Source organism: Macaca nemestrina, chromosome 17 (assembly GCF_043159975.1).
Source record: "Macaca nemestrina isolate mMacNem1 chromosome 17, mMacNem.hap1, whole genome shotgun sequence".
NCBI classification, from domain to species: Eukaryota; Metazoa; Chordata; class Mammalia; order Primates; family Cercopithecidae; genus Macaca; species Macaca nemestrina.
The window spans coordinates 59,170,486-59,240,464 of record NC_092141.1 but is presented as its reverse complement, the minus strand read 5'-3'; the positions used below and the strand labels follow the sequence as shown (position 1 = coordinate 59,240,464).

Sequence of the window (69,979 nt, the reverse complement as noted above, 5' to 3'; positions counted from 1 at the left end):
TGGCTGCTCTTCCTGGGGAGGAAGGTGAAGGGGAGGAGACACTGGGGTGAAAGGCCAGGTGCCAAACAAGCTCTGACAGCCGGCAAGCACCAGGGAGGGAGCCTGCTGTACACGCAGACCAAGGCTGCCCTGTCGAGGGGAAGGCCTGGTGGAGAGTAGGAGGCGGCACCTCCCCTCCCCAGCTAGCCTGCTACCCTGACCCTCACACACCTCTCTGCCTCGGGGCACTGTGGGTTTCAGCGCCTCAGAGGCTGAGCTTCCAGATGAAGGAGCCAGGAGTGAGCTGACTCAGGTGGGCACCAGGGGCGTCCTCCTGTTAGGACGGTGCCTGCCCTCAGCGTCTAGGGCACAGCACTCCTCTCCCGGGGAGGACCGCCAGGGGATGAAAGTGGCTGTCAGAGTCTGTGGCTACCCCTGGACCCAGCCCCTTACCTATGGTTACACAGAGGACGGGGACATGCAAGACACAAAGAACCCTGTGACCACAAAGCATCTCAGAGCCTGAGGGGGATCTCCTTGGGGGCCACTCCACTCAGCGTTGCCATCTCCTCCCATGCCTCCGCCCTTAGCCATTCTCCTCTCCAGCCTTGATCCAAGTGGAGAGTTTCCTTTTGGTCTCCACTTCGCACTCTTTACATGTCTTGGTCTTCCCTCAGACTAGAAGCTCTGTGAGGCCAGGACCCTGCCTCTCCTCTCAGACTGCGGGGCGTTCTTGAGGCCCAGATCCTGCCTCTCACCTCAGGTTAGGGACTCTGTGAGAACAGGATCCTGCCTCTCCCCTCAGACTGGGGGCTCTGTGAGGCCAGGATCCTGCCTCTCCCCTCAGACTGGGGGCTCTGTGAGGCCAGGATCCTGCCTCTCCCCTCAGACTGGGGGCTCTGTGAGGCCAGGATCCTGCCTCTCCCCTCAGACTAGAGGCTCTGTGAGGCCAGGATCCTGCCTCTCCCCTCAGACTGGAGGCTCCCTGAGAGCAGGGTCATGTTTCCCCTCAGACAGGAACACAGGAAGGTTGGAGACTATAGCCCAGCCACACCCTGTCTCGGCTCTGAGCGTCTTTCATCCCAGGAGTGCTATGGGGAGGCCAGGAAGGCGCCTGGCACTTGCTGGAGGGCCTCTAGACAAACACCAGCTGGGGGTGGAGGACTCGGGTCAGCACCTCCAGCCACTAGACCGTGACCTCAGCTGGGCCGCCCCAGGCTGCCCTCCGGATCTGACTCAGAACCTTCCTGGGGCTGCTGCTGGGCGTCCATCCCCAGGGTCAGCCCTAGGAGGCCGCCAGATTCCACAGGCCCCACCCAGTTGGAGGCCACTACCCCCAAACCCCACTGGGGTCGCCGGGGCTCCATCAGGATTGAAGGGGAGAGCAGAGGGCAAAGGTCACCTGCCAGGCCCCGCGCTCCACCACGCCCATCCCTGCCCACCCTCCTCACAGAGTCCCTGACACAGACGCTAGGGACAAGGGGATCCCCAAAAGGCAAACAAGGCAGTTCTTCCATGATAGGCACCTCAAGGTAGTGGCTAAGTCACCCCCAGAACCTTTCTCATTAGGAGAAAATAAACGAAGGCGACTCCTATGGAACGTTTCCCAGAGCCTGGGTCTAGGTTTGCAGCGGAGTCTGAGGGCTGGGGGGATGGAGGTCCTGGAGGCACAGGGCGAGAGGTGCCCCTGCCTGATCTCAGGCTGAGCCCACATGCCCTCAGCTAAAGGGAGCTTTAGAAACATAAATCAGGACATGTCCTCTTCTGCTTCCAACCTGCCAACGGCCTCCTTTCTCGCTCAGGATAACAAGGCCCTAACCCGTCAGGACCCTGTCCACCTCAGCCTCATCTCTGGCCTTTCCCCTCGTCCATTCCTCTCTAGGCTACTGATTCTCACACAATCCAGGCTCACCCAGCCTCGGGGCTTCCCCGCCCCGCCCCACCCCAAAGCTGTAGTTTTGCTCTGTCTCCCAGGCTGGAGCGCAGTGGCAAGATCTCGGCTCAGTGCAACCTGCGCCTCCCGGGTTCAAGCAATTCTCCTGCCTCAGCCTCCTGAGTAGCTGGGATTACAGGTGCCCACTTACCATGCCTGGCTAATTTTTGTATTTTTAGTAGAGGCGGGGTTTCACCATGTTGGCCAGGCTGGTCTCAAACTCCTGACCTCGTGATCCTCCTGCCTCGGCCTCCCAAAGTGCTGGGGTTACAGGAGTGAGCCACCGCGCCCGGCCACCTCAGGGCTTTTGTACTGGCCGTTTCTTCCACCTAGAATACTTTTCCCTACACTTTTTCTTATTCTTGTTCTTCAAAACTCAAGAGACTTCTTCTAGAGGCCTTCCTAGATGACCCCATCTGAAACAGTGCCCTGTGTCTCTCCGGATGCCCCTGTCCCTTCCCTCTCTACAACCCTGGCCTCATTCTTCCTCCCAGCACTTGTCACTGATTGAAATGGGCTTGTTTGAATCACTTGGTTACTGTCTGTCTCCCCCACTGGGATGTAAGCTCCATGAGGGTGTGGCTGTATCCTCGTCCTCAGTGCCTGGCACAGGCTGGCGCAGTTGTTGCTCCAGAGACATCTGTTGAATGAACAAGTGCCCTTCGGAGGGACAGAAACACACACAGACACCCCAGGGACTGGTGGGGTGGGTACGAGCAAGGACGGGGAAGCAGTCCTTACAGGATGCAGGGAAAGGGGCTTTCAGGCCTCAAAGGTACCATGGGCTGAGGGAGGAGGGGGAGGAAGGTGGGAGGGAGGGTGGGAAGGGAGGCTGCCAGGCAGTACCGTCCTTGAATTCCCCACCCCAGTCTGAAGACACAACTCTGGGTGCTAGTGGGGCCGAGGAAGGAGGCACCACAGGCCCATTCTTGGGCGTCCCCAGTCTGGAAGGGACAGAAAGCAGTGCTTGGAAAGTCCTCGGGGTCAGACCTGTCTACTCAGCTTTAAGCCTGGGTTTCTGAAGCCGGGGGCAGCTCTGCTTGGCCCACTGCGTCAGGCTCGGCGCGTTCCAAACCCAATGCCTCATTCTTCCTGCAGCTTGCTCTGGCTCCTCTGGCTCCGTCAACAAGCTCCTGCTCCTCCCAGGCAGGCAGGCCCCAAAGCCCAGAGTCACCTCTGCCTAACCCCCTCACTTACACACTGCCGCACAGACCCTTCCCTGTGCAGTGACCGGGGAACAGGCTTCCCGGTCATCCTGGGCCTCTCCTTCGTATAAAGCAGCTGGAAAGGGCAAAGGTCACCTGCCAGGTCTGAGGCAGTTTTACCTCCATCAGTCCAAGACTCCTCCAGTCTCTGAAACAAATTCTACCAAGGGGTCGGTGGGGGCGGAGCGGGGAAGAAGGGTCCTGCCAAATTCTGACCCACATCCTCTGTAAGGGAATCTGGGTTGTGTTGGAAGTGGACTCTGGAGTTAGACAGGCTTCAGTTATCTCACTTTCTACTTACTCTGTGACCTTGGGGAAGTTACTTAACTTCTCTGTTTGTTTCTCTATCTCTAAAACGGAGATAAACAGATATATTTTACCAGGTTGCTTGGAGATTATATGGGAAAACATATAATAAGCACTTAGAAAAATTCTGAAATACAACTGATATTAATAAATGAGAAGCTCATCCCTTCCCTTTCAACCTGTACTCCTCCCCCTGCCCAAGAACCTGCTGTGGCTCCCTGTTTTGTACCATGTCTGATCTAAATTCCTCTGCCTGGCTCTCAAGGATCTCCAGTGTGTGGCCTGGCCTTTTCCATCCAGTCATCACCCCGAAAACTTCCCACACTCTCTCTTTACTCCTGTGTCCCCATGACCATGGTCATGCCTCTGCCATACCTTCTGTCCACACTGCCCTTCTTGTCGCCTCTGCCTATCCTACTTGCAAACCAAGGCCCCCTTCTCGAGGAAGCCCTCCCCAAGCCACACCTCCCTTGCCCATTCTCTGGCTCCTCTGGGAGCCTGCTACTCACTCAGCCCAGTGTGACAGCTGTGCTGTCCGAGCGGTTGGATATTCCATCGTTACAGATGTTGTCTGCCCATCTAGGCTGGTAGCTGTTTCCAGGTGGGCAAAGAACCCCACCTTGGATCTCCCTAGAACTTGCCACAGTGTTAAATACATAGTGAGTACTCAATGAATACCTGTCTTTTGGTTTATTATGAAGCAATAAATAAGGCAAATCAGTAAGTGGCAAGCAGGTGTTGGAAGGGATTCTAGAAGGGGTGAAGAGGTGTTGAGCCTCTCCCTGTGACAGGAACTGGACTCAGCACTTCATGTGTTATCTCCTCATTCTTATAGTGTAGGAGGTAGTATTAGCTCCATTTTACAGATGGGAAGACTGAGGTTCAAAGAGATGCGGTGACTTGCCCAGGGTCACGTGGCTAGAAATTGGCAGGGGCAGGATTTGATCTGAGGCTGGGGGCGGGGTGTGGTCTGGGGAAGGGCATTTCAGAGGGGGAGCAACCTGTTCAAAGGCTCCAAGGGGAAAACCAGGGTGAGTGTGTAGAGGAGGAGAGTGGGCAGATGCACTGGAAGGGGTGAGGGGTATGTGGGGGAAGGCACTGGTTTGCTCACTTGAAGAAGAAGGCAGAGGGCTCTGGAACTGCCTCTCTGACAGGCTGAAGGAAAATGCAGCCAGATGCCCCTCCTGGTGAGCTGACTAGGACTTCCGAATTTGCCTATCAGAAAAAGCTGCAGCTAATTTCCTGAGTCCATACCAGGAGCCCAACCTCCTCTCCCCAGGGCCTAGGGACAGCCCTCTGTCCCTAGAAAAGAAAAGATGGCCTCTGCATCCCCTCCCTGCAGAGGCAAGGATGTCAGAGAGGCTGAGAGTGATGTCACTTGGTGGCCTCAGGTTTCTCACCACCCTTCTTCCAAAAAGCAGCTTTTTCGGAACCACTTGTCCAAGTGACTTGCCCCAAGCCTTCATGTCATAGACCCTGCTGCTGTCGCCTCCAGATGCAACCCCTGCAGGGCCTTATCTACACCCAGCTCTCAGTGGGGTGCCAGCCTCAAATTCTTCTGTTTCCCGCACTTGGCACAGAGATCCTCACAGTTCCCCTAGACCCCCGCTGACCAAGCCCTCCACGCAGACAGCCAGGCCCAGCTGGAATAACACGGCTCCCCTCCCTCCTTCCTCCCACGAGTACTGGACTATTTACAACTCACCAGGGCCTTCAGGCCAATGAGCTCACTGGAGCCTTCCCCACCCACCCTAGAAACCCAGTAGGGCAAACACCATTAGCTCCATTTTGCAGATGGGGAAACTGAGGCTAGGTGCCCTGCCCAGTGAGTTCCCCAAGGCCCAGCCTCCTAACTTCTTAGTTTGAAGCTCTTCTCAATTCCTCCAGGAAGGTGGCCCAAACACCCCAAATTCAAAGTCAGGGAGTTTCAGGCAGACGAAAGGGTAGGATCTGATGAGTAGGATCTGTCACAGGAGCTGGAAGGAGCCTCCCAGGCAGTGAGCCAGGACGGCGGGGGTGGAGGGAAGTTTTTATGGCTCCAGCCACTGGCTGGGTGAGAGCCTGGCAGGGGCTTCTTCAGGGTGGACATGGGGTGGGGGGCAGGAGGGCTGGCAGGCCAGGCAAGCTGGTTGGGAGCACAGTTGGGGTGTCTTGCTCCCCAGGGTACAGTAGGGGAAAGGGGGCGAAGCCGCAGCCTCACAGCTCCCTCCTGGGCAACCAGACATGGGAAACTATAGGCCGGCTGCAGCTGGAGGGACACTAGGTAGATACCAAAGGGGACTTCCATCCACAGACTCTGCTTAGGCAGAGTTCCTGCGCACTGTGAACCAGGCCCAGCCCAAGCCCTCCCTTGCCATCTCACACAAGGATTATGCCACTGTGGCCTTCCCATCTCTCCTCACCTCCTATATATCTCCCAAGAAATTGTTCCATCCTGGGTCCTCCCAGTCACCCACCCTCCAGGATGTACTCTCCCTCCTAGCCTGCACCAAAGTCCCCGAAGCCCTGCCAGAAGCGCTCTTTAATTCTTCCTCAGGTTCGGACATGACTCTTTTCCAAGCCTAGGAAAATATAGTTTGAATCCTCTGGATTCTTTGTGTCAGTCTGTGTATGGGGTAGGGGGGGTTAAGGCTAAGAGTCTCTCACGAAGCTAAGAGTCCCTGGGGACGAGGACTGCATCTCCCCTGCGTCAAACTGTGCAAGCCTCCTTCCTCTAGCTGTACCTCCTTCTGCCGGCGCAGGCTCTGCCCATAGGGGGCGCGCAAACAGTGTTGTTAAACCCAGGCATCCTTGCTACTTACTGAACCACCTGCAGGGATATGGATCTGGGACCTGTCAAATGTACCTCCAGAGCCCCAGCCTACGTTTCAATTGGCCTTGGCTCAGCCTTACTTTTCAACTGGACTGATGGGAGGGGAGAGCTTTTAGATAAGGACAGAGGCCTGTCTTTTGGCGTAGGAGGCTGGAGGCTACACAGTGACCTCTAAAGAAGTCTCCTTGACCTTCCAAGCTCAGGGTGCATGAGCGGCTTGAGGTGCTCGCACAACCCACAGTGGACCCACATATCTTCCTCGCCTCTGTTCTGAGCATTCTGGGCTCCTGGGCAGAGGTCCCAACCAAGCAACCCCTATTTCCTTCCCCAAGTCTTTCGGAAAGACTGGTGAGTCAGCTGCGGCCATGAACTCATCCTCGGCAGTAAAAATAGGAAAACAAACAGGCTTCTCCTCCAGGCAGGGTGAGTGGGAAGAGGGAGGGGAACATGGGTTTTTTCCCCTGCTGGGGGAAAAGAGTTGCCATCTTTTGAAGTCTTCCAGAGTGAGGCAGGCGTCCTTATGGCCCCTAGAAACTCAACCACATCAAAGTCACCCAAGGAAGGTGGTTTGAGAGGGATGCTGGGTCACACACGCAGTCACAGTCACACACAGTGACACAACCGAGTCCCTCGGAGGAGCATACAGTGACACACACAGGAGGGTGCGACACCCAGCTACGTACACAACATGCAAAGCCAGTAACCCACAAGGCCGTTGCGTAGATACAGTCACACAGAAGAGAGCCCAGCCAGATTCTCCCAGGCCCACCTGGAGACAGTATCAGAGTCCCATACAGTCACATCCATCCGTGACCGCTGTCTCCACGCAGAGCTGCACCCACATCATGCAGAGCAATACACAGCTACACAGACTGCCGCATCCACACTCCCAACTCCCAGCCACTCTCAGAACCAGTTTTTGAGAGTCGCACGCATTGCAGAGGCAACGCCCATTTCTATGCACATAGTCACACACACAACCACACAGTCACATGCAGCCACAAGCACATAGCTCCTATACAATGCACAGGGCCACACCCAAGCCACAGAGTCACACACATGCAGTCTCAGTTACAACCCATCACATACACAGTTACACACGTGTCACGTGGTCATGGTCACAAACACAACATCCACACGATTACTCAATCACCCAAACCCCTTCTGTTCATGGAACCTCTGGGGCTGAGACTCAATGGCAATTGACCCTGGAGTGGGGACAGGGGTATAATATGATTCCCAGCTCCCTGCCCAACTCCCTCTCTCCTCTTGGCTGCACCTCCCTGGCCATCCTGCATTCTAGGCATCCACTATTTGGTGTTCTCCAGGCTCTGCTGAGATCCCGCACCCTTTGCCTTGGAGATGGCTGAGTCTAACCCCCATTTTGCATCGTCCGTGTACTCAGTGCACCGTCTGGCTCTGTGTGCCAGGTACTGTGCTAGGTGCTAGTGAATAAGAGATTATTCTAAATCAGACCAAAAATTTTCCACCAGTGTAATGGCTATTTCCAAACACATGCCTGGGTGACCCTCCATAGATCTAGCCCCAAATGCCTACTTGTTTTCACACCCCAGCCTTCAGGTGGTCCCCCACAGGACCAGTACCCCAATCTCATTTTGTTCAGAGGCCAGTTCCAGGAGGCTGAATTGTTCTCATGTGATCGATACAACCTCTAATGGGGGCATGGGGCATAGACTCAGGAAAACATCCCGGTGAACTTGGCCTCTCCTTCTCTGGTGGGTGAGTCTTAAGAGGCCGCTGGGTTGAAAACACTCTGTGCTAGGGTCCGGAGTGCGGGGCTTTCGTCCTGTTCCAGCGTGTCCTTATGGGTCAGTCTTACCCCTCTTCTTCATGTGTTAACACTAGGGGTGCTGGGCCAAATCAGCTTCTCACCATTAGTGCTCATTATTATGCAGGTCTCCAGGCCCACCCAGAGCTTCTTTCTTTCTTTTTGTTTTTTTGAGACGGAGCCTCGCTCTGTTACCCAGGCTGGAGTGCAATGGCACGATCTTGGCTCACTGCAACCTCCACCTCCTGGGTTCAAGCAATGCTTCTTCCTCAGCCTCCTAAGTAGCTGGGACTACAGACATACGCCACCACGCCAAGCTAATTTTTGTATTTTTAGTAGAGACAGGGTTTCACCATGTAGACTGGTCTCGAACTCCTGACCTCGTGATCCGCCCGCCTCAGCCTCACAAAGTGCTAGTATTGCAGGTGTGAGCCACTGCTCTCTGCTGAGCTTCTTGATTTTAAAAATAAATTTAATAAATATTTTATATATTTGTAAAATAATTTTAATTCTTTTGGTAGAGATGAGGTGTCACTGTGTTGCCCACTCTGGTCTGGAACTCCTGGCTTCAAGCGATCCTCCTGTCTCAGTCTCCCAAAGTGCTGGGATTACAAGCATAAGCTACCACACCCGGCCCACCCAGACCTTCTTGATTCTAGAATTTGACACCCACTGGCTCTGGGCCTCTGAGGTGCTTTCCATCTCTAAGAAGGGCCATGAAACTTTGAGGAGCAGCCCTGCTGGAGGCCCCTCCCAGCCCCGGGCACTTGGCACTCAGGAGCCACTGCCACCCTCCAGGAGGTGCCACGTCATCTTTCTGGTTTAGAGGCTTGGGCTAGTTAAGGGCTTGTGGTTAGAGCAGGTGATGGCCAAATCTGAACTTTTGAGTCCTGTTCTTGGCTGAGGCTAGGCTTCCAGGGCAGGGTGGGGTACTTGGGACTCCTGGTACCTTTTCCAGGGCTAATGATGCCCAGGAACCAGGAGAGTCCCTGATCCCAAGCCCAGGCCTGGAGGGCTTATGTAAGTGGGGGCAGGGTCAAAAATAGGAGAAGTCCATGGGAGAGTCTCAAGTACTGAGGGACTTGAACGACGGCTGTTTATTTTTCAGTCAGTTTCCTATGTTGAGTCAATCGGCTTCCTGGTTTCTGTTTAGCTTCTTTCCTGGTACTTATGGAATAGGCTCATATGTCAGAACTGGAGGGTCATTAGTGGGTCCCTAGCCCTTTTTTTTTTTTTTTTTGAGACGGAGTTTCACTCTTGTTGCCCAGGCTGGAGTGCAATGGCGCGATCTCAGATCACCACAACCTCCACCTCCCAGGTGAAGCGATTCTCCTGCCTCAGCCTCTCGAGTAGCTGGGATTACAGGCATGCACCACCATGCCCGGCTAATTTTGTATTTTTAGTAGAGATGGAGTTTCTACATGTTGGTCAGACTGGTCTCGAACTCCCGACCTCAGGTGATCTGCCCACCACAGCCTCTCAAAGTGCTGAGATTACAGGCATGAGCCACCGCGTCTGGTCCCCTAGCCCATTTCTTTAGTCTATGACACAGCCCCTCAGCTGCGTGTATCATCCTAAAAGCTGCTTTCTTGGCTGTCCTTGTGCTGGGCACCCTGCTAGTCACAGAGAGTGCCTCATGGTCCTCACAGCAATTTTATGGAGTGAGTGGTATTAACCCCACATTACAGATGAGAAAAATGAGACTCAGAAGTTGTGAGCCACCTATGCCAGGCCCCCCAGCCCGTAAGCAACAGAACTAGATTGAAACCTACTGGGTCCAGGCTCTCAGCCCCCATCTCACAGCGTTCCCTGAGATTCCACAGCAAGCCTCTGCTTGAACACCTTCAGTGATAGGGGCTCACAAACACTTACTGAGGACAGATGATATACACACACATATTGGAGGAAGCAAAGCTCAATGGGAGATGAACTTGCCCCCAGAATGTCTTATTCCAACAGAGGAAACAAGATGTGAAATCACCACTCCGTTTAAGGTAGAAGGAATTGGTACCTAAGATAGAAGTGGAGAATGTGCTACTTTTGAAAACTCTAGTTATTAAAAATGTCTTCCTTATACTGAGCATAAATCAATATTGCAGCAGCTTCCATTTGGCCTCAAACATCACGCAGAATTAGTCTGAAGCCCTTCACACTTTTGCAGACAAGTCTCACATCCCCACTGCTGGCTTTCCATAGGGTCAATTGCCTCACTGCTCTTTCAGTCTTGACTCTTGTCATTGTACTACCCTGCTGCAGAGAATGGGGCTTCGCTCTGACCACGGCCAGCCCCAGCCCCGCACATAGCACAGAGATCCCCTCAGGTCCATGCAACGTCCAGTTTCTGTCCCCTCTCCTCCTTCACCCACCCATTCAGAGAGAGCTGGACTGCTCTGGAAAAACCCAGAGAATCCCAGAGTCAGGAGGCTGGGGTTCCAATCCCAGCTGTGTCACATACCGGTTGTGCAATGTTGGGTAAGGCCCTGAGCTGCTCTGAGCATTGGTTTCTTCATCTGTGAAATGGGGACAGCAATACTTGCCCCACCTGACTGGGTGGTAAGGATTAGCTGAGATCCTGAGTGTGAAAGTACTCCATATGCCACCGGGAGGACTGATTCTCACAAGCGTCCCTGTGCTTAGAAGCTGAGGGTGTCTTCAGGATTAGCTGGAGAGTAAAGTCTGCCCTGAGCACCTCAGCATGCAAGGCACAGTGCCAGGTGCTGTGAGGATGAGGAGCTAAGGAACTCTGCCCTGCAGGAGTTTTGTGTCCTGGCAGTGACACCTCCCACTGTCACCAAATCCTTGGGGGCAAAAGCTTTTTAATCAAATTGGGTGTGGCACCTCACCCTACCCCCCCAAGTGGATTGAATGGTGGAGATACGCATATCCCTTGTGGGTGAGCCAAAGGAACCAACAAAAGGAAAGGGAGTTAATGTGTGTGAAATGTCTGCTATGCATGGTCACTTAGAGTTATTTACTGAATCTTCACAACCCTGTGAGGCTGGGCTTATTATGATGTCCATTTCACAGATGGGGAAACTGAGACACAGGGAAGTTTTATTTGCCCAAGTCAGTAGGTGATGTAGGTGGAATTAGAATTCAGATCTGGGCCAGATGTACTGGCTCATGTCTGTAGTCCCAGCACTTTGGAGGCCAAGGCAGGAGGATCACTTGAGCTTAGGAGTTTGAGACCAGACTGGGCAACATTCTGAGACCCCATCTTTACAAAAATTTTTTTAAAAATTGCTGGGCCAGGCGCGGTAGTTCACACCTGTAATCCCAGCACTTTGGGAGGCCGAGGCAAGTGGATCACAAGGTCAGGAGTTCAAGACCAGCCTGGCCAAGATGGTGAAACTACTAAAAATATAAAAATTAGCCGGGAGTGGTGGCAGGAGCCTGTAATCCCAGCTACTCGGGAGGCTGAGGCAGAGACTTGCTTGAACCTGGGAGGCAGAGGTTGCAGTGAGCCAAGATTGCGCCACTGCACTCTAGCCTGGGTGACAAGAGCAAGACTCCATCTCAAAAAAAAAAAAAAAAAATTGCTGGGCGTGGTGGCATGCGCCTATAGTCCCAGCTACTTGGGAGGCTGAAGTGGGAGGATTGCTTGAGCTTGGGAGGTTGAGGCAGCAGCGAAGCAGTGAGCTATGACCACACCACTGCATTCCAGCCTGGATGCAGAGCAATACACTCATATCTATCATATCTATTTTTTTTTTTTTTTGAGACGGAGTCTCACTCTGTCACCCAGGCTGGAGAGTAGTGGTGCGATCTCAGCTCACTGCAACCTCTGCCTTCCAGATTCAAGTGATTCTCCTGCCTCAGCCTCCTAAGTGGACAAGATTACAGGCATGCACCAGCATGCCCAGCTAATTTTTGTGTTTTAGTAGAGACAAGGTTCCCTATATTGACCAGGCTGGTCTCAAACTCCTGACCTTAGGTGGTCCACCCGCCTTGGCCTCCCAAAGTGCTGGGACTACAGGCGTGAGCCACCGTGCCTGGCCTATTTTTTTTTTTTCGTAATTTTAATAATCACAAATTGCTAAATTTGCTATTGGGTGGGACTAGTCTCCCATGGCACCCTACACAGACTCTGTATCTAGTTGATATTTTAAAAAGAGAACGCTGAAGAAGCCAGAAGTGGGGTGCATGGTCTATCACCCCACTTGAGAGGTATGGCCTTAGGTCTAGAGACAAGAGTTCACTTATTTGCTGAAGTCCTTAAGGACTGAGAAGACTAGAGATTTCTTTCTTGTAACTGGATGCCTGAGGGTCAACAGTTTCTCCAAACTGAGCCCCAGACTCCAGAGTTAGCTGCCCATTCCCTCAGCCCAGCACCAAACTGTAAAGTAGTGCAAAAGGCACTGAGTCAGAGGCCTGGATTGAAAATCCTGCTCTGTATACATGAGTGAGGTTTTCCCTAGCAAGGCACTTTAAGACATGGGCCTCAGTGTCTTCATCTGTAAAACGGGGCAAATAACCACCTAGTTCACAAGTTATTATGAGGCCCCACTGTAGTTATAGATGTCCACGTGCTTTGGGGAAGGCCATATATGTTGTAGGGAAAATGTCATATTCCCTAGGCATTTGCCCTGCCTCCTCCTGTCCCCTGCCCCTTGCTGATTTGCCAGGAGGACTCAAAATACCTCATTACTTTGATTTAGAAAGTCCTCAACCCCAGCCCCAAGTCTTTACTGCTTGCGATCTTCTGGGCTTGAGCTTCATGGTGATTCCAGGAGCGAGTTCCCCAAGTTGGAGGAAGGCAGCTGGGGAGGTGGCATTCCAGGCGGCATGTCAGCAAGTGAGTCAGGGCTGGGGCGGTCCTCCTCCTTCTCCCTGGAGGTGGGAGAGGGCCTGCCTCACTGGCTTCTGGCTCAGGGCCCAGATGAGATTACTCTTATTTGCATGCATCTGCATACATGTAAATTTCACCTGTGCACACAGGCAGGACTGGGAAAGACATCTGTGCAGGGGCAAACTAGTCAGTGTGGCTGGCTGCTTGCTGGAACATCTAACCCAGGATCTTGGTCCGTGGTTCATCCCCACCATCAAATGCCTGAATCTGTGAACCAGGCACCAGCTCCTCTGGTTGCCCACGCCAGGAACTTCACAGTCATTTTTGCTTCTACCCTCTCTGGTACAGTTACCTGGCCCAGTAGGGTTTGTCTTTGAGCCACTCTTCTCATGCTTCCCTTCCTTTCCATTGCCTTTGCCACCACCCCCTTAAACCTTCCCTTCTCACTTCATACTTGACCTATTGCAACAGCCTCCTAACTGGGCTCTCTCGACCACCTGACCTTCCCTCCCCAACCCACCCTGGTACCCAAATGCTCCTGGGAAGCCTCTCCACTGCCATCTGGTCTTCTCCACTGCCCATGGGCCCCATTTGAAGCTCTTGGTTGGCGTTTGAGACCCTCCACAGTATGGATCCTCCTGACTCTCAGTCTCAGTTCTTTCCTCATTTTCTTGCCTTTCAGCCAAGTGGATGCAGGCCTTGCACACACCTTTTCTGTGCCTCAGTCTCCTCATTTGTAAAATGGGGATAAGAATAGGATTCTCGTGGCCGGGCCTGGTGGCTCATGCCTGTGATCCTAGCACTTTGGGAGGCCGAGGCAGGTGGATCACTTGAGATCAGGAGTTCGAGATCAGCCTGGCCAACATGGTGAAGCCCCGTCTCTACTAAAAATACAAAACTTAGCCAGAAATCACTTGAACCTGGGACAGAGGTTGCAGTGAGCCGAGATCGTGCCACTGCACTCCAGCCTAGGCAACAGAGTGACACTCTGCCTCAACAAACAAACAAACAAACAAAACAACCACCACCACCACCAACAAAAACAAGAGTAGGATTCTTGATTGGGCATAGGAGTTAGAGACCAGTCTGGGCAACATAGCGAGACTTTGTCTCTACGAAAATTTAAAAATTAGCCAGGCATGGCGGCACATGCCTGTAGTCCCAGCTACTTGGGAGGATGAGGCAGGAGGATCTCTTGAGCCCATGAGGTTGAAGCTACAGTGAGTCATGTCTTTGCCACTGCACTCCAGCCTCCGCAACAGAGTGAGACCCTATCAAAAAAAAAAAAAAAAAAAAGACTCTCTTTGCAGGATTGTGTGAAGATTTCTAAGAAAATGCATGTGACCCGGCACAATGGTTCACACCTGTAATCCCAGCACTTTGGGAGGCCAAGGCGGATGAATCACAAGGTCAAGAGATTGAGACCACCCTGGCCGACATGGTGAAACTCCATCTCTACTAAAAATACAAAAATTAGCCAGGTGTGATGGCAGGTGCCTGTAGTCCCAGCTACTTGGGAGGCTGAGGCAGGAGAATCACTTGAACCTGGGAGGTGGAGGTTGTAGTGAGCTGAGATCACTGTGGCACATGCCACCATGCCCGGCTAATTTTTGTATTTTTTTTAGTAGAGACGGGGTTTCACTATGTTGGCCAGGCTGGTCTTGAACTCCTGACCTCGTGATCCACACGCCTCGGCCTCCCAAAGTGCTGGGATTACAGGCATGAGCCACCGTGCCTGGCCAGAGTATGTCTTATATTCTTATAGAGAGAGAATGTACCACATAAAATTCTTGTGATGATTCAATAAAATGTAAGGGCTTAGCAAAGTGCCTGGAGCACAGACAACACTTAAGTGTTTGCTAGTATTATCAATATTATGGTGTTACCCAAGGCACAAGGCCTCAGGTCGCCACTGCTCCCCTTCTCCCCTAAAGGCCCTGGGACAGGCTCTGCAAGGTTCCTCAGAGGGGTCTCCAAGAATAGAGCCTTCATCTGCTTCCTCTTGTCTACACACCGAGGTCTACTACTCTGCCCTCCCCCCGTTTCCTGTGGAAAGCACCAGAGGCAGCAGTGCCCCATTGGGTTGACTGGTGGTTGGGAGTGTGGGACTGAGCTCCCCTTCTTCACTAGTTTTGGGGCTCATGCCAGAATTTGGGCTGCAAAGAGCTGTTTCTCCCCAAGGTCCAATCTGGACAGGTGAGAGTCAGCTCAGAGTCTGGGAGGGGTGTGCAGGGGAGGGAGAGGCAAACTGACTTGAGAAGATGGAAAGTCTTTGGGGCTCGGTTCCCCAACCAGCTTGCACCGCCCTCACCCCACAAAGCTAGTGCAAACCCTCCCCACTTCTCTGCCCATTTTCCTTCCCCCTCACCACATCCCCCAGCCTTTTCCAGGCAGCAGTTGGTGAACTTCCAGTGTGGGATCGTTTTCCAAAGAGAATTAATGAGAGTGATTGACAGCCGAGGATGGAAGCCAGGCTGGAGGAGGTGCGCGATGCACCACCCCCTCTGTAAACTGTTGAGAGTGGGTCCAGGACCCTCCTCTCCGCCAACCACTCCTGCCCCGCCCCCATAGCTGAGCAAGGTGAGGGGGAGGTTTGGGGAGAGAGGTGGGGCTGGAGGAGTCGGGGTGGGACTGAGTTACCTTTCACCTTACCTCTGTCTACCCTCCCCCTACACCAGGCCTGGGGACCCAAGAGCCCAACACGGGTACACAGAGGGCAAGGCTGAGTTTGAGGTTTTTTGTAGTTGTGATTATTTTTCTTACATTGAAGGGAAGGGGTATGGGTATGTCTGTGCCCCCACACGGCCACTCCGCTCTCCTCCTCAAGGCAGTACTTCCTTCGTTCTCCCAGGCCCAAACCAGCAGAGGTAAGGCTGTCTCTTCCCAGGCTGAGCTGCCCTGATCAGGATTGAGAGACCAGACCTTTTGTTATGAAAGAAAAGCAGTGTGGACTTCCAAAGGCTCTGGTTCGGTTGGGGTCACTGGTCAAAAAGTTGAACCAATAACCCCACCCTTGTAGACCCTCCATCAACTCCAAGGGTCCAGAGGGCAGGCGTGAGTGTGCGTGTGTGTGTGGGGGGGGGGGCGTTGTGTGTGTACGTGTGGTGGCCGTGTGCTGTGTTTGTTGTGTATGTGTGATGTGGCTGTGTGATTGCCTATGGAGGATATGCTGAGGCCATTGGGTTGCGGAAGTACCTGTCTGTGCATCTGTGCATCTATGCGTTTGTGATGTGTGTGTGTGTGCGCGTGCGCGCTGTGTTATATTGTGTGCGCCCGTGCACGCATTGTCTTCGATGTTGCCACTAAAGGAACCTTCCAACTCCCATACTCCCACCTCAGGCTTTCACTCGGCACCAGGCGATGAAGACGTCGGCGAAACACCAACTTTCCATGCCTAAGTCTGGGAAGGTCTGAAAATCCCGGCGGAGCTGCCTTCGTTGGGGGCCCGGCAAATTCGTTGCAGCGGGGTTGGCCTCAGGGCCTCTCGCCGGATCACTATGTTTCCCCAGGGCGCCCTGGCAGGCCAGCCGGCGGTCTGTCAGTCCAGCTCCTGGTGCGGTCACCTCCTTTCGGTCCACCGGGTCCGGGGCTGGGACACCCGAGGGAAAACTTCAGAGCTCCGCATCACCAAGCCTGGAACTTACGCGTCCCCCAGCCCACGCGTCCCCAATCCCGGGATGTTTTCTGCTCCCGCACCCAGCGAAGTTCAGCGTCGTGTGGCTCCCCAGCGGCACAACCTGCTTCCAAGACACCCTCAAAACCGCCCCATCTTTTGTTAACCGTTCTCTCTCTCTCTCCGTCCCCCCACCCCGTGTGTGTGTGTGTGTGTGTGTGTGTGTGTGTGTGTGTGTGTGTGGCGGGGGAATGTCCAGGTCCAAGAATTGTTCCTAGTTTTGTTTTTAACATGTTTAGTGTGTGCATAAAACATCTCAGCTAATCTCAAGTACAAGACTTTTCCTGAGCAGAGGCTGAAATTTGCAAGTAATGCAAAGACGTCTCCGGAGAGCGTCGCCTATGGCGGAGCGGGTGACGGGCGTGGGGAGCCCCACTGCAGTGCTGGGGTCGAAGTGGTGCTGACCCTAAGGCCTCTCCCCTTCTCCTCCCCCGGGAGCTTCTCCAGGGTTATTTGGAAAATGAGGCGGGAACTCCAATCCCTGAGAAAACGCTCAGGGGAGCACGGAGGTGAGCGCAAATGGAAGCACACGGCCGGGCTGGCGGTGGGCTCAGTAACCAGTTGGCTGCCCGCCTTGCGCTAGCACTAAATGCTCGATCAGAAAGAGAAAAAGAGGCGCAATCATTCCAAATTTCAGGAAAAGTCAAATCGGAGAGGAAGATGCAGGTCTCTTTAGACTGCCCTTCTCCGGGCCTCGCTGAATGCGGAGGTTCTATCCACAGCGCGCGGGGCCGAGCTCAGGGAGGCTGGAGCAAAGATGTGATTCCTTTCCTCCTGCCGCCAAACCGAATTATTCAGTTTCTCCAACCTGAGTTACTAAGAAAGAAAGGTCCTTCCAAATAAAACTTAAAATCCACTGCGAACGACAACACTATACAAAAAGTTCGTTTTGGGGCCGGTGGGTGGGATGGAGGAGAAAGGGCACGGATAATCCCGGAAGGGCCGCGGAGTGCGGAGGACTTGGTCGCGGTCGAATCTCTGTTTCCCTGGGCAGAGCCGCGCAGGTGAGCTCTGAGTGCTGGCTCGGGGTTACAGACCTCGGCGTCCGGCTGCAGGGGCAGACATAGACCTCTGCTCCTGGGGCGTGCGGTAGGCACCGTATCGAGCCCAGCGACTGTGCCGAGAGCTCTGCGCACTCACCAAGTGTTAGGGGTGCCCGTGATAGACCGCCAGGGATGGGGCTGGTTCTGAGGGAATTCCCGCTACCGGGAAAGTCGGAACTCGGGGTGATCAAACAAGGAGTGCATCCCACCGCCGTGGGTGCTTACGCTGCGCAAGGAGTTATTACCGGAGCAGTTGCGATGGCCTTTGCCCGGCGACCCGAGAAGAGTAAGCAAACTACCGTCCACCTAGCGGATCAGGTCCAATCCCCGCGCCTGGGCCCAATCCCTAGACCCCCGCGGCGCCGTATGCCCTCCCCCCAACTCTGGACGCCGAGGTCTGCCCCCCACGGCATCGCCAGGGTGCTGGAGTTTTCCGGGCCACTTGCGCTAAGCGAGAAGGTCTGTGAGGGAGACTTGGGAGAGCCACTTCTGGCCTTTGTGACGACCCAGGGGCCTCAGGTATTCCTTCTTTCCATCCCTCCTCCTCTCCCCTTCTTCTTGGTCTTCTTATGGTTTTGGATTTTAGTTTTTGCAATTTGTCGTAAAGCAAATGACAAAGGCTTGGAGTTCTTAGTCCAGCTCAGTTCTTATATCCCTTCTGGGTAAACCAGTCTCAGAGAAGGCAAATGACTGATGCAAACTATCCCAACCAGCAACTTCATGGCTGAACTGGATCAGAACCCAAGCCTCAAGCGTCTCAAGCCAGCCCTCCCTCTTTAAAAATTTTTGGTAAAATATGGAATTGCTTCATAAATTTGCGTGTCATCATGGTGCAAAGGCCATGCTAATCGTCTCTGTACTGGTCCAACTTTTTTCCTAAGCAAGCATCCTCTCTCCCATCTAATCCAATACGAGATTACTGCGCTTCCCAGCCCACATCCTCACCATGTCCACCTTTCCTGAGGTTGATGAGATGAGAGTCCTATTGGAGAGGATCCCTCCCTGGGAAGCCTGCTTCTGAGGAGACTCCAGGTTATTCCAAGCAGGTGCCCCAGCCCCACACCCTCTGGAATATAGGAGAAGCGAGCCTTGAAGAAACAGGTGATAATGGAAGGAGATGTTTCCTCATTTGTAAAATGGGGATAATAGTACCTGGGGTTCGAGCGTGTGTGTGTGTGTGTGTGTGTGTGTGTGTGTGTGTAGATGCACAGGACTTGGATGTTATGAGTGCTTGATAAATTCTAAAGGGCTGCAGAGTATGTCCTGTGGCTGCATAGGGGTGAAGATCCTCTGAGTTCAGAGATGCCCTGAGAGCTTAGAACTTAAGACAAGTATGCACTGAGGACCTCCTAGTTTTGGAGGATGCCCAAAGCCAACTGTGGCAGAGCCCTGCCAGAAAACCCATGCCTGCCCTTCTTTCCTAGGTCTTATAAGAAAGAATCCTGTGCATATGGTTCTAAGAGGAAATGTCTTTCCACTCATCCTGTCAATTCCAGCTCAAAAGCACTTCCTTTGGGAAACCCTCCCTCACAGCCAACCCCACCCAAAAAAACATTCTCTTCCTTTGATGCACACCTTTGATGCCATCCCTGAAACCTCTCCTTAGCACTGCTGTAAGGCTGCCTCCATCCCTGTAGAGGAAAATGGTGATGGTAGAATGGAAGGTTTAGAAGGATATATATCCTCACAGGTTCACAGCTCCAGCTCTAAGGAGATGGTGGCATGGCTAGAATTGAGGAAGAAAGGAAGAAAGATAGTCCCACATAGAATAAGCATTTCTCTACGGAGCAACCCTCCACACCCTGTTGGATGAGATGGGAGTGAGTTCTCCAGCTGCCCAGAGGAGGAAGCTTCCCTTCAAGAGCCCCTTCGTCCCTGCTCCAAGACTTCAAGATGAAGAGCTCCAAGCCAGGTGCTAGAGGAGTCTCTCCTTGGAAAAACTCACCTCTGTCTATTCCACTGGGGAGTCTAGTTTGAAATAGACTTGCTCTTCCTCCTTGCAGGACGCCTGACAGTGAGCTCCAACCACCCCTGCACACCCATTTGATTGATTTTGCCTCTTTAAGGAGGCCTGGGCTCAGCCATTCCCCAACCAGTGTTTTCTCCTATTCTTCCAGGCTGCCACCTCCTCCTCCTCCTCCTCCTCCTCCTCCTCCTCCTCCTTCTCCTTCTTTTTCGACTTAGAGTCTCACTGGTCAGTCAGGCTGGAGTGAAGTGGCACAATCTCGACTCATGCTGAGTTGACCTCCAGGGCTCAAGTGATCCTCCTGCCTCAGTCTCCTGAGTAGCTGGGACTACAGGCATATACCACCATGACCAGCTTATTTTTGTACTTTTTGTAGAGATAAGTCTCACTGTGTTGCCCAGGCTGGTCTCGAACTTCTGAGTTCAACCAATCTGCCTGCCTTCGGCCTCCCCAAATGCTGGGATTACCGGCCTGAGCCACCTTGCCTGATCTCCTCTTTTTCTTATCACCATCCTCTTCCATCTCCCAATTCTACGACTGCTACCTTCACTCTGAACCCTAACAAGGAGAGCATGAATATGCCTGCCAAGTTGCATAAAGTGGGAACAGGTGTTTGGGTATGTGGGGGAATTTGTGAAGACTGGCGGTTTAGGGATGGAACGGTCTCTCCCCTAACAACATAAGGCATCTTAGATGTGTGTGGACAGGTATCTCTCATAGGGTAGGAACACAAGTATAAATGTTATGTGCTTGGATCTTCTATATTTTCGAGTATGCACACCAGTGATTTGACTTGTATACTTGTGAATCTATGTAAGAGACAAGTACTAGATAGTGTTTTTATTCAGAGATAGTGCTCATTCATCTTTAGGTATGTAGATGTATGCATATCACAGCCTAAACTGTTTGCAGATCTATAAATGAACCTCTCTTTTTATAGACAAATGCTAGTGTGAACATCAGTGTAGGCACCTCTATGTTGGTATATGTGAGTATATATGTTGTATTTGAATGGAGTGCCTGTGTAGCTGTGTACACGTGTCAATAAATGCTTGTATACGTGGACACGTGTCCATCAAGGCCATGGATACTAATGTTTAGAAGCAAGTCCTGAACACAGCCTGGAAAATGCACCAGGGAGACTGGCCTGCAGTATTTCCTGTGCCCGCCCAGGAGCCATCCAACTGGACTCATCTCCCACTCCCAGATTTCGTCCGGGTTCAAGCAACACTTCAGCCTCCCGCGGCGCCAGCAAAGGCGGGGTACCACAGAGGCTAAAGCCCAGAGGGCGGATCCCTTCTTCAGCTTCGGGGGCCTGCGAGGAGCTGCGGTGTCGCAACCAAACCCGGGCCCCTGCCGGAAGCGGAAGCCAGCACGGGGGACGGTGGGGTGCAGCAGCGGCGGTCTCGGCGTGCCAGGCCCAGGGCGCCCCGCGGGGGCGTGCGCGCCACACGCGTACGGGGCAGGCTGGGCGCCGGGCGGCACCCTCCCAGCCCCGGCGTCTATTTACCAACGAACTGCCGGCGCTCAGCAGCGGCGCATTCCGACGCACTGACTAAGCGGCTGGCGCTGGCGGTCTGCACTTGACTCCCCTGCAGGTCCACTGCGGCTGGACCAGAATCGACGTGTAGACCCCGAAATCGGGAGACTGCGAATGCAGATTCCCTGAGTCTCCGCGGCCGCAGGGCCTCTGCCCACCGCGCAGCTCCCTGTCCCTTGGGCATCCAGACTCGCCACCTCTCTAGCATTTCTGCCATTATAACCGAGGTTCCTGGACTGCACCAATCGCCCTGCAACCCCAGCACCTCTCGGAGAAGACCTCTAGCTAGACCGGCCTGGAGAGTGCGCACCGCCCCCCTCCTATTTCACACTTCTCTACCGCGGGCTGTCCCGGGAGGCGGGGCCCGGCTCCAAGTCTCGGTGAGGTCACCGCGGGCGGTAGCCAATCCGGGACGTCTAAGAGGGCGGGGCCCCCGTCGGGTCCCGGGAACCGAACCCGAAGGAGAGGAGGGGGCCCCCATGGATTTAGGGGGGAGGGGAAAGCCATGGGGGGGCACCCCCCCGGAACCCCTTTCCCAGGCGCGCGTTCTCCGCTGAAAGAGGCTCAGAGAGACACTTTCTCTGGGATCTTAAGTGTGGGGGCTGCCAGCTGGGGGGCCAGTCCGGCCCAACGCCGGAGGCTTGGAAAAGAGAGTTGGCAGAGGGAGCGGACTACGTGCCGGGCCATGGCCCTTCTGCCGGGGCCCTGGACACAATGACCTCTTTGCCCTGCCCCCTCCCCGGCCGGGACGCCTCCAAAGCTGTCTTCCCAGATCTCGCCCCCGTCCCGTCGGTAGCGGCTGCCTACCCTCTTGGCCTGTCCCCTACAACCGCAGCCTCCCCCAATTTGTCCTACTCCAGGCCGTATGGCCACCTCCTGTCCTACCCCTACACCGAGCCAGCGAACCCCGGAGACTCCTACCTGCCCTGCCAACAACCCGCGGCACTCTCTCAGCCCCTCTGCGGCCCCGCAGAGCACCCTCAGGAACGCGAGGCAGGTAAGTTCGGCCGTGGCGGCTCTTCCCACCTCTGGGGTTCGGCTCCTGTGTGCCCCTAAACTTCTCCCTCGCCTGGTTGGACGCAGCTAGCGGGATTCAAACCCTACTTGGATTCCCTGGGAAGTGGGGGTGGGGGGGAGGGTGAAGGGATGGGGCGGGAGACACGGGGGGAGGGGCGGGGGAGAGTTGATCTAGGTCTCCTTTCAAAACCGACCTGGTTTCGATTTGCAGTTGTGTAAAGATGGGGAAAGGGCTCCCTCCCACCCCCAACCTGGAGCAGCGGGGCTGTGCATACCTACTAGTAACGGAAAACTGAAGCACTCCAGATGTGGGGATGGGGGCCTAGTCCTTTGGTCAGAAATCCCCCAGGTCCCCCCCCCCCACAACCCATCCTGCACTCCCTTCCTGCCCCATGTCGCCCCTCTCTGGGTTAGTCTCAGAAAGCAGTGATCAAGCCAAACCCTGAAAAACAAATCAAATCCTAGTGAGAGGGCTGTAGACATCGAGGCTTATTCTGGGCTCTGTCCTCTCCCTTCCCTGGCCTTACCTGCTCTCCTCAGACCAGGCCTGACCTTGACTGGAAGCTGGCCTGGCAGAATCTGGAACTAGGATCCCTCCATCCATTGTTCCGAGAAGGTAGCCAAAAGTTGGCCAGAAAGTCCCTCATCTTTCCCTGACTACCTCAGCCTTCCAGTCAAAGGAGAGGCCATCGCTGTCATCTCCACTCTTTGGCTTTGGGGTGGGTAAGGCCACAGTTCCCATTGCCTGGAGCAACTCTGAGCTCCTGAGAAAGTGTTCACTGGAAGGCCTCAATGAAGTGGAGAACCTGGCCCATCTTTGGGATCCTGGGTCTTGCAGCTGAGCTGACATACAATGTAGGTATGGCATTGTCCACAATCCCATCTGCACTGGCTCCAGCTTAGCCTCCAGGTCCCTGGACTATCTGCCTCCATCTAATTGCCCACACCCTCCCCCTGCAATTGTCTTTGGCAGTCTCTTCCAAGGAGGCATATCCACTAGGTCACTGACTTCATTGGAGTCAGCTCAGGACCAAGACATCTTCCTCCCTTCTCCTGTGGCTCTGACATGCTCACAAACCATCAGAGCCAGAAGTGACCCTAGGATTTGGGAGCTCAACTTTTTTGACCTATAGATGGGCAAAGCATGTGGCCAGGAGCATCGATTTTAGGGATCTTCCTCCAACCCTCCAAAAGTTAACTGCCTTCAGTGACAGAACTGTGGCTGTCTCTCCTGGGCTGCGGGGTATGGTTGGAGTAGGGGCAGTTGCAGGGAGGAGTAGTTCTAGTTTTTACAAATGAATCCCTTTGACTGTCCTTTAGTGTATGCTAATAAGATGTGTTTGTGTTATGCATTTGGGGACTAGGGTGGGAATACCATGACCTTGTCCTCAGGAGAATTGCTGGCAGTAGGGTTGGTGTTGTCAGTCTTGTCTGACGCATCCCTTGCCTTCCCTTTGTTTGATCTAAGGACAACAGAGTGGAGAGTTCATTTTCTTTAAGGACTTTCCCCCATCCAACGAAAAACCACACACACCCAGATTTCCTTAGAGTACATTTCTAGCATTTCTCTACTGGAACTGGTGGGTTCGGGCGCTCTGGAGTGGAGGGCGTGTGATCGAGAGCTTGGGGTCCTCCTTTTACTTCCACTCTATGTCCACTCCTGCCTTGGGAAGGGGTTTGGCTCCAAATGAGCGGCGCCACCACCCCGTTGAGTCGTCGGGAGCAGCGGGCCTGGAGAGAGGCCTTGGGGCTCCATGATCGCGACCCGGGCAGATCCAGTCGTGACTTGCTGGAACTGGGGTAGGGAAAGACAGCTGTCAGGGAAGGAACTTGGAGGGGGTCTGCTGGGAGAGATGGGGCGCGGAGGGCTGTGCGAATTCAGCAACTGGGTTGGCCTCAGAGACTCTCTGCGTCGCCGCTCGAATTGCACAGTCCACGCAGCCAGAGAGGCGCGGGTGGGCTCTGGGCTGCCAGCCCAGAGCTGCCAGCAGTGGGGTCGAGGCAGGGGAGGCAGGACAGGCGCGGGCGGGAGCGGAAACTCAACGGTTTTTCTGGGAATTGGTTGAGGCAGGGTCGAGGAGGGAGGATCTCAGAAGCCCGCAGCGCCCGAGGCCACGGGTGAGGGATGCGGGGGAGGTGACGGCAGCTGGTGACCGCGGCTGGCCGAGGGCGGGTACACTGACGTGTGGAGGGTGAGCCCGACTAGGGGAAGAAGGTGGGGGGACGCGGGCGGACACAAGCCGCTCTCTCTCGGCTCAGGTCGGCTGGCAGACCTGCAGGGAATGCGGCGAACGCTGCCCTAAGCCCCCGGGCATTGCGGCTGCTTCATCCGCCCTACTCCTCCGATCGCCTGGGACCTCTCCAGCGTCCCCGTAGAGCCCCGCAGGTTAGGGTGGCCGGCTCGAAGAACGGAAACCCCTCGGCCCAGCCCTCCCCTGCCCCTCAGCATTCTAGGGCCGGGCTGTCCCACGGCCGAGATTCCTGGAGAGCTAGGAGGGCCAGAGCTGACCAGATCCCCCGCGGCGGCACCGCAGCGCGATCCAGGAGTGGCCCTGCCGGGCTGGGCTGCGCGCTCTCGGGACCCGGGTCACCTTCCCTGCCGCCGGAACCGCTCTGTGTGCGCCGCCCAACGAAGGAAGGGGCTGCCCCACGCAGATCCGGCTTCTGGGGGTCCCTGGAAACCCAGCCGGCCACGGTGTGGCGGGGCAGTGATGGTCACTTTTCCTGCTGGGTGCGCCTGAGCAGAGGGGCAGCCCGTTACAGTAGGCGAGGCCAGGGCAAACCTGGGGTCTCTATCCGCGCTGCGAGGCTGGGATTCAAGGTCCTTTCAGCCGGGCCTCTCACCCACCCCGCTGGCCGCAGCCGGAGGCTGCCACGCGGACACCATCTCAAGCCTCTGAGCATTGCTCTTGAGTTCCCTCCGCCTGCTGTGTCCTTCCTCTGTCATCTCTAGGCCTCGGCTCAGCCCAGGACCTAGCCTTTCTGCCCCGCCCTACCCCAAGCTGGCGCCACCGCCCGGGGCTGAACTCCGACCTCCCACCGCAGGCTCCGCGGTACCCTGGCTGTGGCCCTCGGCGCTTTCTTCCTAGGGTCACAGAACCCATAGGAGTGGGAGCTCCCTGGGAGCAGAACCGCCCCTTGTATCACCTGGCACGGTGAACGTGGGGGTTGAATCGCTCCACGCGGAAAGTAGAAGGCAGGGGCCAAGGGGGCGATCCTGGTGGCTGCGCTTTTTGATAATTGCCGCCGACGGCTTGCAGACGAGATGCCAATAAGCCTATGAAACTGCCCATCCTACCCCCTCGCTCCCTCCTCGCCCCCTACACCGTTTTGTGCTGCCCACCAGACTCAGAGAAGCCGCGGCCGTCCCCGGAACCCTCGGAGCGGCGCCCTCAGGCTCCAGCCAAAAAGCTCCGCAAACCGAGGACCATCTACTCCAGCCTGCAGCTGCAGCACCTAAACCAGCGTTTCCAGCACACGCAGTACCTGGCGCTGCCCGAGAGGGCCCAGTTGGCAGCGCAGCTGGGCCTCACCCAGACCCAGGTGGGGCCAGTGTCATCCTTCCCCAGCTTTCACCTTCCCCACACGTGTTCTCTGGGAACTCATCCCCCAGCCCCAGCTGTGAATGACTGATGGCGTGGTGCTGTGGCCCTGTTGTCACAGTTCTCCAGGGAATGTTCATAGCTGGCTGTTAGTAAGCCTTGGGGGGAATGTGTTGAAAGGTGTGCATGTAGGTGCGGGTGGGGTGGAGGGGGTCAGGAAGAGGAGGGTAGGGCAGACAGGGAGACATGGATACTAGCTCAGAGGCAGGAACTCAGGAGACTTCTGGGGCTGTGGGGGACTGGAGCAAATGTTCCCAGCCTCTGCTGGTCTCCCAGGACTGCACCTACACCTGGATCCCTTTCCCTTTCTCGAAACTTTTCACACATACCTTCCTCCTGATCTTTCATTCTTTCCCCTTTTCTCCCCAAAGGTAAAGATCTGGTTTCAGAACAAACGCTCCAAGTATAAGAAGCTCCTGAAGCAGAACTCTGGGGGGCAGGAAGGGGACTTCCCTGGGAGGACCTTCTCTGTGTCTCCCTGCTCCCCCCCCCTCCCCTCCCTCTGGGATCTACCCAAGGCAGGGACTCTGCCCACCAGTGGCTATGGCAACAGCTTTGGAGCCTGGTATCAGCATCACTCCTCAGATGTCCTGGCTTCGCCTCAGATGATGTGAATCTGGGGAAGGGCAGGCCAGGCCCCCAGCCCTCCTGCAAAGTCCAGGACCCAGGCAGTCCACCTGCACCCCTTCTGGGCTGGGAGGAAACCAGCTCCAGATGGGTTTTCTCTGGAGGACAAGCAGTTAGAGGAGAAAAAGGAATGGGACAGAGGCTGTACCCCAAACATCTAAATCAAGGACCTCAGCCATAGTCATTGTCCCCACCACTACCATGGACTGGACACCTTCCCTCCAGCTGGACAAAGGCTCTGGAGAGAGAGAGCCATTGGCTGGAGTTGAGACTGTCCCCAGGACCCTTGGTCTTGCCACTCCCCCACTCCTTCTTCCCTCTCCCTCTTTCCCCTCCCCCTGCCTTCTTGAAAAGGACTGAATCCCCACTACAGCCTGGGTGCAAAACCAATAAGAAACATTAAGTATTTTTTTTTCTTTGTGTGCCTTGGGCCTTGCCTAACCCATTTGTGAGCAAAAGCAGAAGTGGACCACCATTAGCTCCCACCCACCCAGCAATTTTTCCCTGGAGATCAGCCCGTTACCCCCATAACTGATTTACCTACTTACCATCCAGGAAGGTAGAAGAGATGCAGAGAAATGTGGAATTTGTGGACCTATGGGTAATTTATACTCTCCTCCAAAAAAAAAAAAAAAAAACCCTCTTTCCCACCCCCCCACCCCCGTCTCCCCTTTTTGAATAGATAATGGAACCAATTATACATATAATTCAATAGGTATTTATTGAGCAGCTCCCTCCTATTCCCCATCCCTAGTCCCTAATGAACCCACAGGCACACACTTTTGGAAACCTGGTAACACTTGGGGGGAAATGGGGACCAACTGGCTCTCTGGATTAGTACGGGTATAGACACCCCCAAGTAGGTGGGTAGGCCCATTGATTCAGCTCCTTGCAGCTGTCTCTGTTCAAAGAAACTGTGCAGATTTAGAACGAATTGGAGCTTGAGCTTCACACCACCAACTTCCAGAGATTAAAGTTTGTACAAAACTTTGCGTTCTGGGTGTGAGATGTGTTTGTTTCCTGACTTCTTATGGGTAGGGCCTGGTCACGCATGTCTTCTGGCCCATCTGACTCTTCTACCATGGAATTACAGGCATCAGAGGCACTGGATTCTAGATTTGTCTTGGCCACTAACTAACTTTGTGATTCTGGCTTTGGAATGTTCTAACAACATCCACAATTTAATATGCTCCCGTGTGAACCCAGGAGATGCTCATGCAGGGTCTGAGTGCGACTCCCCAGCAGACGCTCTCCAGTTCTAGAGGGAGCCAGGCACCTTACAGTCCCTAGGCCCCACCTTTAGCCCAGGGAGAGGCCCTGTTCACCTTGAGAGAGGGCACACCCACGGATCCGGTCCAGTCCTACCTGGAGAAGTGTGCTGCTTGGGGGCAGGATGGCCTCAGCTCACCTTGGGGAAGGAGGAGGGGCAGGTCTGAGAAGGAAAACACCAAAAGGAACTGGAATTCTCTTCCATCCAACAAACATGTAGAGACCCTGGGCTCTGCTAGATCCTTGGGATACCATGATGACCGAGGCAAACGAATGACCAGACGCTGGTGTGGTGAGTTCCAGGCAAAGGAAAACGCAGATGGAGGTGTGGGTATTGTCAAGGGCCTCCAATTCAGGCTGGGCCAGGGGGCTCAGTGCTGGGCGAGAAGGGCAGGCGGCCTGGGGAGCAGCAGGACCTGACAGACTCCTGGCCACCACACCCCACTGGAACACATAGCACCACCCCCACTTCCACCAGGATCAGCAGGATAAGGAGCGCCTTGGGAGAGGAGCTGAGGACAAGGGTGGCAGAATAATTCAGGGAATCCAGCCCAGCATGGCCTGAGGGGCTGGGGGAGGGGCCTCCAAATCCAGGCAAAAAGCTTCCAAGTTGAGCTTCCCTCTTACTGCCTAGACCTGTTCCCAGACACTGCAAACTGGGTGCCTGCCCCAGTCTGAAAAGCCCACTCAGACACTTCCAGCCAACCTCTGCAGGCCAGAGAGAAGCCCACATTGGAGTCATATGTAGGGCAGAGGGGTATGAAATCCCCCAGCTCCTGATGCCTACAGTCAGTTCCTCCTCAGCCCCTATTCCTCACCCTGTTCTGGGTCAGTGACCACCCTTATTCCACAAAACACACCCAGAGGATTCTCTTGGGGATGGCACATGGCACGGGTAGACCAAAGCCAAGATCCAGGAGTGGTGAGGAATGGGAGTGCCAGGAGGACAAATATCTTCCACTTCCTCCAATGCCTTCCCTTTCGCCAAGCCCCAGGCTCCACTGGCTCTCTCACCCCAGCCCCAGTTCTCTTCTCTTGGTCTCCTCTGAGGCCACAGGCCCTCCGGGCAGCTGTTCCCGCCCACTGCAGGTTGCACACTCCTCTTTCCACAGACCCAAGATAAGATCTACCGCCCCATCTAGGAAAGCCTCCAAAGGCGAGATTAATTGGACAGCCCAACACAAGTCACATTGTTAAAACAACAGCCCAGGTTGTAAAGTTAAGTAGCAGAAGGAGTGTAATTACTCTCTCAGCTAGAGGCCAGCTGAGCTGACAGCATCCCCCTCCCCCCCCGCCCCCCCCCACCCCCCCTGCCCTCCCCCACCCCCTTCCTTCTATCCATCCTTTCAGGAGAAATGGGAATCTCTTTTCCATTTGGGAGCTGGTCCAGTTTCCCTGAGCTCCTGGGTGGCGATGGGCCTGGAGTCCCCGGTGGAGGAGGTGCCCGTTCCCTTCCCTCAGGCCATCAGGGTTGTAGAAGGAGAACCCCATGGTTCCTTCCCCTGGGGGAGCCCCACTGGGAAAATTGGGTCAGTAAGGGAGGGGGACCAAGACTGGATGGTTAAGAACAGAGGCTTTAAGCTACAGAGAGTCCCAGCTCTGTCACCTTCTAGCAGTGTGACTTTTGGTAAGTTAACCTCTCTCTGAGCCCTGCTTATTCCCATCTCCCACCCCCACCCAAGATGTGAATACTAATAGGACTTGCTTTGCAGAGTGATTGTGATGACAAAATGAGATAGTGCTTGTAACATGCTTGACATGGTGCCTGGAACATAGTAAGCACTTAATAAATGGCATTTACAACTGCTGTTATTATCGGGGGACGAGAGGGGAGGGGTTTCAGCGAGGGGGAATTCCTACTGCCATCCATTCACCTCTGCCCCTGGGAGAACTGCCTCCTGGGAGGGCAGAGGAGGATTGAGGCTGGAGAACTCAAAACATCGCTGGTCACCACCATCCGAGAGCTGGATGCGGGCAAGGTCCTGAATGCAGAAGACGCAGCACAGTGCGTCTGAAGTCAGCTGCAACTGGAAGACGGGAAAGTGTGTCCAGAGAATGTCCAGGGTACTACAAGGGTCTCAGCTACGGGAAAGCTGACTCGGGCTTCCCCTCCTTTCTGGGCCACTCACCTTCCCTCTCCCCATATACTATTTTAAGTCATGCCTCCATGTTTTCTCCCAGCAAAATGAGATTTAATTAATTCAATTAAAGCAATTTTGGGAGCGGCTCCTGAAGGCTTTCAATGTGAGATAATTACAAGTAATTTGCTGCTGTGAAGAGGAAAAGGGCACATGGGGTCTGAGGGGAAGGGAGGTAGCCCCCTCCTCACCAAATACACACAGATCTTGAGGGATTCCACACTGCAATCTTAACTGCCCTCCCATTGGCCAAATTACTTGCAGGTGGGAAGAGGGAGAATGTGGTGGTGGTTGAGGGGGAAGACACCCAGTGATGGCCGCCCCTCCTCCACCCCAAAATCTGAGGTGGGGGTGGGGAGCTGGTTGTTCCCCGACAAAATGTCTGCAAAGCCATAGCAGCTGATTACTCAGCTCCAAACCTCATTTGAGTTTGGATGCCTGGACTTGCTTCTGGGATTGTATCCAGAGAGTCAATGGAATGTTATCCCGGTAGCTGAGGCCTGTGTAGACGGGGGCCTTGGAGATCAAGGACCTCCCCAGAATTTATAAGGGACGTGGGTAGAGAGAGGAAAAGTCTGAGAAGGTGGACAGTGATTTCCTGCTTCCGCCAAGAAGCTGACGGGACTCTCATTTCTCTCCTCCCCTGCTCAAAGTCTGTCTAGTTTCTGCCTGGTGTCTAATCCCAATTCCTCCCATTATAGTGATGGCAAAGCTCCTCTCAATTGAATGTACAAGGCTTCTTCCTTCCAAAAGGCATCCTACAGGTGTTTCCCATCCCCACTGCCCCCGGGATAACCCTTTCCTTCCCAGGCCTCACTTGGCCAGGAGGAGGCAGGAGGGGGCCATGATGGAGCTGAGAGGGAACTAGAGGTAGAAGCTGGGAAGCAGGGGGTTAAAACGAGGTGTGGGGATGGGCTTCAGGCCTCTGCAAAGATCGTTTCAAGCCCGCCCATGAAGGAGCTGGCTTTCAAGAGACTAGGGTTCCCCTTGACCTGGGAGCCCCATTCCAGGAGGTGAGTAATGTTTTAATAATGATGGTTGAAAAGAAAAAGTCACCGACCCCAAAGTGTTTCTCTTTCATATCTTCCCTGCTCATTTCAAGGTGGGGTAAAGAGGAAGAGTTCCTTCAGCTCTTGTTTCTCCTCACCTCACCCCACCCCACCTCGTGCCCCTGCCCCTTCTCTGAGCAGCATGGCTGTTGGACCTGGGGAGCCGGGAGAAGTTCTGTCAGTGACTCCTTGGGTGACTGCTGTCTCTCCTTCCAAGATGAAAACACTTTGAGAGCGACAAGTGGCCTCTTCACCATACTTCCGCTTCCCCATTTCCTGGGCTGTGCAGATTGCTTAAAAAGGGGGAATAGGGCCGGGCGGGTGCGGTGGCTCACGCCTGTAATCCCAGCACTTCGGGAGGCTGAGGTGGGCAGATCATGAGTCAAGAGTCGGAGACCATCCTGGCCAACATGATGAAACCCTGTCTCTACTAAAAATACAAAAATTAGCCAGGCATGGTGGCGGGCAACCTGTAGTCCCAGCTACTCGGGAGGCTAAGGCAGGAGAATCACTTGAACCCGGGAGGCAGAGGTTACGGTGAGCCAAGATTGCACCACTGTACTGTAGCCTGGCAACAGAGCCAGACTCGGTCTCAAAGAAAAAAAGAAAATTTGGTGGTGGGGGTGGAAATAAAAGGCCCTTCTACTCCTAACCTCAGAATGCAAAGGCCCCAGAGAAATGCTTGGAGACAAGACCAGCCAGGGAGCCAGGCACACAGACAGCGCATGTGCACACGTGAACCCACAGAAGATATATGCACACAGGCAGGCGGACACACAAAATGGGGTGCAGGGAGTGGGCAGAGCCACACGTAGACACATGTGTACATGAAGCATTCCCAAGGTTGTACATGGACATACACAGAGAGATGCCCTCGCAGCTTATATACTCACAGAGAAAAGCACAGCACAGCGAAGCACCGAAAGGGAAATGCCCAGCGACTTGACCATAGGCAGAAACAGACGTGCATGCCCAGAAATATACAGACTAGCTTCCTTGTGTGCAAGCACATGTGTGTAGGCGGGGGGCAGTCTCTTTTTCTCTATCTCTTTCTTCTCCTGCCCCTTCCCTTTCTCTCTCCCTTTCCTAGCTCTGCATCTATTTTCTGGGAACATTTCCCTGGTGAGTGGTTGAGGAGAGAGGCTGAACAGCCACAGAGATCTGATAATTTTATTCTGAGTTGATTGTTTGTGTTCCCTGAAGCTTTGCCTACTTCTTTTCCTAAGCTCTAGCAAGAAGAGCTTCTGTCCCCAGCCCTTCCTGGTACAACTCATGGCTCCCAGACATGTCTTGGAGTCCAGCTCTGCCACAGGAACCCAGAGGCTATTTAAGGGGGCTTAAGTGGCCTTTCCCTCAGAAGTCTCCACTGATCCCTCTGCCCCCTTTCCCTGACATTGACTCCCATCCAGGGAAGCAGGAAGGGGCTTGGGATCACAGAGTGGTGAGGAAGGCACAGCTCTGCGAACCAAAGATCTGTACCTGATACTAATTGCTGTGTGACCTTGGGCAAGTTACATACCCTCTCTGCAACTCAGATAATTTCTCTTGCTAAGTTCTGGGTGCAGGGACCAGAGTGGGCTAATGTGTGTCTACCACCACTTTCCACTCTAGTCTGGGGCTTTGTAAGGCAGACCCTGTCTCTACCATTAGACTAAGCTCCCTTGTGCCGCAGATGGGATGCATCCTATAGCTGGCTCTTCCCAGCCCCCCAGTTTGATGATGCTGAGGTACTCAGCCCCACTGGCGCCGTAGGGGGCATGTCTGGCCAGCTCAGGAAGGGGAAAGGAGTCGGCCCCAAGCTTCCTCCAAACATCAAGCTTTCTGATTCAGTGTCTCACAGTGCCAGGCCTTCGGCCTCTCTGGCCCAAAAACGGAGAGATGACTTCATTTCCAGGGGAGGGTGCCACTCTCTGTGGAAGAGATTCCTCTCAGCTCTGTATGAACCATTCCTTTCAGAGTTTAGTTGCTCGGGGTTAAGCCTAAGGAAGATCATTTTGCCGCCACATGAGATTTAACTCAAGCCTGTGGCCCCCACTCTCTCACCCTCTCCACCTCCAGCTGATGTAACATAGAGGCCACATCATGAGGTTGGAGCACACATCTGGATTATCCCACTTCCATCAAGAGGTTCTCTGGGCATCTCCTCCACCTACAAGCCCATGCCATGATTATCTTCTCTGTCCTGGTTTGCACCTTAGCCTGACCCATTCAGACTTGTACTCCTTCTTCAGGCTGGAGGTTGCCAGAGAGAGCTGCATGGGCCTCCCCTCTTGGACTAGGGACTCCAGGGCGCCCTGGCTTCTTTCTCTGCCTGCTCACCCCTCCCTTAACCCTGATGCTCCCACTCTCTTTGGGGTGGAGAGGCTCAGCACATGGGGTTGGGTAGAGGCCTAAGAGGGGATGGGGCCACATGGCACTTGCCAGGCCATGTCCTTTCCACTGCCCGCCTTGCCTGCCAGAGAGCCACGAGACCACTCCTCTCCGGCTGAACCCAGGAGCTGCTTTCTCTGTCTCTGCAAGCTGGGGCCTGCTGCAAGCTCCTCCTCCCAGCCCTGGAGCCGCCGGGAATTCTTTGCTCCAACAGATCCTGGGGGAAGCCAGACTGCAGGAGGCTCCTGACATGCCTCTGCCCAGCTCCTGTCACATTCCCCAAGCCCAGGGGGATCAGCTGGATCCACCAATGCAGGCTTCTTCCACCCCTTGTGACCCAGGTCTTTGCCTTAGCTCCTCAAACCCTTCTACCTGCCTTTCTTTTTTTTTTTTTTTTTTTTGAGACGGAGTCTCGCTCTACCGCCCAGGCTGGAGTGCAGTGGCCGGATGTCAGCTCACTGCAAGCTCCGCCTCCCGGGTTTACGCCATTCTCCTGCCTCAGCCTCCCGAGCAGTTGGGACTACAGGCGCCTGCCACCGCGCCCGGCTAGTTTTTTGTATTTTTTTAGTAGAGACGGGGTTTCACCGTGTTAGCCAGGATGGTCTCGATCTCCTGACCTCGTGATCCGCCCGTCTCGGCCTCCCAAAGTGCTGGGACTACAGGCTTGAGCCACCGCGCCCGGCCCTACCTGCCTTTCTAAACCTTGAATTCTGTCTTGGGACTCATCTCTGACTTTGGATCCCTCCCATTCCCAGCCCCTTGGCAGCCCTATCCAAGTGATAATTGTTATTCCCCCAACCCCCTTGAAATAAGATTTACCTCCTCCTCCATAGAGCCCTTATAAAGTCTTCAAGGATTTGCACTCTGAGATGCAGGCACTCAATTGAGAGGGCTTTGGGCAAGTCACTTCACATCTCTGGGTCTTTATTTCCTCACCTATGCAGTAGGGCCAATGATCAAATGATGCCTCCAAAGGTCATGGAGACAAGGAGAGTGCACCCCTAGTAATTTGTGAAAAATGCCAGATATGCTAGGAGAGATAGTGGCTTATTCCTTCACCCTGGCTAGACCAATGGTGCTGGAAGTGTCTCTCTTTCCATCCCCCTGACTTCTCTGACCCACCAGTTCGCCATATAATGGAGAATAGTCTAGTTCTACCCCCAGGAACGCAAAACAATGAAGAGCCAGATTCCTGATTCAAGTCCAATTCGATGGCCTTGGGCAAGTTTCTTAACTTCTCTATACTGCACCTTTCTTACCTGGAAAATGAAGATGAGAGCATGTGCTTCTTAGAGTTTTTGTGGGGACTATAGGAGTTGAAACACAAAAGTCAGCCAGGCACGGTGGCTCATGTCTGTAATCCCAGCACTTTGGGAGGCTGAGGCAGGCAGATCACTTGAGGTCAGGAATTCAAGACCAGCCTGGCCAACATGGTGAAACCCCGTCTCTACTAAAAATACAAAAAAATTGGCTGGGTGTGGTGGCGCACGCCTATAATCCCAGCTACTTGGGGTGCTCAGGCAGGAGAATCGCTTGAACCTGGGAGGCAGAGATTGCAGTGAGCCAAGATCGCGCCACTGCACGCCAGCCTGGGCGACAGAGCGAGACTACATCTCAAAAAAAAAAAAAGTCACAATAATACAGTAAGTATTCAGCAAGGATTCATAATTATTAGTATCTCTGACTGACAAGTAAGGAAAACACTCTCTGTCCACAAGGAATCTTGCCCAAGTACCAGTTCCTCTATTGCTCTTCTCTGCTTGGAAGTCCCTATTCCCAGGTGTCAGGGTGGCCAAGTGGTCTAAGGAAGTCTCTATTCCCACCAAGCCTCTTTTTGGGTTGGAGCCACCTGTGAGTAAAGCCATGGAGTGGGCTATCTTCCTCAGCCACCCTGTAGTGTGGGTGATGGGCTGGACAGAAGCTGCTTTGTGACTAGTAGAGGAGGTTGTGCAGGAGGCTGGCTAAAGAGTGAGGATGTCTGACTGTGCTCCCTGGTCCTTCTGAACACCTCAGGTGGGAAGGCAACTGAAGAGGGAAGTCCATACAGTGCCTGCCTGAGTCAGAGCTAATGCAGAGGCAGACAAGGCCCCTGACTTCTTCATTCATGAAAGATTGCCCCCTCCTGTAACCCCAGATTTCCTCTGACTACGCAAAAAAGCAGAGATAAAACTATCTCCGGCTGGGTGTGGTGGTTCACGCCTGTAATCCCAACACTTTGGGAGGCCAAGGCGGGTGGATCACTTGAGGTCAGGAGTTCACAGCCTAGCCAACATGGTGAAACCTCGTCTCTACTAAAAATGCAAAAATTAGCCAGGTGTGGTGGCGCGTGCCTGTCATGCCAGCTACTTGGGAGGCTGAGGCTGGAGAATCACTTGAACCTGGGAGGCAGAGGTTATGGCAAGCCGAGACTGTGTCACTGCACTCCAGCCTGGTCAACAGAGTGAGACTCTGTCTCAAAAAAAGAAAAAACAAACAAAAATCTCTTTTTACTGATATTTGATTGTATACTTAGAAAACTCAAGAAACTCCAGGGGAAAAAATTTTCCAGAATTAAGAGAATTTGGGCATAGTGGCTAGATATGAGCTAAATATAAGACATCAGTAGCTGATCTTTAGTATAGCAATAAATAAGGAAAAATATTCCTTTTAAAATGGAAACGCAAAACAAAATCTTAAGCATATAGACGTGGAGGCCAGATCTTTAACTGATCAGTAACTGAGATACATAAACCCCTGTCATCATCCCTTCTGCTGGTTCTAGGCACATGGTGGTTTCCTGGGTGATCATCCTTCTATTATCTGAACCATGAGATCAAGAAGCACTTTTCCAGTAGAGGGAGGAATTTTGTAGGTGACCTCCCCTGACAGAGAAGAAAGGGTCAACTTCGGACTCATGGAGGGTACATAGAACTCCCTGGGCCAACTGAGGAGGGACACTGAGGAGTGTCCTACCTGCTCATGGCTGATTTAATCTAAAACTGACAGTACAGGCCGGGCACGGTGGCTCATGCCTGTAATCCCAGCACTTTGGGAGGCCAAGGCGGGCAGATCACTTGAGGTCAGGAGTTCAAGACTAGTCTGGCCAACATGGTGAAACCCCATCTCTACTAAAAATACAAAAATTAGCCAGGCGTGGTGGTGGGCACCTGTAATCCCAGCTAATTGGGAAGCTGAGGCATGAGAATCCCTTGAATCCCAGAGGCAGAGGTTGCAGTGAGCCAAGATGGCACCACTGCACTCTAGCCTGGGTGACAAGAGTGAAACTCCATCTCCAAAAACCAAAACAAGACAAAAACCTGACAGTACAGTTTGTTGAGCTCCCATCATTGTGTTAAGCCTTTTATATGTGTTATCTCATTTAATTTCCTCAGCAGCCCTGCAAGAGAGATATGATTAGTTCCATTACATTGATGAGGGAAAGTCAGGCTCAGAGAGGGCAAGTGACTGACCTGAGGTTACACAGTCTCATTGATCTCACCAACAAAATGGCATAATAATGCCACTGACCTTGGCAGGTAGCTGTGAGGAAGAAATGAGACACTGCATGTGGAAGCTCCTGGCATAGGGCTTAGCACACAGTAGGTCTTCCGTTAGCACCGTCCCTGCCCAGATCTTGGGAGGATCTCTCTGCTCTTGGGAGCAACTGTCTTCTGCTTGCCTTCCTTTCCAGCCCCCCTCCTGCTCCCTCTGGCCTTCTGACTTCTTCAGTTGCCCACCCTCCCCTCGCTGAAGGCACATCATCCTCCCCCACTCACCATCAGTGGTTCCTGAGCTCAGGGCAGGCCTGACTGACCCGGGGGGTGGGTGTGGGACAGTGCCACACACATTGCATGACGTGGCCAGGCACCCTCAGTGTGCAGGGAAGGACGCGCTGCTGCCAGGTGCGAGGTGAACTGCCTGGGGTAGGGGACACCCCTCCCCCGCTCCAGCTAATCCTCCAGGGTGTGGAGTCTCTGTTCCCTGCTGACTCAGCAGACACTTCCAATCCTGCTCTGATTTGCCCCAGGAGACAACCCAGGAATTTAGGCCTCGAGGCCCCACCCTCTGTCCCCATCCCCAGGTTTGTCTCCTTCCAAAGTGCCTATCCTGGCTGCCCAACCCCTAAGCCCCTCCTCTGACTCCTCATCTTAGGCAGAGGTAGCCAGGAGACTCCTGGCCCTTCCTTAATGCTTCCTGGGCCTCTGAGCTTCCCAGGACACTCCTGGAGCTTAATAGGCCTGGTCCATACTCTGTCCCACCCCCAAAAAGCCTGCTAGATTCCCCAACCAAATGGGCCAATTGAAGAAAAGCATTCAGGGACGTCAGATCATTGGGACCACCTGCTTGTGATCCAGGGGCCTCTCTTGGTTCTGCAAGGGTTTGAGAGCCCACTCAGCAGTGCCTGTCCAGATGTAGCCTGGCGTAGAGAGAGGGGCCTGAGCACTAAGAACACTCACCTGCTGTGTGATCTTGGGCAAGTCACACGGCCTCTCTGGGCCTGCTTCCTGATGATTAGAGGAGAATGCCTAGTGAGAGTGCGATCACTGTCAACTCCTGCAGTTGCTCAGGAGTAGCAATTGGGTGCTGGGCTCTCCTCTTGTCATCTCATTTAACTCCCATCAGCCTGGGGAGGGGCAGTTATCATGTCCCCCTCACCCTCACAGCCCCTCCCCTGATGCTGAGAGAGGGACTAGGAGAGGGGTCCCAAGATCGATCATTTCATGTCATCATTCATGCATTCTGTTCACTGAGCATCCTGCTATTCCAGCCTGTGCTAGGCATGAGGTGAGGGTGGGGGGTGTCCAGGAGAACATGCCCCAGTCCCTGACTTCATTCCTGATGCCCCCAGTTCAGATTCTTCCCTAGTTCTGCCCCTAGGGACCTTGGTATAAAAAGGCATTTCCAGGTCCTTTGCCTTCCAGCCCAGCAACCCTCCCCAGGGGGAACAAAAATACTCCACGTGGTTCATGCCCATGCTATGAGCTAGGGACAAAGCAATAAGGAAGGCGCCATGCAGGCTCTGCCTCCACAGAGCTAGGATGGAGCCTGCAGAGAGTCACTGAGTTAGTGGTGACAAGCACAGCCCAGTGACAAAAGAGAAAGGCAGGGGCTGGGGACCCATGTTGGAGATGGGGGAAGGCTTCCCTGAGGAAGAGGCCTCAAGGGCTTCTGGTGGAGAGGTTGCTGGGCCCCTTGGAAGAGCTTGAGGCTGCCCTTCCCTGACTTCCTGGCCCCGGCCTTCTCCCGCAATCCCCCAACCTGCTCCCTCTGTCCCCAGCCCCACTAGGACCCCATCAACATCATCCTCCTCCCGCCTGGGGCCTCGGAAACTCATGTCCGAAGCACTTTTTGCCTTCGAAGTCTCCAAGTCTCAGGCTGTTGGGTAGTTGGTAAACAGCTTATTAAGGTGATTAACACTGCAATTAAAGCTGGAAAAACAGAGGCCAGGGTGCTGGCTGCTTCCCCTTCTTCTTCCCCCTCCATTCTCCCCTTTTCCTCCAATCCCCTCCAGGCTTAGTTGATGGAACTCAACCAACGTAGCCACCTAGAGCCCTCATCTAGAGTCTTGGAAGTCAGGGGCTGGGAGGCTGAGTGTCAGGGGCCTTTGCCAGCTGTCTAGAATCTTCACCACTTTGCTCACATTACCCCAGTGGCTCTGCTGGACTAGGTAATAAGCAATAGGGGTGGTGTGGTGCTGAAGGGTGTGGAATATGGAGGCTGAATTGGGTGGGGTCTCTCAGGTCCCCTAGTATCTGGGACCCCCTCAAGGGAAGGGTCCTCAGGGAAAGAGAGACCATCCTTCTCATCCACTTCCCTAAGTGAGAAAAGCAGAAGCTACCTCCTCACAAAAGAGGCGCAGGAGCTTCCTTACCCCAAGCTCAAGGTGCTGGGGCATCTTCCAGCAAACCTGAGGGTCTGGGAATGGCAACACCCTTACCCTTCTCTTAGCTTGACACCCAGGATGGATCTGGGGACCCTCTGGGTCTGCGGTTTCCCTCCCTGCACTGGCCCCAGCATGATTCATAAGGCAGCTGCGATCAGGCTTCACAAGCCTCACTCCTCTTGACCCCATGGAGTCCTGGAGGGGGAATATGTTCCCAGAATCGCCCCCCCATCTTTGCCTATCATGCTTCCATCTTCTTTCAAGGCTTCCTTCAAATGCCTCCTCCTCTATGCAGTCTTTCCAGGCTTCCCTCCCACTCACCACCAACTGCCTTGCCCTTTCCTCTGACAGTCCGTCCTGTCCTCCCTGGATTATGTCAGGTGTGCCCAGCTTCAGGCCCCTCCCGAGTGGGTCTGCCTCTGGCCCTGGAGCTCTAGCACAGGGTCTGTGCCTTCCTTTTCCAGGCTTTGGTCATCAGTCAGACCACCTCCTGGAACATGCCTGAGATATAGCAGGTGCTGAATAAATAATTGGTTGATTTATTCCTTTTATGAGTGCACCTACAGATGGGTGGGTCGGCCAATGTAGCAAGTGCAGCCAGTAGGCTGGGTCTGAATTGGGGGTGTGGAGTGATGGATGGGGAAGGAGGCTGGTTGGGGAGCAAGCCTCATCTCCCTGGTCACCATTAGCAGCAGTCGCTTCCATTAACTGAGTAGTACTCACCATCTGCTGGGGACCTTGTAAAGTATTTTACTCACATTCTCTCATTTAATCCTCTCAACAACGCTGCTGGGTAGGTAGCATTATCCCTACATTACAGATGAGGAAACTGAGGCTTAGAAAGGTTAAGTGACTTGCCCAAGGTCACACAACCAATAAAGTACTGGAGGCAGGATTCAAATCCAGGTCAGCTGACTTCAGCACACACATTCCTGACTGCAACATTAAGCTTTCCCAGGACCAGCCCTCCGCTCTCCGTTTCTCCTCCCAGGGAAGAACTCAGGGAGGACGACTGGCCAGCTGGGATGGGTGGGGCTGCGGTGGCTCCAGCTTTCAGACACTCTGCACTGGGATGCCCAGAGATTCTGAAAAGCCCACCATTAAGAGCACCCATTCTCCAGACCTAGGGTTCAAATTCTAGCATTGGCAAGTAAGACGTTATGTGACCTCAGCAGAGACTCCATTTCTCTTGCCTCCGTTTTCCCACCTGAAAAATGGGTACTATGCCACCTACCTCCCAAGCTGTGACAGGTCACATGCAAAGTGCTTGGCACAGAGCAGGAGTTTAGCGAATGCCAGCTGTGTCTAAGTTTTGGAGAACAGTGACCCTCAGGGCAGGCTGGGGTTCCCTAGCCCGCCCTGCTTCTTCCCTGCCTCACAAAGGTTGTCACGAGGCCATGGGTGTAGTCAAGAAGCACCTGGTAGAAGATGGGCTCAGCAGCCTTACCCTGGTACCCTGCCAGGGCCTCCATCCCCAGCCCCTGTGCCTGTGGGGGCCCCCACCAGGGCTGATGAAGAGGGTGACCTGCCTGGCCTAGAGATGAGGAGAGAAGGAAGGGGAGGTCGGGGTGGGGCTGACCCCCGCAGCAGGTCACCTGGGCAGTTAATCCAGCCTGACAGAGCCGGGATGAGCAGGGAGGAATTAGGGAGCTTACAACATCCTTTCATCCCAGAGCCGCCCGCCTGCCCGCCCTGCCTCCCTCCTTCCTTCCTCTCTCTCTGCCCTTTCCTTCTCTCTCCCTCCCTTTGCTGGCAGCCCAGCCCTAATAAAATGCAGTGTCTCCAGCAAGTCTGCCCGGCTGCCGCCTCGTTGCTCCCGCCTGCACGCAGCCCTCAAACCAAACTGCTCAGCTCAGCCCTGCCTGGCAGCTGCCACCTTAACCCTTGCCAGCCCGGCTGGCGTCCGTGGGCTGGAGGTCCTCCTCCCTTCCGCCTCCTGCGGGCATGGGGGAGGGAAGAGCCTACCTTCTGAGAGTGAGGGGACTGGATGAGGGTGCGTCTCCTTAGCTCTGGAGCCCTGCTGGAGGACCCCTCATCTGTGTGGCTGCGAGCATCCAACAAATCCCTTCCGTGAGCTTGAGACCCGCTCCTTCTGCCTCATCCTTAGTCTGCTGTGTGCCTCAAAACAGCCCCAGAGGCCAACAGGGTGGGGATCTGGTTATCACCATTTGACAGATGGGGTAACTGAGGGCCTTGACACAGGTTCCTATTTGAGCTGGGTCACCTCGGTAATGTTTTCTTTTCTTCTTCTTTCTCTCTTTCTTTCCTTCTTCTTTCTTTTTTTTTTTTTTTTTTTTCAGGGTCTTGCTCTGTCGCCCAGGCTGGAGTGCAGTGGTGTGATCACTTCTCACTGCAGCCTCCACCTCCCACGCTTAAGCAATCCTCCCACCTCTGCCTCCCGAGTAGCTGGAACTACAGGTGCATGCCACCATACCCGGCTAATTTTTGTGTTTTTTGTGGAGACGGGGTTTCACCTTGTTGTCCAGACTAGTCTCGAGCTCCTAGGCCGAAATGATCCGCCCACCTTGGCCTCTCAAGGTGCTAGGATTATAGGTGTGAGATGCCATGCCGGGCCATGCTGCTGATTTTCTGTCTGACTTTTTCCATCACAGGGAGCTGCTCTGCTTCTATGTGTGCGTGTGTATGTGTGTGTATATGTGTCTGATGCTAGGGTGACTTGAGTGATGTGTGTCTGTGCACCTGTGTGTTGGCAGCCCGCAACTCTTGGAGTGTTATGGCTTTGGCTTTGTACCTCGTGTGACGCCAACATGTCTCAGGTGTGTGTTTGCGTCTGTGGATGTGTCTGCAGACGACAGGTTTGTCTCAAGTGGGAGCCCATGTGTGTGTGACGATGGGGAGATGTCATTGTGTGTCTTGATGCATGCATGTGAGAGAGAGGTAGCTTCACAAGCGTGTGCCTGCATTCACGCTGTCTCCCGTCTGTGCCAAGATGTGTCACTCTCAACACCTCTGTTCATTCTGCCACCTCCAGCTCTCCGTCTCCAAAGCCTTGGAGGTGGGCACCTAGAAGAGGAGGGTGGCAGCAGTGAGGAGGCTCTGAGTCAGGGCCTGAGCCCTCCTTGAGAAGGTAAACACAAACCCCTCCCCCATCACCAAGCCTAGATCACAATGCTAGGTCACTCCCAGCTGAGGGAGCAGTGGTGTCCCCCAGACTGAGGCCCCACCCTCACCCCAAGCTGAAAGGGACAGACAGGAGGGTGAGGGGCCAGGAGTGCCTGGGCGTGGAGGCAGGGGGTTACACACATGTGCAAGCATGTCTGCATGTGATCTCCAGATCAAAGAGCAGCCCTGAGGTGACCCGGCGGCGGTGCAGAGGGAGCTGTCTGATTCTGAGCACCCAGCTGCCAAGCAGAGGAGTCAGGGAAGCTGCTGCTGGGAGCCTCCCCAAAGACCTGCCCAGATGGGGGACAGCCATGGTTTTAGGAGCACCTGCCACCAGGGACCAGGCCCAGCCCAGCACCTTAGCAGTGGTTTCCTGGGGGCCCCGTCTCCCTCAGAGCTCAGAAGTGCCTCCCCACTGGACACCTTCCCCAACTCTCAGACCCTCCCCACAAGAGCTGCCAACAGCCTCCAGTTCAAAGAGCTCAGTGGTTATTTTCGTCTTTTTTATTAACATTATATATAAAGATGAGTCCAGTAAGAAAGCAGAAATGAGAAGGCTGGGAGGGGTGGGAGCTGGCTTTGCTTCTCCCTGCCCCCGCCCGGTGGGACTCTTGGAGACCTACCATGTCTCTCTTGGCCCCTGCACCTCCCACAAAACCCAAATCCAGCCGGAGCCCACATCTCTCAGCTTGAAACACACAGGGAGATCCGTCCAGGAGGAACACGGCCACATAAATAGGAAACCGCAGCAGGGAGGAGGCTGCTTCTCTCTGTTGCTCTTAAAAAAAAATACTTACTATATATTTATATATATAGCTACAGTCTTCTACCTCTCCTTTTTTTTTCGATGTTTTACTGCATCAGGGGTGGAGGAAAGTTAGCTTTGATGGGATGTCTGGGTCAGGGAGGGGCAGTGCCACCAGCCCTCCAGGCAGTTACCCCTTACTCCTAAAGGCACAAGTTCTAACTCTCCCCTCCTCTCCCATGCACCTCACCCGACATTCTCCAGCTCGGAGCAATCTGTTTCCAAGGCCACCGGAAAGGAGGTGTTTGGGGGTTTGTCTTCCCTGGTATGTCTCTTTGGAGATTTGGGGTTTGGCACCAAAACTGCCAACTTACTGGAGGAGTAGAGGAGGTGAGGTGGGGGCGGGGACAGAACGGAGGCACCTTTGCAAGGGGAGACTTGGCCCTATCTGTGAACAATGCCCTTTGTTTTCCTATTTTTCAACAGCTTTTAAAACCAAAGTTGTGCAAAGTCCTGGACGTGGAAGAAATAAGTCCTTAGGAAAAACGTCTGAGACCCAGCCCTCCTCTCAGAACGGAGGAGAGGGGAGAGAGATGGCTCCTTTAGTTCTTTCTTCTAAAGCCACAAATAGTAAAAGATTCCCTCACTTAGGGGGTTTTCTTTGGTTTCACCCTCAAATCTTAAATGAGGGCTAGAAGTGCAGGGCGGGGACCAGTTCAGGTCCCCACCCGGAGTCCTCGTCATGATGTCCACTGTCTTTTCGGCAGAGGGGCCGCTCAAGCAGGGGGAGACCACCAGTGGCTCAGGAGGAACTAGGCCTGGCAAGTTATAAGATCCACAGTGCCAGGTGCCCCAGCACAGGCGGGACCCGCCTCCACACTCTCCCCCATCCCAAGGTCTCCAGTCTGGGAACAGGCACTAAAGTTTAAGAAGCTGGAAAATGATGAGCCATTTAACGCCAATCCAGGCTCCTGGAGCATGTAGGGGAACGGCTGTCCCCACTGGGGTGGAATGCCCCCACATCTGGAAGGGCACCCCAGTGTCTAGGCAGAGGGAGGGAGGTTCAGGGGGCATCCTTGGTCCATGCAAATGTCATCTGGAAGCGCTTGGGTCCCTGGAGGAAGGGGCAAGGGAGGGGGAAAGGGAGTTCCTTTTCCCTGTGCTCCTCGATGATTCCTGAGTGGCTAGGACGGAGGCGCCTTCTGCCTGGTCCTGGGGTCCTTTGTCAGGGGTGCAGGTCAGGTGGGTGCTCAGTACACAGCCCCAGGGTTGGGCGGGGGCCCGGGGGAGGCATGGTGCAGGGTGGCTGGCTGAGGTGGCTGCTGCTGTAAGTGGGGTCCACTCAGGTTCTGTGCGTGGTACCAGGAGTTGGTGGGGTCGTCCAGGTAGCTGGGGGAGGCACTGTATGGGAGCGGCGGGGGCAGCTGACTGCGGGCAGGGGCCGGAGTCGAGTGGGAGGAGGTGTCCCAGAGGGCGGGTGATGGTGGTGAGTTGCAGGCCATGGAATCACTGTTATTGGGACTGTGCTCCAGCGGCACCTCCCCGTTCTTGTAGAGTTTCTTGAACTTGGAACGGCGGTTCTGGAACCAGATTTTCACCTGGGCCAGAGAAGAAAGGGGTAGCTAGTTAGCCTCTCAGAATGCTAAAACAAAACACCCTAGGAAGAACCCAGCCAAGAAAAAGCAAGGCCAGAACCCAGTTTCACGTAAGAATCAGGCAAAAAACAGGCCTCCTGACTCCCAGGACACCGATCGTTTCTTCCATCTGGGGTAGAACGGTGGCTAGCAACATTCAGCTGCCTGGGTCCAAATTCTGCTCTGTCGCTTATTAAGCGTGACCTTGGGCAAGTTACTTAACCTCTCTGGTTCTTGCCTTCCTCTTGTCTGCAAAATGGGGATGAGAACAGCACTATTACCTGCCTCATAGGGTCACTCTGAGGCTCAAATAAGGTACGACATATAAAAATCTTAGAGCAGCTTGGTATATAGTGAGCACTCAATAAAAAGCCGTTGAGGTGGGAGATGGGCGGTTTGTAGCATTTCATTCACATTAGACACCCATAAGCAGAGGTGCACAGATACAGAGACAAACACACCCACATACACATCTCCATACCCAGCCATGTTCCCACTCACAGCCTCACACACAGACACCAGACGATAAAAATACACGCAGACACAGATACACCCAGATAAGCACCCCACAACATGAGCACCCACATTCACACACACAGGCGTGGAGAAGTCCTCCTGGGCTCAGGTTAGATAATGGGGGTGACCTGGGGACTCAGGAGCAGGTGAGCCATGATTCCCCCAAATTTCCCCTGGGGTATCTCCCCCTCCCCCTGCCACTCCCTACCCCATGACTGGTACAAACAATGAATCAGCTCCTCACCAGGTGACCCAGATTCCCGGCGGATGGGGCCCCACGCAGCCACAGCCACAGCCACAACCTAGGCCCGCCTGTCAACACCTGGCGGGAGCCAGGCATCCACTGCTCCTCCCCTGAGCAGTGACAGGCCGCTGGGGGCTTTAAGGACTGGATGAGGTGGGGGTAGAACACTCACTTTTGAGTCCCCGTCTCCTTCAGATAGGGAATTTGGCCTGAGTATTCAGGTGCTGAGCAGGAATGTGGTATTTTCACGCAAGCACATATTTCTGAACATGCATTCAGAACGCACATGCATTCAGGGCGCACAGTCACACACATGTGCCCCCATCGTTATGCACAATGACCCTGGCAGGATCACACTCCCTATGTGAGCATCCTCCGGTGCACATAGACCCACACAGCACGTGTGCAAACACACACTCGCCCATACATGCACACAGTTTGCACACATGCCTAGCCTGGAGGGAAAACACGATGTGGACTCCTACTCAGTGAGCAGCGCTGCTGGGGGACTTGGGAGCTGGAGGTCCTGGAGTAGGGGAAGGAGAGCACCTCTCTCTGGGACAGACATACACAATTGCACGGGTTCACAACTATTCTCACTTGTACACGTGCTAACGCAGAAACTTCCGACCGAAGTTGAACCTCGCAGGCCCCCATCCCCCAGACAAGAGTTCCAGGATCCCGCAGGACCCTTAAATGGACAGCCAGGCTCGGCAGCGCCCGGGGAACTACGGGATCCCGCGCGCCCCCACGGCCCTGGGCAGCCAAACACCAACCTGTGTCTGCGTGAGGCCCAGCTGCGCGGCCAGCTCGGCGCGCTCGGGCAGCGCCAGGTACTGGGCCTTCTGGAAGCGGCGCTGCAGGGCGGCCAGCTGGTAGCTGGAGTAGATGGTACGCGGCTTTCGGACCTTCTTGGGCTTCCCATTCACCATGCGCACCTCTGCTTCCGGCTCCTCCTTCACCGACACTGCGGGGAACGCACCGGGCGGGAAAGGGGGCGGCTCAGCCTCTGCCTGCGACTCCAGCGACCCTCCAGGGCCCGGCGGGACGCCCCTCCCTTCCGCCCACCTACTCGCCGCGGGATTCCCGGCCGCCCGCTCCGCCGCCCGCGGCCCTGGAAGGAGCCGAGGCCACACAGCCGGACCCGGCCACGGCCCACGACGCGGCGCTCCCAGTTCCGCGCCCGGCCTCCGGAGCACTGTCCCCGGCGCCAGCCGCCGCCTGCGCGAGGACCGCCGCGGCTTCGCTCACGATGCCTTCCCGGCTCGCCTCCCAGCCTCGGGGCTCCTCGCCGACCGGCTGCTGGCTGCCCCCTTCCCAGCCCCATCTCGTCGTTGCTTGTTTCTCTCGCTCCTTCCCGCCCACCCCCCGCCCTTTAAAAAACTTTTCATTTTTGAATCGCTTTAGGTTTTCAGAAAAGTCGCAAGGATAGTGCAGACTTTCTTTCTTTCCCTGTCCCCCTTCCTCTCCCCTTCCTTCTCTCCTTCCTTTCCTGTTTCTTCTGTCCTTTCTCTGTCTTTCCACACTTCTCTCTTGCTGCCTCACTTTTCCCTTTTTCAGCTTCTCTGCCTCTCAGTTGCTGCTTCCCTCCGCTTTCCCACAACTTCCGTGGGTCCCTCTCATTGCCCCCTCACGTCTTCTAGTCTCCCCATCCCTTATCCAAAGGAGAGCCCCTAGAGTTTCCAGCCCCCGCCGCCTACCCCCAAGCCCTCTGCGACCTGATCGAGAATCGCCTGCTGAAATGCCCACGAAATCACCTCGATTCGGAGATTTCCTGACAACCCACAGCCCTCCCCTTCCTCTCTCAGCTCACCCCGCTCCTCATCCGGGACCGCGGCGCACCGCGCACATCGCGCCCCAAATGCTCGCAGACCCGGGGCTGGAAGGTCGCCTGGTCCCTCTGAGGGTCATCTACGCCAACTTCTCTAACTCCAGGCGGTACTTTTCTTAGAAGTTTTCCTATATTTTGGCTTCCAGTCCATGCCTTTTCCTCCCTCGGGAACCTTCCAGTGTCTCCCACTGTCCTCGCGACCCCATGGCCCTCACCTGGGTCCTGGGCTGGCAGCGGCTGCTCCCTGTACGCCCCGTATTGCCGATAGGAGGCTCCGTAGGTATATTCCGACTTGGGCGAGTAAGCACCCGTGCCTGCAAGCCCATTGAGATTGAATTGGTGGTGGTAGGTGTAGGGGTTCACCGTCTGGCCATAGGGTTGGCCCGAGTAGTAATCGTGCTGGGGAGCGCTGTAGTAGCCCAGGTCAGTGACAGAAGACTCGGGCAGGGTAGGCGAGTCCTTGGAGCCCGCATGGCAGCTAAGGGAGCTGGAGATGTCGGTGAGGATGCTGCTGAGCTTGCGATCGAAGGAGCCACTCATCCTGGCGGGCACTGCACCTCCCCAAGGCTGGCCTCCGCGGAGGACAGGAGCGGACCGGAGCGCAGGAGAGGCGGAGGAGACGAGGCAGGGGTGTGTGTCCAGAGGGCGAGGGGAGGACCCGGCCGCGTCTGGGGGAGGGGGAGGCCGAGAGGCGCTTACACCATTGCCTGCCGTCAGGCGGTCGCTGCGCGCCTCTCCTCGCGTCCCAAGCCACAGTCAAATGCTGCCAGCTCCGCCCGGCCAGCCGGTTATAGACTCAATAGTGGAGTCGCCGAGGGAGGCTCCTACTCGCTGATTGGCTGCAAGTCTTGCCTTCCAGGCAAAACACGCTCTTGCTCTCTCGCTCCTGTGCTCTCCTCTCTCTCTCTCTCTCTCTCTCTCTCTCCCTCCCTCCCTCCCCCCCCTTTTCCTTCACTCCTCCCTCCTCTCTCTCCTCTTTCCCCCAGTCTTTGTTTTTACTCAAAATACACACACACACACACACACACACACGCACACACCCTCCTTGCTACTCTTGTAGCTCTAGCCCAGATAAGTTCTCTGAAGGAGGGGCGTGGAGGTGGAGGGGAAGGGTTGCTCTGCGGAGCCCCCAGGATCTGTCAGCCTGTTTCTCTGGCTGGGGGATGAGAGATGGGCTTAGGTGAGGTGGGGAAGGAGGGGAGTTTGCCTATTGAGTGTTTGTAGAAGGAGATGGTCTAAGGTGGAGTATGGTTGTGTGTGTGTGCACGCGTGTGCACGCACTGTGCAAATGACAGGCACACAAATGTACCCAAAGTGGTGAGGACTCAGGGCCCCTGAAAATGGTTTCTCTTCAAATCAGAAGAAAAGGAAAACACCTTTTAGGTAGAAGAGAATGTTTGAATATATGATATTAATACATTATCTTAATAGCAATGCAGTCATTGCTATTATATTATTGTATTACATAATTACAAAAATGTAATTTGAAAAATTTTCTTTTTATGGAGGAAGGTGCCCACCAGGCAAAAGTGCCTTGAGCCTATGAAAGACGTAATTTAGCCCTAGGAGGATCCTATTGGAGAAGGGGAAGCAGGCCTGTGTGGATTTAGGGGTTGATGGGAATGTGCAGCCTGTCCGGTGATACCAGAACTATCTCCAAAGCTATGTGTGTGCAGTTTCACAGATGGCCCGGTCTTGCTGAAGGGAGTGAGGGACCTGGGGTCCCCACGAGGTTGGGTGGACACAGGCTGTCTGTGACTGTGTGCTTCAATAAGTCTGAGGGCAGATTCTGTGTATCATGGGACAGCACTGGGGACTGGGGACACTTTTGGGGATCGGGTGCATGGGACGAGTGTACCTGGGGTGTGTGATGTGAGGATTTCATGTGTTCCACAGTATCCACAGATGTACATGCCTGCAGGAGTGTGAGTGTGTGTGTGTGTGGTGCAGGCATCGTGAGTGGAGGGCCATCCTAGTGTGAATGTATGGTTTAGGCAGATGTGTCTAGACCTCTCAGTGCCGTCCTCATCCCCAGTACCTGGGAGCTGTACTGCTCCACTGAACTCCTCCCCCACCAGAAAAGCCCTGAAGAATGGCTCCCCTCCATGGGGACCCCCAGGTTTTAGTCCTGTCTAGCCCACAAGACTGGGCCCCCTAGGTCATGCTAGCTGTTCCCAACGTCTAGCTCATTCCTCCCTCCCACACCCCATTTTGCTCCTCGCCTTTCTCTGGGGGAGATAATCCAAATCTCAGTTCCCAGCCTGCTCCGCTCGCTACCCCCCACCCCGTGTCCACGCGCCCTGCCTCGCCGGGCGAACGCAGTGCTAGCGCGCCACCTCGTGGTTCCTGTGAGCTCTGCAGCTCCCCAGCCCAGCGCCTGGCCGAGCCCCGGGGAGGGGTCTCCTCCGAAGACCCTGCCCGGCAGAGCAGTGTACAGGGGGCTGTATGCCCCTTTCCAAAGTCAGACTCGCGCAGCAGGCTTCCGGCGATCCAAAGGGCGTTGAGAGTTGCAGTTGGCAGAAACAGAGGGCACGGTCCGCGGGCTGAGGGGCAGGGGTGGGTGCCCGCCTGGTCTGGGCCACTCCCGGAGGCCGCCGCGTGGGAAAGGTGGGGGCGGGGGCGGGGGCAGGCCAGGGGAGCGCTATCTGTCTGTCTATCTCCGCGTCCCCCCAGCGCCCAGCGCCTGCCGCTCTGAGCCCGTGGCGGGGCGAGTTGCCACCCGCTCCGGGTGCCCTCTGTTCTGCTGCCAAGAGGGCGCCAAGAAAGCCTGCGGCGTTGGGGGCAGGAAGGGCACTGGGCGGGCCGGCTCCCTCCCAGGATGGGAGCGGGGGTGGCATTGAGGGCCTGCTTTGGAGCTCCCCCCGCCCCGCCCCACAAACTGTGCCCTCTGTTTTCGCTCACTGCAGCTCCCCTAGAGAACAGACAGCATGGGGTGAGCCCTTCTCAGGGGTTCATCCGCTCATTCATTCATCAACCGAGATGGAGAAGTGGCAGGCGACTTAGAGCTGGGAGTCTACCTCCCTCCCTCCCTCCCCAGGCCCTCACAGAAGCCCTGGCTCCTGAGTAAAGAGAATGAGCCCTAGGCTGAATTCTGGAATCCTGGAATCTTGAAAGGGCAGTGGTGGTGGATTATACTAGGATAATTTCTAAGCTCCACTCTGCTCTGAAATTCGAAGAGCTCTCGAAATGGTTCATAGTTCACAGAAACTGCAACAGTAGGAACTTAAATAAGCAATTAAACAACTGTTTGCTAATGTGAGGTTAGCACATCTTCCCCCTACCCCCATTGCATGACATACTCCAAGATGCCAGAGTGGGCCCATCCACTTCACCACTACCTTCCAGATACCCAGGACCCATTGTTAAACGAATAAATGAGGCTTCCTAATGCTGAAGAGGGGCTGAATCATCTTAGCACTGCTCCCGTGGACCCCTGGCTGAGGCTCAGGCATGCTGGGCAGAGTCAGGACAGTGGGAAGCATGGGGCAGGCACTGGGCTGCAGGGTAGGGGCAGGCCCCAAGGGTCTCGTCAGGCTGGCAGGACTGGAGCCACCAACTGCTGGGCGGGCACCTGTTAGCTTAGGATGGCGAGGTAGCCGGAGGATGCAGTGGGACCAGAGCACCCACCCCACCTTGCCCAGGCCAACAAGACGAGCAGGTGTCAGCCTGGCCGAGTCCTGCCTCTGGTGGAGGGGTGACGTAGGGCAGCCTGTGTCAGGGGCCTCTGGGAGTATGATAGGAGGGAGAAAGGGCAGTGCTGGCCAATGCCAAGGTCACAGTCCATTGCCTACCTGTCTGTAGCACTGAGAAAAGGTACCCTGTTGAAGCAAGCTATTCCCTGGAACCCAGGCATCATGCCACCTGGGCACTGGCACAGCAGTGGGGCTCAGAGAGAGTCAGGCCTCAGGGAGAAACTTAGGGAGGGACCAGCCCTGGTGGGCTGACCCCGCTTTCTCCATTGCCTTAGGGAGTGGCGCCATCTAGTGGTGATTATGAGAAAGAGCCTGCTTAGCTCCACTGGGAAGACCCGGAAGTGGGTCACCTGCAGGGGCAGGGCCATCGTGCCCAGAAGGAATTTACTTACTTGAGGAGCCCTATTGGCACTAAATATTCACTTTTCATCACCACCTTGTGTTACTCTTTGGCTGCCACCTCTCCCTCTTCCCACCCACCTTTGAACAGCCAGTGGCTCTTTCCCTTGGTTTTCTCATTTGTAAGTAAAAAACTGGATTCTTAGATGGCCTCTGAGGTCCGTCCAAGCTTTGATGCTCCGTGATTGTAAATTCTAGGACTCTTGTCTCTCAAGGGTGAGCTCCTCGACCTTTTCACTAACTCCCTTGGAGATACACCCCAAGCTTCCAGCATTTTGCAGCCTGGACTTCCTTCCAGAGTCCTTCATTCATTCAACAGATCTTTGCTGAGTCTCTGCTATGTATCTGGTCCATGCTAGGTGCTGGGGATGTAGTGATGAACAAGACAGACCAGGACCCTCTCGGTGAAGCCCACGTTCCAGCAGGGGGTGCGGACACTTAGCGACAGCTTCGCCATCATGTGATGTGTGCTGTGATGGGACACCACTTGCCGCCATGCCAGCCTCAGGGGGCCTGAACCCTTCAGGGGGCAGGAGGATATCTGAAGTGAGAAGTGAAGGATGTGTGGGACTTGGCTTGGAAAAACAGGGATGAGGGAAAGGAGACGGTTCCCGGCCCCTGGAAACTGCCACTTCCCCCTCCTTCCACCCACCTTTGTCCAACCAGTGGCGCTTTCTTTTGGGTTTCTTATATGTAAATCAAAAAGTGGATTCTTAGATAGCCTCTGCAGTCCATCCAAACTCTGATGCTCCATGATTGTAAATTCTAGGACTCTTTTCTCTCAAGGGTGAAGCATAGCATTTGTAGGGGTGGTTGGGGGGTACCTAAAGGTGAAGCAGGGACCCAGGACTCAGAGCACTTAGAAGCCTGAAGTAGGAGAATGGGCTTTACTTAGAGGCTGCAGGGAACCGCTGGAAGATTTTAACCAGGGGAGGGTCATGATTGGGTTTTCGTTCTAGAAGGCTCCCTCTGGCTGCTGTGTGGAGACGAATCAGAAATTATAAGATTGGGGGCGAGGGGCCCAGATATGAGGCTACTGCAGAAGCTCAAGCAAAGGGAATCGAGTCTGGGTTAAGGAAGAGGCAGTGCTGGCTAATGCCAGAGAGAAGAGAAGTGGGTGGAAGTGGAGAGCAGTGGGTAGATTTGAGAGCCACTGAGGAGATCAGAGGGACAGGGCTGGGGAATGGACTGGATATGAATGGCAGAGAGAAGGGAAGTGGGGGAATGACCCCTGCGCTTCTGACTGGGGTAACTGGGTGGAAAGTTGGGGCCGTTCTCTGAAATAAAGAGAACACCAGAAAGAGGAGATGCTTGATGGGGAAAAGAATGTGTCAGGTTTTTTTTCCACTGGAGTCTAACATATCTGCAGAAAAGTGCACAAGTCCTAATTAAAGGGTTTGTATGAATCAAACATAGCTGTGCAACCAGCACCCAGGCTGAGCAGCAGGTTAGGAAACAATATCCAAACCTCAGAAGCCCCCTCACCCTCCCTTCCAGTTCCTACTCCCTGAGAGTAAACACTGTCTCCACTCCTAGCACCACAGATCAGGTTTGCATGTTTTTTACTTTTGTATAAATGGAAATGTATAGCATATACAGTCAGCCCTCTTCCGTATCCATGGGTTCTGCATCCATGGATTCACCCTACCTTGGATCGAAATTATTCAGCAAAATAATTGCATCTGTGCTTGGACACATATAGACTATTTTTTTTCTTGTCATTATTCCCTAAATAATATAGCATAACAATTACTTATATAATAATAGTTACATATTATTTGGTATTATAAATAATCTAGAGATAATTTAAAGTATGTGGGAAGATATGCGTAGGTTATCTGCAAATACTACTCCATTTTATATCAGGGACTTGAGCATCCACAGATTTTGGTATCCGAGGAAGGTCTTAGAACCAATCTCCCATGGACAAGGGAGGGCTGTATTCTTTTCTTTTTGGCTTCTTTTGCTCAGCATTATATTGTGAGATTTATACATGTCGTTGGCTATATTTATAGATTGTTCATTTTCATTGCTGTAATGCAGATATTTTCTCATATGAATATATCATTATTTATTTTTCTGTTCTACTGTTGATGGGCATTTGGGTAGTTTCCAGTTTGGGATTATCATGAGCGGTGCTGCTATGAGCATTCCTGTACATGTCTTTCAGTGCCTGCGTCTATGCTGTTGTTGGGTATCTGCGGGTGGAATTGTGTGCCGCCCGGTGGGCACATGTTTGGCTTTAGAAGAGGCTGCCAAGCAGTTCTCCAAAGTGGTTGTGCCACCAGCTTAATTGTGATCATGCTGAGTTTGAGTGTCTTTGAGACATCTAGGAAGAGCAGTCCTAGCCATAGTCAGCAACATAGATCGGAAAAATCAGTAAAGAAGCAGGGATTGGAGATGTAAATTGTGAGTACTCAGCTTCTTGCGATAAGTGGAGCCATTGGCATGGGTGAGATGGTCCAGGAAAGGAAGGAGGGAACATGGGGCAAAGGTCCAGGCAGCAACTGTGAGAGAGGGGTCAGAGGGAGGTGGGAAGCAGTGCAGAGAGAGTGTACCCTGAGTTGGGTGTGGGGAGAACTGGGGGAGGGTTCAAGGAGGAGAGAGCAGTCAGCAAGGTCAAATCTTGCTGTGGATTTGTAGTCAGGGCAGGGTGAGGACTGAGACGCACCCGCTGTGCAATGTCTCAAGGAGGAGGTTGATGATATCAGAAGAGCGGGTAAGGGGAGTGGGGAGCTGGAAGTGGTTCACAGCTGGCTGAGGGGCCAGTGGGATGGGCGGCAATGAAGAGAACACGCAACAGCCACTCTGTCCTGATGGCTGTGAAAGGAGGAGGGAGGCAGAGGGCAGTAGCTAGAGGGTATTTGGCATATTGGGAAGGTGTGTGTGAGTGTTTGAAATGGGAGCAGCCTGTTTAGATGCCAGTTGTCGCCTCCAGTAGAGAAGGGTTAATCACAAGTGCCATCCCTGAGTAGATGGGAGGCGAAGGATCTGGAACTCCTCCAAAGGGGTTGGCCTTATAGCAGATTATTATCTATTCCGTTGAGTCAAGAGAGAAGATGAACTGATAAGAGCTGGCTTTCATTGAGTACTCACTGTGTGCCAGGCACTGCTCGAAGCCATCTACATATATGAGTTCATTCACTGCTCCCGACCCTATGAGGTGGGCACTCTTATGTCCGTCTTTTGACAGAGGAGGGAACTGAGGCACAGGAAGCTAAGTAAGTGGATTTAGGATTTGAGCCCAGGCAGTCTGACTCTTAACCTCTATGGGGCAGGCATTCAGCTTGCAGGTTTAGCAGTCGGAAGGTAATTTGACGGAGCGGGGCACTGGCCATGTGGGTGGTTTTTATACTACCCTCTGTACTTTTCTATACATTTGAAACATCTCAGAGTAAAAAGAATTGTTCTTGGGAGGCCAAGAACATGGCAGAACTGCATCTTTACAAAAATAAAAATACAAAAATTAGCTGGCTGTGGTGGCTCATACCTGTAATCCCAGCACTTTGGGAGGCTGAAGTGGGAGGATTGCTTGAGCCCAGGACTTGGAGACCAGCCTGAGCAACACAGTGAGACCCCATCTCTACAAAAAAGGAAATCAAAAAGATTAGACAGGGGCAGTCCCCAGCTACTCAGGAGGCTGAGGTGGAAGGATGGCTTGTGCCTAGGAGTTTGAGGCTTGCGCCCAGGAGTTTGAGACTACAGTGAGCCATGATCACACCACTGCACTCCAGCCTGGGTGACAGAGTGAGATCCTGTCTCAAAAGAAAAAAAAATGTGTGTGCATGCACACACACACACACAGAGGGAGAGAGAGAGAGAGAGATAGGGAGGGAAGAAATAGACTGCCTTTGTTCACATATAACATGATATCTATTTAGAAAATTCTGGCAAGGTGCGGTGGCTCAAAGCTTGTAATCTCAGCACTTTGGGAGGCAGAGGCAAGAGAATTGCTTGAGCCCAGAAGTTCGAGACCAGCCTGGTCAACATAGTGAGACCCCATCTCTGCGAAAAGTAAAAAAAATTAGCTAGGTGTGGTGGCATACACCTGTAGTTTTAGCTACTCAGGAGGCTAAGGGAGGAGGATTAACAAAATATGTACAAGATCTATATGAGTACATAAAACTCTGATGAGACAAATAAAAATCTAAATAAATGGAGAGAGACTCATGGATTCATGTAGAGGATGATTGTTAAAATGTCAGTCCTTTCCAAGTTGATCAATCCATTCAATGCAATCCCAACCAAAATATCAGAAAGTTCTTTTGTGGATATTGACAGATGGATTCTAAAATGTATAGGTAAAGGCAAAAGACCCAAAATAGCCAACACAATACTGAAGAAGAAGAAAAACAAAGTCTGAGGACTGACACTGCCTGACACAATGTTGGGCCAGGCGCAGTGGCTCACGCTTGGAATCCTAGCACTTTGGGAGGCCAGAATGGGAGCTCAGGAGTTCAAGACCAGTCTGGGCAACAGGGTGAAACCCCATCTCTAACAAATTAAAATAATAAAAAAAAGACAATGTGGTATTGGTGAAAGAATAGTGAAATAGATCAATGGAATAGAATCGGGAGTCCAGAAGTAGACCTACACAAATATAGTGAATTGATCTTTGACAAAGAAAAAAGAGCCTTTTTTTTTTTTTTCCTGAGACGGAGCCCACGCTGGAGTGCAGTAGTGGGATCTCGGCTCACTGCAACCTCCACCTCCCGAGCTCAAGCGATTCTTCTGCCTCAGCCTCCCAAGTAGCTGGGATTGCAGTCATGCACCACCATGCCTGTCTAATTTTTGTATTTTTGGTAGAGATGGGGTTTCACCATATTGGCCAGGCTGGTCTCAAACTCCTAGCCTCAAGAGATCCACCTGCCTTAGCCTCCCAAAGTGCTGGAATTACCAGCCTGAGCCACCATGTTGAGCCTTAATTAATAATAATTATGTATCAGTATTGAGTCATCAGTTGTAACAAATGTATCACACTAATGTAGGATGTTAATAATAAGAGATACTGTGTCGGGTGAAGCAGGAGGGTAGATGGAAACTGTACTATCTGTTCAATTTATCTGTGAACCTAAAACTGTTCTAAAAAATAGTCTCTTAACTTTTAAAAAACCGAGGCAAAGAGATTTCAGAAAGATGGAACCTACCCGTTCAGTAGTGGTGTCTTGATGGGACTTTCCATGAGCCATGACATCATGCACCCAGGCTGTCCTGCCTCCTGCTTATTCCCAAGCCTGTTTCACCAGCCATACACTGAATGCATGCATCATGGAAATCCTTTCAGTAAATTTATTTTAGCTGTTTATTTATGGGACAGGGTCTCACTGTGTCACCCAGGCTGGAGTACAGTGGTGTAATCATAGCTCACTGCTGCTCGAACCTTCCAGGTTCAAGTAATCTTCCCACCTCAGCCTCCTGAGTAACTGGGACTACAGGCACGCACCACCACACCCGGCTAATTTGTGTGCGCGCGCACGCGTGTGTGTGTGTGTGTGTGTGTGTGTGTGTGTAGAGACAGGGTCCTGCTATGTTGCCCAGGCTGGTCTTGTGCTCCTGTCCTCAAGCAATCTTTCTGCCTTGGCCTCCCGAAGTGCCAGTATTATAGAGGTGAACCACTGGGCCCAGCCCCCTTTGGCTTTTTAAAAGGCACTTGGTAAAGTTAAATATCTGTACATTGAGACTTAATTAACTAATTTTTGAGACTAGCAAAGTAGGAATGGAGGGAATTTGGTGAAATGGTAGAAGCACTTACCAAACCCCCACAGAAACACTAAGCTTAATGGGGAAATTTTACATGTGGGCTCTTTAAGATTGAGGAAGAGAAAAGTATCACTATCTCAGCTGCCATTTAACAGTATTAGAACTCATAGATAGGCAAAACTACAAGATAAATAAAAACATAAGTGTATAATTTAAAAGGGAAGAGATAAAACCATCATTATTTGTAGATAAATATAATAATCTTCCAAGAAAACCCAATATAATCAACAACAGATTAGAATTCATAAGAGAGTTCAACAAGATTGCCATATACTTCTTAAAAAATTTTTTTTTTAGAGAGAGAAGGTATCTTTTAGGCTGGTCTCAAACTCCTGGCCTCAAGGGATCCTCCCACCTTGACCTCCAAAAGCACTGAAATTACAGGCATGTACCACTGTGCCTGCCCTCAATATGCAAATTTCTGGCCAGGCCCAGTGGCTCAGGCCTCTAATCCCGGCACTTTAAGAGGCCAAGGAGGGCAGGTCATCTGAGGTCAGGAGTTCGAGATCAGCCTGGCCAACGTGGTGAAACCCCGTCTCTACTATAAATACAAAAATTAGACAGGTGTGGTGGCGGGCACCTGTAATCCAACCTACTTGGGAGGCTGAGGCTTGAACCTAGGAGGCAGAGGTTGCAGTGAGCTGAGATCACGCCACTGCACTCCAGCCTGGGTGACAAGAGTGAACATCCATCTCAAAATAATAATAATAATAATAATAATAATAATAATAATAATAATAAAGTGCTGAAAGTAAAAATAAAAACAATTCTCAAAAATGAAGGAGAAATAAAGATGATGTAATTAATAACCATCAGACTTGCACTACAATAAATGCTGAAAGTTTTTCAGGTAGAAGGAAAATGATACTAAAAAAGAAACTGGCATCTACACAAAGATGAGTACCAGAAATAATAAATGTGCGGGCAAATAAAAGACATATTTTCTTATTTTAGATTCTCTTTAAAATATAATTGGAGCGCTAGTGGGCTGGGCTGGCCAGGGTTGGGGGAGAGGGCTGAGGCTAAGGCTTCACGCTGAACAGACTTGGTAGCCCTCCTGGCCCCTATCTTGGGGTGGAGAGACCCCAACCCCAGGGAACTCCCGCAGTGCCTGCGGTTCACTCAGCTGATGTTTACTGAATGTCTATGAGGCCAGGCCCTGGGGACGTATAAAGAACACAAGAAGAGGCCGGGCGCGGTGGCTCACGCCTGTAATCCCAGCACTTTGGGAGGCCGAGGCGGGCAGATCACAAGGTCAGGAGTTCGAAACGAGCCTGACCAACATAGTGAAACCCCGTCTCAACTAAAAAAATACAAAAAAATTAGCCAGGCGTGGTGGCGCATGCCTGTAATCCCAGCTACTCAGGAGGCTGAGGCAGGAGATTCGCTTGAACCTGGAAGGCAGAGGTTGCAGTGAGCCGAGATCATGCCATTACACTCCAGCCTGGGCATTAAGAGTTAAACTACATCTAAAAACAAACAAACAAACAAACAAAACAAGAAGAAATAGAAAACCTAAATAACTCTATGTCTCACATTAAATTTGTAATTTAAAACTTTCCCATAAAGGAAAATCTAGGCATAAGTGGCTCCACTGGTGAATTTTATCAAACATTCAAAGAAGTGGTTCCAAATTTATCTGCTGTTTTGGAAAATAGAAGAGGCTGAAACCTTTCCAGCTAATTTAATGCAAGCATGACCTTGATACCAAAACCAGACAAATACATTACAAGAAATGAAAGCTCCAAACCAACGTCTTCATGAACACAGATGCAAAGTCCTTAGCAATAGCCAGGTATGGTGGCATGCCTATAGTCCCAGCTACCCAGGAGCCTGTGGTGGGACGATCCTTTGAGCCTGGGAGTTCAAATCCAGCTTAGGCAACATAGCAAGACCCTATCTCTAAAAATTAAAAACAATAAAAATAACAAATAAATAAATAATTAGCAAAACATTAGCAAATTGAATCCAGAAATATACAAAAAGTAATGCAGCAATATAGAAAAAAGATGGCACACCATTACCATTACATTCCCAGGAATGTAAGATTGATTTTGGCCGGGCGTGGTGGCTCATACCTATAATCCCAGCACTTTGGGAGGCCAAGGCAGGTGGATCACCTGTGGTCAGAAGTTCGAGACCAGCCTGACCAGCATGGTAAACCCCATCTCTACTAAAAATACAAAAAAAATTAGCCAGGCGTGGTGATGGGCGCCTATAATCACAGCTACTCGGTGGCTGAGGTAGCAGGATTTCTTGAACCTGGGAGGTGGAAGCTGCAGTGAGCCAAGATCGTGCCATTGCACTGGGTAACAAGAGCAAGAGTCCGTCTCAAAAAAAAGATTGATTTTACATTTGAACATCAATCAATATAATTCATCATATTAGCAGAATAAAGGAGAAAGTTATATGATAATCTCAATAGATGCAGGAAAAGGGTATGATGAAACTCAACACCCATTCATAATAAAAACTCTAGCAACTGGGAGCAAAAGGAAACTTTCTTAATCTGATAAGGGATATGTTTTTAAAAAGTATAGCTCACAACGTTACATAATCTGTTACGATAATATATAGAATATTATGTAATATATAATAATGTTATATGATAATATAAAACTATAGCTAGCATAATAATGGTAATTCAAAACTTTACCCTTAACATCAGGTCTGAGGCGAGAATGTTCACACTGACCACTTCTATTATGCCATGGTTCTAGCGAGTACAATAAGGCAAGAAAAAGAAAGGAAGAAGGAAAATTGTCTTTATTTACAAACATCATGATTGGCTGTGTAATCTACAAAAAATCTACTAGAACTAATAAGTGAGTGTATCAGAGTCACAGGATACTTGGTCAAATATATATTTCAATAGACTAGCAAAAGAAAGGAAATTGAAGATAAAAGAAAATGCTACTTAGAATAAAAACAGCATACACAAGGGGATAAGCTTAAAACATGTATAAACCTTGTCCTCTGAACAGTACAAAAAAAAAAAATTTTGAGAGATTAACACCTAAATAAGTGTAGAAAGTAGGACAAATGACTCAATATTGTTCAGATGTGAGTTCCCCCAAAATTGATCTATAGAGGGACTTTGTAAAAATTATTTTGGGGCCGGGCGCGGTGGCTCAAGCCTGTAATCCCAGCACTTTGGGAGGCCGAGACGGGCGGATCACGAGGTCAGGAGATCGAGACCATCCTGGCTAACACGGTGAAACCCCGTCTCTACTAAAAAATACAAAAAAAACTAGCCGGGCGAGGTGGCGGGCGCCTGTAGTCCCAGCTACTCGGGAGGCTGAGGCAGGAGAATGGCGTAAACCCGGGAGGCGGAGCTTGCAGTGAGCCGAGATCGCGCCACTGCACTCCAGCCTGGGTGACAGAGCCAGACTCCGTCTCAAAAAAAAAAAAAAAAAAAAAAAAAAAATTATTTTGGTTTTGTAGTCAACTTTAAAAAATGATTCTAAAATCTATTTGAAAAAGTAAATATTAATAAATATCTGAGACAATCTTAACAAAGAGTAAAGAGGTAGGACTTAGCAGATATTAAGACACACCATAAGGCATGGTAACAACCATTGGTTTAAGAATAAATAGAGTAATAGCATATAATAAAGAGTTCAGTCACAGACCCAGGGTTTACGGCAAATCAGTGGGGGACAGGACAGATTGTTTAACAGATACTCAGAGAAAACAAAATTCAGGCTGGGTGTGATGGCTCATGCCTATAATCCCACCCTTTGGGAGGCTGAGGTGGGCAGATCACTTGAGGCTAGGAGTTCAAGATCAGCCTGGCCAACATGGTGAAACCCCATCTCTACTAAAAATACAAAAATTAGCCATATGTGGTGGCACACATCTGTAATCCCAGCTACTTGGGTGGCTGAGGCAAGAGAATTGCTTGAACCCAGGAGGTGGAGGTTGCAGTGAGCTGAGATCACACCACTGTACTCCAGCCTGGGCAACAGAGCAAGACTCTGTCTCAAAAATAAAAACAAACAAGAAGAAGAAGAAGAAAGAAAACAAAGTTTAGAGCCCTACCTAATACCATACACAAAGGTGGACTCCAGATAAATGAAAGTTCTAAATCTGAAAGGTAAAAAGACCAGGCATGGTGGTTCATGCCTGTAATACCAGCCCTTTGGGAGACTGAGGTGGGTGGATCACTTGAGATCAGGAGTTCAAGACCAGCCTGGCCTGTGAAACCCCATTTCTACTAAAAATAAGCTGGGTGTGCTGGTACACACCTATAATCCTGGCTACTCAGGAAGCTGAGGCGGGAGAATTGCTTGAACCCAGGAGGTAGAGTTTGCAGTGAGCTGAGATCACACCATTGCACTCTAGCCTGGGCAACAAGAACGAAACTACATCTCAGAAAGAAAAAAAAAAAAAAGAAGGGTGAAAGTATAAAATAGAAGAAAATGCAGTGTCCCATCTTTGTAATCCAGGGTAGGGAGTGTCTTCAATCTCTAAAGATAAAAAATTGAAAAATTTTATGTTAACATAAAGAGTTTCAATTCAAATAAGGGTACCATAGACAAAATGCATAGATGTGTACAGAATGAGAAAAGAGGTTTACGATATCTAAAATAAACAGGAGAATATGTAGAAAAATTGAGACTGTGTATAAACTCTTGCAATTTAATAAGGAAAAAGATAGCAACCTAATTAAAGGACAAAAGATTCAAACATGCAATTTTCAGGATATTACCTATAAACCCCACGTGTATATAGGAAAAGATGCTCAAATTCACTAGTAATCAGAGAAATGTACATTAAAACACCCATGAGGTAGTCCTTTACAACTATAAGATTGGTAACAATTCAAAAACTGATTAGAGTCATGTTGGCTGAAATGTGCATCTGTTTCTGAACTCTCTGACACATACATACCTCATGATCCAGCTGTCTTGCTCCTGGTAGAACCCTCACACAGGAACATGTATGAAAATGTTCATCGTATGTTACTCATGGTAGCAGGGAGAACGTCCATTCTTGGAGTGTGGAGAGGTAAAATGTGGTAGACACACTCCATGGAGCACTTCACCACAATAACAAAATACAAAACATAGAAACATGGATAGATTTTAGAAATATAGTTCTGAAGGAGAAATGTAAGAATTATATTGCATTTGAATGAATAAATGAAATATGTACTATGTTTACATAAAATACACGTACATATTTTGCAAGAACGCATAAAAACCAAGAGAATACACACTAATTAAATTATTCAGCAAGTATTCATTGAGTATCTGTCATATGCCAGCCAGTGTTCTAGGCTCTTGGCATTCAACAATGAACAAAAAAAGATCCCTGACCTCATGGAGCTTGTAGGTAGTACAGACAAAAAACAATATTCATGATAAAGAAGTCAATTATATATTGCATTAGAAAGTAATAAGAACTCTGGAACAAAAGAAAAAAGTAGGACAGAATGAGGAGGATTGGGTATTGGAAGGGCAGTTATGAGAGTCTTCATTGAGAAGATGGACTGTGAGCAAAGACCTGAAGGAGGTGAGAGAGTGAGCCATGAAGACATGTGAGGGATAGTGTTCCAGGCAGAGGGGAGAACTGGTGCAAAGGGTCTGAGGTGGGAGTGTACCTGATGAGTCTGAAGAACAGCAAGGAGACCAGCATGGCAAGAGAGAGAGCAGAAAGAATGAGGCAGTGTGCCAGGAGAGGGGGGTCAGAAAGGCAATGTGGCAGGGGTGGGAGGATCATAAAGGGCCTCAAAGCATATTGTAAGACTGAGTTTTTCTTTAAGTGAGATGAATAATTATTGCAGGATTTTGAGCAGAGAAGTGGACATGGTCTGATTTGTATTTTATTTGAATGTGTCACATTGTGGATCTCTGAGTTTATCCTATGTACAGTTCATTGAGTTTCTTGGATGGGTAGATTCATATCTTTCATCAAATTTGGAAAGGTTTTGGCCATTATTTCTTCAAATATTCATTCTTCCCATGCCTCTTCTCTTTCTGGGACTCCCAAAACGTACATGTTGACATGCGTGATTGTGTTCCACAGGTCTCTTAGGCTCCCTCTGTTTGTTGTTTTTTTTCCCCCCCAAGACAGAGTCTCACTCTGTCACCAGGCTGGAGTGCAGTGGCGCAATCTCGGCTCACCGCAACCTCCGCCTCCTGGGTTCAAGCGATTCTCCTGCGTCAGCCTCCCAAATAGCTGGGACTATAGGCGCATGCCACCATATCCAGCTAAGTTTTGTATTTTCAGTAGAGATGGGGTTTCACTATGTTGGCCAGGATGATCTTAATCTCTTGACCTTGTGATCTGTCTGCCTCAGGCTCCCAAAGTGCTGGGATTACAGGTGTGAGCGACCATACCTGCCTGGCTCCCTCTTTTTTGAATTCTGGTTTCTTTCTGTCCTTCAGGCTGAATAATTCCAGTTGACTATTTTCAGGTTTGCTAATTCTTTTTCTTTCTTTCCTTTTTCTTTTCTTTTTTTTTTTTTTTTTTTTTTTTTTTTTTTTTTTTTTTTGAGATGGCGTCTCACTCTGTTGCCCAGGCTGGAGTGCAGTGGCACGATCTCAGCTCACTGTAACCTCCGCCTCCTGGGTTCAAGCCATTCTCCTGCCTCAGCCTCCTGAGTAGCTGGGATTACAGGCACATGCCACCACGCCTGGCTAATTTTTGTATTTTCAGTAGAGACAGGGTGTCACCATATTGGTCAGGCTGGTCTCAAACTCCTGACCTCATGATCCACCTGCCTCGGCCTCCCAAAGTGCTGGGATTACAGGCGTGAGCCACTGCACCTGGCAGTTTTGCTAATTCTTTATTCTGGCTGTTTAAATCTGCTGAGGAACACCTCTTGTAAGTTTTTCATTTCAGTGATTGTACTTTCCAGCTCTAGAACATCTATTTGGTTTCTTTTTTAAAATATAAATTCTGTCTCTTTATTGATATTCTCTGTTTGTTTAAACATTATTCTCTTGGTTTCCTTTAGCTCTTTGGGTATATTTAAAACAGTTAACTTAAAGTTTTTGTCTAGTAAGTCCAATGTCTGCACTTTTATGGTATGGTTTCTATTGATTTCTTTTTCTCTTTTCTATAAATTGCCTTTCTTATTTCTTCATATGCCTTGTAATTATTTTCTTGAAAACTAGACACACTGAATATTATAAGATGGTAACTCTGAAATCAGATTCTGCACCCCATTTGCTGTTGTTGCTTACTTCAGGCTGCAGTCATCAATTTGTTTATTGACTTTTCCAAACTAGCTTTGTAAATACTACATTTCTTGTCATGTGTGGTCACTGAAGTGTTTTCTGTTATCTCAGTCATCAGCTAATGGCCTGACCTTAAATGCTGCTTTATTTAGCAGTCTCTTTCTTCATTCCATAGTACTTCGGTTACTATAGTTTTTTTTTTTTCAATTCTAGAGATCCAAAAAGTTGATTCCATTGGTTGCTTCAGTAAATAGACCAATTCTTGGAGCTTCCTACTCTACTATTTTCCATAATGTCATCCCTGCTTTGTTTTTAAAGTTCACTCTGTTCAAGATATATTGTTTTTGTTTGTTTTATTTTGTTTTGTTTTGCTTTGTTGAGACAAGATCTCACTCTGTCACCCAGGCTGGAATGCAGTGGCACAATCACAGCTCACTGTAGCCTCGACTTTCCAGGCTCAAGAGATCCACATCAGCCTCTCAAGTAAGTGGGACTACAAGCATGGGCCACCATGTCCGGCTGTTAAAAAAATATTGTTTTGGCCAGGCGCATGCCTGTAATCCCAGCACTTTGGGAGGCCAAGGTGGGCAGATCATGAGGTCAGGAAATAGAGACCATCCTGGCCAACATGGAGAAACCCCATCTCTACTTAAAATACAAAAATTAGCCAGGCATGATGGTGCACGCCTGTAATCCCAGCTACTCGGGAGGCTGAGGCAGGAGAAATGCTTGAACCCAGGAGGCAGAGGTTTCAGTGAGCCGAGATTGAGTTCTGTCTAGCCTGGGTGACAGAACAAGACTCTGCCTCAAAAACAAACAAACAATAAACAAACAAAAATTTAGCTGTTCATCTTACTGTCTATGCAGATTTTCTAACAAATTCACAGAAAAACGTAAGACAAAAGATTGTTGATATCTTATCCAAATACAAACCAAACCTGGCCCATCTCATCTTGCATAGTCAGCCGACAGGGCAAACACAAATTCTAGCAAATATCATTCAGTCTATAAACTTCTTACTAAAAAATAAAAAAGATCCCACCTGCTAAATCCTGCACACCTGTACACAATATCATGAGATGAGGGATGATTTACTGACCTATGATATTGAGGCTTTCATAATGGAAGCCTTTTGTTTTTTGTTTTGTTTTGTTTTTGTTTTTGTTTTTGTCTGTTTGCTTTTTGAGACAGTCTCCCTCGGTTCACTGCAACCTCCACCTCCCAGGTTCAAGTGATTCTCCTGCCTCAACCTCCCGAGTAGCTGAGATTACAGGCACGTGCCACCATGCCTGGGTAATTTTTGTGCTTTTAGTAGAGAAGGGGTTTCATCATGTTGGCCAGGCTGGCCTCAAACTCCTGACCTCAGGTGATCTGCCCACCTCAGCCTCCCAAAGTGCTGCAATTATAGGCGTGAACCACCACACCTAGCCTCATAATGGAAGTTTGAGGTCACTTCTCAGTTTCTCCAAAATGTGCAGAAGCAATTTATTAAAAGTTTTTACTTTATTATTATTATTATTATTTGTGAGATGGAGTCTCGCTCTGTGGCCCAGGCTGGAGTGCAGTGGCAAGATCTCAACTCACTGAAACCTCTGCCTCCTAGGTTCAAGAGATTCTCCTGCCTTGGCCTCCAGAATAACTGGGATTACGGGTGCCTGCCACCACGCCGGGCTAATTTGTGTATTTTTGGTAGAGATGGGGTTTCACCATGTTGGCCAGGCTGGTCTCAAACTCCTGACCTCAGGTGATCCGCCTGTCTTGGCCTCCCAGAGTGCTGGGATTACAGGTGTGAGCCACCGTGCCTGGCCAAATTTTTTACTTTATATAAATGCAAGGAGATAGCTTAGACATGTGCCTCCAAAATGCTTCTCATGGTTGCTATCCATAGCAAAGATGTTAAAATCTTGACCTGCTGTTAAATCACATTCTGAAAGGGCGAGATAAAAAGAGTGTTCTTTTCTAATTTGGAAATACATTAAGGATTAAGGATGAGAATGGAGAAAGGGATTACAGTAACGTAGAAATATGTTCTTTCTCCAAAACCTTCTGATGATCTGTGAAGAGGCTGTAAGGATGAACTGACTGCATCAGAGATGTTCCATGCCATGTGTAGGTTGTGACAGAATATTCATACAGTAAAACAAAGTGACTTATATTTTGGAAATAAGACTGCTTCAGAGTTTAAAAAAAAATCCACCAGAAAAACAGCCAAATTAAATAGGATTTCGTTAATTTCTTTACTAAAATTAAATAGGATTTCCTTTAATTTCTTTACTAAAAAAATGTTATTTTGAATCCAACTTTGATTTCACAAGTTTGAATTTTTTCTGGGCTTTAAAAGCATTTTCCCTTAGAAAGAAGAGTTAAACTTCTGGTGATATCCAAGGTACTTCCAAGCATTTAAAAATGACAGACATTTTAGACATTGATAGTCTATAAGATAGATTTATACCTTATGGACATAAGATGCAAAGGGCCTGATTGATAAACACATTGCTGCTCCACCAAAACAAGCCTGTAGACGCAAAGTAGATGGGCATTTTTGGTCCAGGTGTGGTGCCTTACGCCTGTAATCCCAGCACTTTGGGAGGCTGAGGCAGGTGGATCACCTGAGGTCAGGAGTTCGAGACCAGACTGGCCAACATGGTGAAACCCCATCTCTACTAAAAATACAAAAATTAGCTGGGCATAGTGATGCATGCCTGTTGTCCTAGCTACTCGGGAGGCTGAGGTAGGAGAATTGCTTGAACCTGGGAGGTAGAGGTTGCAGCGGGCTGAGATCACGCCACTGCACTCCAGCCTGGGCAATAGAGCAAGCCTCCATAAAAAATAAAAACTAAAAATAAATAAAAATAAAGTAGATGGACATTTTTGAAGAGCTATAAACTAATTTCTACAAGCCTAAACACCTGCTGTGGCTAGTTAGTATAAAATTCTAAGTATTCCAGGCTCAAATGTTTTCGTTGCGAGGATATTGAGTTTGATATCACATTGGAATGACAACAGGAATCAGTGTAATACAGGCTTGACAACAGCAGAACTGCAGGTCTAACTGGATCTTACCTTTGATTGTCTACAGTTTTCCCACTATCTAAAAGAAATAAAACATGTCCCAAAGGCTGCAGGCAGTTAGGAGGAGTGTTACCAGAATAGAAAACAGGAAGAGTCATATGATCTTACTATGGCATGGGACACAAAGAAACATGTCACTGATCAGGCACACAGTGGCTCACTGTAATCCCAGCACTTCGGGACGCCAAGGCAGGAGGACTGCTTGAGCCCAGCAGTTCAAGATCAGCCTAGGCAACATAATGAGACCTCATCTCTACTAAAAATCAAAAAAATTAGCTGGGGATTGTGGTCCATGCCTGTAGTACCAGGTACTCAGATGGCTGAAGTGGGAGGATTGCTTGAGCCTGGGAGGTAGGGGCTGCAGTGAGCCATGATCATGCCACAGCACTCCAGCCTGGGCAACAGAGCAAGACCCCGTCTCAAAACAAAACAAAACAAAACATGTCATTGCTGTTTTTAAAAAAATTAAATATGGGTAATATCTGTTTAATTAGTCCTATTATATTTGTGTTCTCCTTTTACAAAATCTTTCATGTATGTATCTTAAGACTACACAGTAGTGGCCAGGCACAGTGGCTCATGCCTGTAATCCCAGCACTTTGGGAGGCCAAGGTGGGGGGATCACGAGGTCAGGAGATCGAGACCAACCTGGCCAACATGGTGAAACCCCATCTACACTAAAAATACAAATATTAGCTGGGCGTGGTGGCATGCACCTCTAGTCCCAGCTACTCGGGAGGCTCAGGCAGGAGAATTGCTTGAACCAGGGAGGCAGAGGTTGCAGTGAGCCGAGATCACGCCCCTAGTGGCACTCCAGCCTGGCGACAGAGCGAGACTCCGTCTCAAAAAAAAAAAAAAAAAAAAAAAAAAAAGCACAGTAGTATAGACTATAGAATTTAAATACCTAGTAAAGAGTTATAAAAGAGTTAAAATAAGGCTGGCGCAGTCGCTCACGCCTGTAATCCCAGCACTTTGGGAGGCCAAGGAGGGCAGATCACCTGAGGTCAGGAGTTCAAGACCAGCCTGGCCAACATGGTGAAATCCCATCTCTACAAAAATACAAAAATTAACCAGACATGATGGCAGGCACCTGTAGTCCTAGCTACTCGGGAGGCTGGGGCAGGAGAATCGCTTGAACCCCAGAGGAGGCAGTTGCAGTGAGCTGAGATCATGCCACTGCACTCCAACCTGGGTGACAGAGCAAGACTCCATCTCAAAATAAATAAATAAGTAAATGAACAGAAAGAGACTTTATAAAAATAGTGTTTATTCACACATATCATTTGTTTAATTACCCCACTATTAATTAGTACTAATTGCCTCTTTTAACTTGTCCTATTGTTGTTTTGTTTAAATAACAGCATTTATGGATCAGAAAAGTAAATAATAAAGAATAATGTAGAATTTCAAATAAACACCTATTTTCATATTTTTACATTAAAGTAATAAAATGTGTATATATGACATATAATATTATTATGCTTTTTATGTTTTGTCTGGTATATCTGTGTCCCACCTGGCTCTCTAAAAAGTTGGTTATTAGAGGGTGAGGGGACTCACTGCCTCTGCCAGCCAGCACCAGGGTAGACCTCACTTTGAAGAGCTCAAACAGTGTCACCAGGTCCACACTGTCTCTCTGGGCCCTTGGTTCGCCTCCCAGCCTGTGCTTGTATTATCCTCACCCAGCAAGCCTAGCAATGAAAGCGTTTCTGTCCCAGGCACAGGCTTGAGATAGAGTCTCATTGGGTGCCTTTGAGTCACATGCCTGTCCCCAAACTACTTGCTGTCTCCAAAGGGAGTGGCAGAGCCTGGATCATGTGGGATCATTGCTTTCAGCGTGAGAGGGCAGCTGGAGGGAGGCACCCCCCTCACACCCATTCAGAGAGTGGAGAAGCAGTTCTCTACTGGGAAATCAAGGCGTCTTTCTCAGAAGAGGGAAAACAGGCTGTCCATTTCCCCTTCGGCAGGGAGCCAAAGTGCTTTCTGCTAAACCATTTTTGGCCAAATTCCTGGAGCCACACAAACATTCATCCATCTTCACACTTACAGTATTCTATGGAAATGATCTATTGATGTGCCTCGCTTGCTGACTGCACAGTGAGCTCTCAAGGACAGGGATGGCATCTGGCTCCCGCTCTGTCCTCAGCCAGGCGCTTAACAGGTGCCCCAAGATATCCTTGGGTTCCTCTTCGTGTCTCTGTTCTCAACTCCCAGTTCACACGTTCCTTGCACAGTCTATACAGATGTGCACAGCCTTCACATCTGTAGCACAGCACACACCTTTCCTTTGAGTCCAGAGCTGTGAGTCTTGCCATCTTCAGGACTCTAAATTGAATGTCCCACAGGTGGCTCAAACTTCACCCGTGGGAAATTGAACTTGCTGTCTTCACCCTATTCTCCTCCTCCACTGTTCCCTTTGTCAGTGATAGCTCTATTGTTCATTCAACCAACTACACTGTCATCCTCCACAATTGGTCAATGCCCAGGTATCATTGGTCCTGCCTCCTGTATACCTTTCAAATCTTCCCTCCACCCCCATCCTCTTCATTCCACTGCCCTGCACTGCCCTGCCCCAGGCCTCAGCCTCTCTCCCTGGATGGCGTGCAGGTATCCTGTGCCAGAATCTCCCCTAGAGCAGCGATACAAGGTTCCAGCCCAAAGCCCCTTGGTGCCTCCCATTAACTTCACACTCAAGCCCAAACCAGTAGCACGTCAGCCTCCAGCCCCACAATTCTGCCCAGCTCTGGGGCTCCAGCCCTTCCAGGAGCCTTGCATTTCCCTGGGAGCACATATGCCTCCCTGTCTG

General features: G+C 51.7%; 2 protein-coding genes and 1 non-coding gene across 3 annotated transcripts; 1 reads left to right on the top strand and 2 right to left on the bottom strand.

The window, feature by feature from the left end:
- Positions 1-18,320: 18,320 nt before the first annotated feature.
- LOC112424992 (U6 spliceosomal RNA) lies at positions 18,321-18,424 on the bottom strand. The gene has a single exon (XR_003015964.1). It is a non-coding gene; the product is annotated as a U6 spliceosomal RNA (small nuclear RNA).
- A 3,015-nt stretch (positions 18,425-21,439) lies between these two features.
- LOC105472358 (distal-less homeobox 4) lies at positions 21,440-26,413 on the top strand. Its single transcript, XM_011725522.2, has 3 exons — positions 21,440-22,032; positions 25,399-25,595; positions 26,026-26,413. The coding sequence occupies exons 1-3, from the start codon at positions 21,750-21,752 to the stop codon at positions 26,266-26,268; spliced, it is 723 nt and encodes a 240-aa protein (XP_011723824.2). The 5' UTR covers positions 21,440-21,749; the 3' UTR covers positions 26,269-26,413.
- A 16,150-nt stretch (positions 26,414-42,563) lies between these two features.
- On the bottom strand, positions 42,564-47,828 carry LOC105472359 (distal-less homeobox 3). The gene is made up of 3 exons (XM_011725523.2): positions 47,279-47,828; positions 46,009-46,199; positions 42,564-44,436 (listed from the first exon to the last, which is right to left on the bottom strand). Exons 1-3 carry the CDS (start codon positions 47,601-47,603, stop codon positions 44,089-44,091), a joined length of 864 nt encoding a protein of 287 aa, XP_011723825.1. The 5' UTR covers positions 47,604-47,828; the 3' UTR covers positions 42,564-44,088.
- Between the last annotated feature and the right edge of the window lie 22,151 nt (positions 47,829-69,979).

Coding starts and splice junctions, on each gene's coding strand:
- LOC105472359 (XM_011725523.2), bottom strand. CDS start 47,603: ATGAGTGGCTCCTTCGATCGCAAGCTCAGCAGCATCCTCACCGACATC. Junction 46,200..47,278: donor GCTGCCAGCCCAGGACCCAG/GTGAGGGCCATG, acceptor CGTTCCCCGCAG/TGTCGGTGAAGGAGGAGCCG. Junction 44,437..46,008: donor TGGGCCTCACGCAGACACAG/GTTGGTGTTTGG, acceptor TCTCTGGCCCAG/GTGAAAATCTGGTTCCAGAA.
- LOC105472358 (XM_011725522.2), top strand. CDS start 21,750: ATGACCTCTTTGCCCTGCCCCCTCCCCGGCCGGGACGCCTCCAAAGCT. Junction 22,033..25,398: donor CCCTCAGGAACGCGAGGCAG/GTAAGTTCGGCC, acceptor GCTGCCCACCAG/ACTCAGAGAAGCCGCGGCCG. Junction 25,596..26,025: donor TGGGCCTCACCCAGACCCAG/GTGGGGCCAGTG, acceptor TTCTCCCCAAAG/GTAAAGATCTGGTTTCAGAA.